At 33.1% G+C, this 72089-nt stretch overlaps 2 protein-coding genes and 1 long non-coding RNA gene across 5 annotated transcripts; 2 read left to right on the forward strand and 1 right to left on the reverse strand.

Annotated features, from left to right (window-relative positions):
* Positions 1-5775: 5775 nt before the first annotated feature.
* On the reverse strand, positions 5776-7961 carry LOC105803834 (probable NAD(P)H dehydrogenase (quinone) FQR1-like 2). Its single transcript, XM_012636244.2, has 2 exons — positions 7267-7961; positions 5776-6308 (listed from the first exon to the last, which is right to left on the reverse strand). Exons 1-2 carry the CDS (start codon positions 7827-7829, stop codon positions 6080-6082), a joined length of 792 nt encoding a protein of 263 aa, XP_012491698.1. The 5' UTR covers positions 7830-7961; the 3' UTR covers positions 5776-6079.
* Positions 7962-25956: 17995 nt separating this feature from the next.
* On the forward strand, positions 25957-27539 carry LOC105803831 (homeobox-leucine zipper protein ATHB-40). Its single transcript, XM_012636243.2, has 3 exons — positions 25957-26147; positions 26236-26549; positions 27162-27539. Exons 1-3 carry the CDS (start codon positions 26036-26038, stop codon positions 27378-27380), a joined length of 645 nt encoding a protein of 214 aa, XP_012491697.1. The 5' UTR covers positions 25957-26035; the 3' UTR covers positions 27381-27539.
* Positions 27540-29323: 1784 nt separating this feature from the next.
* Positions 29324-35747, forward strand: LOC105803833 (uncharacterized). Of its 3 annotated transcripts, none has more exons than XR_008190779.1 (4): positions 29324-29617; positions 29744-29856; positions 29942-30031; positions 30511-35396. It is a non-coding gene; the product is annotated as an uncharacterized LOC105803833 (long non-coding RNA). The 3 variants fall into 3 exon arrangements; XR_008190778.1 differs by lacking the exon at positions 30511-35396 and adding an exon at positions 35434-35747 and having other exon boundaries at positions 29325-29617; XR_001136635.2 differs by lacking the exon at positions 30511-35396 and having other exon boundaries at positions 29328-29617; positions 29942-30268.
* The last annotated feature ends 36342 nt before the right edge of the window (positions 35748-72089 follow it).

Genomic DNA, 72089 nt, shown 5'->3' on the forward strand with positions numbered 1-72089 from the left:
AAACATTCGGGAAGTCTCTTGCAGTAAGAATATCTCGAATAGAGAGTTTTGTAGAACCAGAATCAGACAAAAGGGCCAGATATGCCTCATAACCTTTCCAGGCTAGTTTTTTAGCTACAAGGGCAGAGATTACATTAGAGAGGTAATCTCGATGCTCACCAACATAACAATCTCGGTATCCCGATCCAATCTCAGAGTTACTCTCTTAGAGGCATAATCTAAACTGACTCGGTTTTCCACGAGCTAATCTATTTCCAAGATCATATCAAACTCTCCGAACGGCAATTCCATCAGGTTAGCCAGAAATACAACACCCTAAATCTCTAACGAAACCCGTCTATACACTTTATTAACTCAGACCAACTGACCCAGGGGGCTAATTACAGAAATCTCTCTCTCAATACTCTTAGCAGATATACCCAGATTCACAGAAACAATGCTAGTTATATACGAGTGAGTAGAACCAATATCTATCAGAGCAAAATACGGAATATGTAACACCCTATACCCGACCCGATCATCGAGCCCGAATATCAGGATGTCACACCACCATCTCACATCATACACAATATATCTTGTCAATTTAATAATGGAGCGTATTTTATTTTGACATTTGCATAGTTTTTGACCGAACATATTCTTAATAATCATTAAATCATGCTGAACATACATCAAATTTTCTTAAAATAATAGTTAAACATGCATAGGGTCTATTAAGCAAAATTTCCAAAACCAGTATGTAGGTATCGATACTAGGACACGGGTATCGATATTTTCCTTGCACGGTATTGATAGTGATTGGAAAATCGGTACCAAAATAGATTATGTTTTTCATCTAAAAATCAAATCCCAAAAAATAACGATACAATTATTAAAGTATCGATTATTTTACCTCAAGTATCAATACTCGTGATAATGTATCGATACCAAATTACAATACTGACTTCCTGCACAATGAAATATCATAAAGGTATCATTTTTAAAACTCGAATATCAATATCATTGCTCCAAACACAAAAAAATTACAGCATAATAAGGCAACTAATTCATCCCAATCTTAAACCATTCAACATGTAACTAATACATCGTCAAATAAACATCAAAATGACCATAATAATAGTTTAATCGTCAAAAACATGTCCGAGTAACCAAGCGACATAACAAAAACAATATCCATAAATCCTAAGAATTAATAAACCATGAAAATAAACAAAACATCATGGCAACATTTATGTAATAGTTCTACCACATTGCTTTTACTTCTCAAGTCAAAAACAAATAATAAATCACCTATGAAGTATTACTAGAGGCTCGCTTGGATCAATCCCTTGAAATCACACCGAAACACTACTAATTTGTAATGGATTAAAAGGAGTGGGTGAGCTTTACAAGCTCAGTGAATGATCAGAATAACTAACATGCAAACATGTCATCATGCATTAAGGAAACAACCACATAGCACAATTACAACAGCCCAACTTTAATGTTATATTATACTTAATCATATTTTTCTTATTGGCTCATTTACATGGTAATCACATTCACTTTTAAGTATATATCACATTACACATATACTCACATAACATTTAAGCATATATCACAATATTCATAAACATATTTATTAATAATTTGACACTTGAACTATGAAACGTAAAAGTGGGATCTATCACCACTTATCGGATACACAGTTCTCCAGCACACCAAAAGACTCATAGAATCGAACATATCCCAAAAAGTAAAGCATATAGCTAACACTTTCCATCACACCAAACATGTCTCATTTAATGGAGCTTAGCTTACATTCCCTTATCTCTCCAACATATCCCAGGGCCACAACGCTCAAATCATAGAACACATATAGGTGAGTACTCACAATCCTATGGCATGTCAACTATATCCAATGGTCTCAAGATTCACAAGGCCAAAATATCCATTATTAACACACACATTTACTTACCATTCACTGCACTTTATCTCTGCATAAACACATTATAAGCACAACATATTCACTGTCATATGTCACGTATATCATGCCCACAATTAACTCTTTCACAATAGCCATCATAAGCTTATTACACATATCACAATGTCACACTATAATCCAAAAATTCACAACACATTTTCACAGATAAATTCATGAGTATGAGAAAGCTTACACCCAAAATTTAAAGTTGGGGTTTAACCTACTACTAAATTTCCAATTAACGCATTGAATCGTGTCCACAAGCAACTATTCTAAACACTCACCAAATACACTTTCGTTGAAATGTCGAAATCCCAAACTAGTCTTTCTTTAACTCGTAGATGATCTTAATGAATCCAAAGCTTTAACACAACAAATCACACGACAACACATTCAAAAATTAGCTAAGAACTCAACTTAAGCAATCAAAACATAAGCCTAAGCTAAGTTATCAAGTAACCGAAACCTTCAACATAATAAGCTTAAATTCCAAATATCTCGGTCTATACTTAATCTTTTCGTCTAAAACTAATTTCATTCATCTAATTTTCACTTACAACAGATTCTCAACCTTTAAACTACACAAAACTACTCAATTCATGGTATCAAAATTTTCAACATGTTATGGCAATTTTCACGAAATTATTTAAAACCCGAGAAATATATAACGACACTTCAAAGTAAGTTTAGAAACATTTTAATCCCATCAAAGCTGATTGAAAAACACTTTGAAACCACGTTTTTACTCAAAATCCAGAAATCCACCATTAACAAGCGAATTTTTGGCTTTTATTCGAAATATGCAATTTAATGGCTAAAAACTTAATTTTAAAAACTAAATAACATTTAAAGCTATTTAGGATTTAAATCGTTACCTTAGATGACGAAAACCTGAGCATTTGATCAAAAACCCGAAAAACCTAAAAACGTAACAATGGATAAATCTATGGTGATTTTAGATATTTTTCTTAATGTTTTATGGAGGTTTATGGTTTAGGTGACGATAGAAATCAAAAGAAATCAAGTTTGTAAAAGAAAATTGATTGGGAGAGACTTAGGAGAGTAATGGATGGCAAGACAATTGAAGAAGAAGAAAAATAACGTGAAACTTATAGGTAGGGGAAGATATTAGGTTGATTTTAAAATTTTGATTTAACTATTTCATAAACGTATAGAATTTTACCCCTTTTACAAATCAGTCCCTATTTCAAAATTGAAAACCTTTTTAACATTATTTCCAAATATTGATTAAATTTTCTAAATACCATTTTTGAATATCATGTTATGAAATTCCCGAGCACACTAAAGCTATAATCTCTAAAATTCTTAAGCCCTATTTTGAGGTGTTACAGAACATAATGGATAAAAAATGTACCTTCTATAATGTCGGTGTCGTCTCTGTCCTCACGGTGCCTCACCACATACACAAGAGCAGGCTGTTGTGCCTCAACCTGACCTTCATCTCCGCCCAATACTCTCTAACCTCGACTAGAACCATTAGCACCCTTGACCGTACCACGGTCTCTAGGTGGCTGTTGAACTGCCATAGAAGGCTGAACGAGACCTGGAATCGGAGCAGGTGTAAGAGCTTACACATGATCAAATCAGAGAGGGCAATCCTGAACACGGTGCTCCATCAACCCACATCGAAAACAAGCCCCCAACTTCCTCCAACACTCGCCTGGATGATGTCTCCCACAGTCATTATAAGTCTGAATCTCAATCGCTGCAACTGGTGCTTCAGTTCTCGGAGGCCCATCAAACCTAGCCCCTTTCTTAGGGCGCTGAACAGAATTAGAGGGACTCGAATCCCTTTTAAGCTTACTCTGACCTTTCTCTCGGTCTCTCATCTCGTGCTCAATGCACTTCACCTTATCTGTTATCTTCGCCTTGTCAACCAAGGCCGCAAAACTAGCTCCCTTTGATGAGCTATCAAAACTCTCAGATCATACATCAATCCCTCCTCGAACCGAATAATACTTTCATAATCGTTTGGAACCAGATTGCGAGCATATCGGCTCAATCTCATAAACTCAGCCACAGACCTCTCACCCTGAACCAAGGTCATAAACTCACGTCTACGAGTCTCCACATAACTCGCTCCCACATACTTGCTCTGGAAGACACTCTTAAAGAAATCCCAAGTGATCTGTTCAAGCTGGGCGTCCTACTCAACAGTCAACCACCACTGCTAAGCCTCATCTCGGAGCAGAGATACAACACCCATCAGTTTCTGTGCAATAATGCAGTCGGTGTCGTTCATAATACGCTCAGTAACCTCTAACCAGTACTTGGCCACTGTAGAGGCGAATCCAGTGACACCCCTAAACAACTCAGTACCATTCGGCCGAAGTCGTTCAATAACTGACCCTCAACTCCCGAATCCCGAAAGGATCCTAACGACCCTCTCTAACACACGCAACATAGCTTAGGACAGTACGTCATCCCCGACTATCGGAGTCTAAGACCCAGTCTCAGCAGCAGAAGTACCAACAGTCTCGCTGGTCTCCAGATTGGGCATACTACCCATTAAGGATGTCATCCTCGACGCCCACGAGAACCACATCCACAACTACCGTGTTAACTCGTTACCTCAACTTATCTACAATACCAGAAGTTCACAAATCAGTTTAGAGTTCTCATCAAATATCTTATTTCACAGTTCATATCACAATTTTTAACTAAAGTCACAAGTTCAGTTACTACAGTATTTTCTAGCTAAATAGCATAACTAAAGTAGAAGAACTTACATGTTTGGCATCGAATACTCGGTCTTTTATAGCTTAAATTTTCAGAGTTACTCGAATAAATTTTTCGTTTAAAACACTTTTCGACAGCCATGTTTTTCGGCGTTCGAAATTCGCAGAAAAATGAATTTTCGTTACACACCTGATGCTGAATCAACGTAGAAGAAACAAGAATAACTTCGAGTCCTAACAACGAACAACCAATGACCAATTCAACAGTTAATTCCGAAACAAATGCTCAGAAAGTTGAACAAAATAGAGTTATGTCGAAAGCTTCGACGAAGAAACCCCAATCTCGAAAATTCACACTCACCTCTCACAAAACAATGATATGCGGAACTAACACGTTGAAGAAGCATTACCTTCAGGATCCTCGCCTAAAAAGACAATCAATCGCACACTTAAACAGAGAAAAACAAGTAGAAATTGATTTTTGGCAATTGACAAACAAGAACAATTAATAACAGAATTTCATCAACACAACTTACGCAATTATACCTTCAATTGAAAAACAACATACTATGGAACCCTCCCCGACGTAACAACAATGAAATTTGACAAAATAGAAGAGAAAGATGAGGTAACAAAGAAGAAAGAACGACAGTAGAAGAAGAAGAAGAAGAAGAAAGAAAGAAAGAATAAAAAGAGAAACATAAAAGAAAAAGAGGGAATGAAACTAATCTAATCAACTTAAATTAAACCAATTTTTTTGCGAACCAGCCTAAAATTTTATTCACTCCACGCTTACGCAAAGGGTGTCGTCGGGAGGGAAGAGATCGAGGCAATGGTAAAGAAAATATTTGATGAAGAAGGGAGAAAAATAAGAGAGAGTGAAAGAGTTAAAACATAGTGTAGAGAAGGCTTGAATGAAGGGTGGATCTTCGTATAATGCAGTTGCTGGATTGATGAAACGACGTTTGTTTTTGAATAACAACTAGAAGACAGAAGCAGAAAAAATCACAAAAATTAGCAAATCTAAATCATTTACCAGAAAAAAAAAATCATGCACTTAGAGATTTACAGACAGGTTGAGTATGCCAATTCATCTCATCTTTATCCACCAGAGACAGACAAATGAAATTTCTTTTATTAAATCAAAGCTTGTGGTGAATTACACAATGGAAATTATACAAACCAAAAATCCCGATGGCCGCATATGATACATCTTATTTGATAAGACAAGACACAAGAAGATCAAATCATGTACATCTTTCTCAACTGAATGGAATTGACAAAAAGAAATGGTGAAATAAATACCAATGTAAGTGACATCTCTCATGCTGAGAAATGGCAAGACCAAGGACAAATTCAAACACAATTCACCTAATGAACAATCAACAAAGTATGCGACCCTCAAGTGTGGGGAATGTCAAGCTTGACAAAGCCTCTTGACCACACCAGCCATGTACTTTCCCTGATGCTCTGCAAGCCCAAGCTCAGTTTCAGTTGGCTCTCTTGTGCCATCACCCGCATAAACTCCAGCACCATACGGAGAACCTCCTCGTATGGAATCCATCTTGAACATACCAGCTCCAAAAGTGTAGCCAATAGGAACAAACAGCATTCCATGGTGTGCCAACTGGGTTATTGCCGTCCAACTGAACCAGAGGGAAGCACAAGAAATGCATAAATCTTCATAAATATTTTACTTACTACATTGGTCAAGGACAAAAAAAATATCACAGGAACAGATAATCCTGATGTACAAATTGTATGAAAGCTGATAAGTGATAAATTAGGACAAAAAGCACCATGAATCCTCTGGAAATGCAGGGAGCATCTTGTATTGATAACAAACCAATAAAAATATAAAATACTGAAACACAAAAGAGAAGGAAAGCAATAACACTATAGAAAGAAACATCCACTCAACATTTCAAGCCTAAAAGGCTTCTATAGATCAGATTAAATTCTCATGTCAGACAAACTTCATCTTCCAGTGAGCATAAACACCGACATTAAAATCAACTTTAAATGGTAAAAACCTAGCCATGAGTAAAACCGGAAGCAATTGTCTTACGTTTTAATCAAAGCTAAGTGTCAAACCGTAGTTGTTTAAAATAAAACCTACAAATTAAAGGATTCAGCATACTTGTAATAGCAAGAACAAAGCCTCTGAAATGCAACCAAAACCATCCAACTGATGCAGATTCAAGATAAATCTTTGCACTTGCAAGTAAACATAAATTTATAGGATAAGACTACTATTATAGCCAACTTGTATCTTCATCTATTTGATCTCATGAGACATCTACCACAACTTGTAACCTCTGAGCTAAACGATAAGCACTTTGTTCAACTCTAGATGTCAAACTAGGTAACATGAATCATCTACGAGGTATTTTCCATGATCCAACTTTCTTAGATTTCTCTTGTGAGATAACAAATTCAGGAAAGAACAAAGGTAAAGAGAAGGAAAACGACATTATTGATGAAAATTTCTCTGCTGATGTGGAGGGGTTTGGGGAGAAATGTGTTATCTAAAGTATCCAAATTTATGGAAATTGTCTACCATTGCAACAAAAACAGAGAAAGTTAATCAAAATTCCAACTTACGCGGTGGCCTCTTGGCCGCCTCCTTGAGTTCCAGTACTAACAAAGAACCCAGCTGGCTTCCCGGCCAGAGTCTGCTCCTTCCAAAGCTGTCCACTGGAATCGAAAAACGCCTTCATCTGAGCCGCCATACAGCCAAACCTCGTCGGAAACCCAAACAGAACCCCATCCGCCTCCGCCAATTCCGCCGCTTTAATCTCTGGAACCTCGGGGTTTTTCGATGGCGCCTTCATATGGTCCAGCACATCAGCCGGGAGAGTCTCGGGAACCCGATAAAGAACCGCCTCTACACCCTCCACACCGTCGACCCCTTTCTTCATCCGCTTGGCCAGTTTCTCCACGTGACCATACATGGAGTAGTAAACAATAAAGATTTTTAAAGTGGCGGTAACTGATTGCGCATTCGTAGAATTCACAGCTACACTGGCAGTTTCGTGGGTTTCTTCATCGGCTTCGATGGGTGCGTTGATGGTGGCGGTAGTGGCAGTGGCAGTGGCAGCGGCAGAGCCTTCGGCAGAGGAAGGTTGTCTCTTTTTGCTTGGGACACAGCCTCCGCCTTTGCCCATGGAGGATTAAGGGAAACTGGGGTTAGACTTATGGGCAAAAATAAAAGCTTGAGGATTAATGAAAAGGCTTCACCTCACTTTCTTTTTGTATTCAGACTCCAAACATAGATGAAGAAGAAGATTCGCTGTTTCGCATGCTTTTTTACCAACTTATAAATATAATATCTATTTGGGTTAAACCTTCAAATGGTCCCCCAAGTTATTCACTATTATCACTTTCATACCTAAAAGGTTTTAGGATATTACTTGAAATTCACCACTTTTATCATCCCTACATCTAAGCCTTTTATATTATATGTACACTTATTTTTAATTGTTATAAATATATTCTATGACTAATCTAAATTAGTATTCAACCACTCAATTGAGTGATAGTTTAGGAAGTTTTATGCATTTGTATTAATATTCTTTTTGACACAATTAATAATATCATTTTATTTGGTTAAAATATGTCACAAGTCCATGTACTTTTCAAAATTAGAATTTAGTCTTTGTACTTATATTTCATGGAATTTAGTCCCTCTACTTTTCAAATTTCAAAATTCATGTCCAACTACTAACATTGCTAAATTTGTTCTGTAATATTTTTCAAATAAAAAATAATTAAAAATGACTTTGTAATTAACAAAAAAAAAGTTAATGGTGTTACCAATTGGACCTGGATTTTGAAAACTAAGAAGTAGGGAGATTAAATTCCATAAAATAAAAGTATAAGAACTAAATTCCTAATTTTCGAAAAGTACAAGGACTTGTGGGGCATTTTAACCTTTTCAATTTTGCTGAAATTAGGTGAGAAAAATAAATAGTTTTAGTTGTAGATTTAAAGGCTTCGTAGTTCGACGCGTGTCTTGAACTTTTTTAAGTACAACGATGTTGTTTAATTTATTAATTTCGACAAAATTTTATAATAATTTAGTGTAGGACTTATCCCCCAATCACAGCACCATTGACTCCGAGTTGGATTTTAATTGAGTGGAATAAATGGAATCACCTACTCCTTTGTCTATAAAATATTTTAGGTTAAAATACATCCATATTTTCGTAAATTTATTCCAAAATTTTTAGATTTCAAAATTTAGATATCATCATTAATATTTTTAAAATTATTTTGTTAAATTCAATTTCATCACGTCATCTTCTTTTAGTTATATTGCTACTAAATAGGTGTTTCTTTTATTTCAAAATTTCAGTTTAACAATTAAATTTAAATTTTGAAATTTAAAAGCAAATGGACTAAATTCCTAAAAATAAAAGAGTAGAGTAGTATATGACATATTTTAACAATAAAATTTATTGGATTTAATTAATGAAAATAAATTATATGAGATTGTTTTAGTGGTTTAATATAAAAATTCACGCATATAAATATATAATAATATCCAACTTTAGTTGTAATTATAAATTGACAACTTTTTTTGTTAAAATACACCATAACTATTGTTCATAAATTTTGAATTTAGTTTTTATACTACTTTTTAAATTTTAAAATAAAATTTAATTGTTAATACTATTAAAATTATTTTGTTAAATTCAAGTTCATTACAACGTTGTTATTTTAGTTACATGACTATTAAATGAGTTTTTTATTTTAAAATGTCACACCAACAAATTTAACGAAAGAATTTTTAAAGGTATTAATAATTGGACCTGAAATTTAAACTTTGAAAAGTTGAGTGACAAAATTTTTAAAACAAAAGTACAGGGATTAAATTCTAAATTTGTGAAGAATTTAAAGATTGATGGTCATCAACAATGTCAGTTTTCTTAAGTTATGATTATAATTAGTGCTGTACCAATAACAATAATCATAAATAACATTAAGTTTATGTTTTCATACAATCATAAACAACTTTAGTTAAAGTTGGATATGAAAACCAGTATCAGAGAAAGTACAACTTCCATATGGATTTAATTTAAATTGGACATAACCAAACTTGAGTCAAACGCAAAAACCTAATATTAGGTCCTATATTTGTAAGGGCTGTGACTTGTGTGATTATTACTAAATAATGCCCCTTCCTTTTATGAGAGAACTTCACCCAACCCCATTGAAGTCTCTTAACCACAGCAGCCCCAGGAAGGTTAACTAGGCAACGGTCCATTGCCCCCCAACAACTAAATTTTATCTAAGGTTCAAGTAGTTGGTTGAGGCTTGACTATTGAGACTGCTCTTAAGTCAAGATAATGAGTTGCTCTCTCATTCATATTCATCAACTCTCATCTGCTCATTCTCAATACACTTAATTTCAGTTTTCCAAAATTTGCTAAAAGTTTTACTCCACAACATAATTAAATTACATATGTTTCTAAAACTGCAAGCTGTGTTCGGACACAATATATCAACATGAGCTGTCAACTCGTGCGTTATTAACAATTGTTGATTCAATGTTTGATCGATGACTAAATTAATCGATTTACCCAACTTAGAATAGAATAGAGAGTGAATAATATGAGTGGTTTGAGTATGGAAAAAATTGGTTCTAAAATGAGAGAAAGATCCTCTTCTCTCCATCTTTCTCACATGAAAAGGGTCTTAGTAGAACTCGCGTAATGATGTGTGTAGAGTGGTTATAGAGTGAATTGGTGTGATAAGATAGATATTATGTACAATAAAAATAAAGTATCATCGATGAGACTTTAGAGTTATTGGTTAAAGTGGAGGTTTTGAGTCCTTGAATACCCAAATTAATGTATCATGTGCAATTACAATATGTAAGTCTCTAGTTTAACTTGTGCATATGCCAAAAATGAGTTTTGTTCAATTTTTTGTCTACTATACTTTATAATAGTTTAATTTTGTGTTATAATTTTTCAAATATATATTTGTATTTGTACTATACTTATATGTGCACCTTTTTATAATAGTAAAAGAGGTATGGTAAGAAATTTATAAAATAAAGCCCATGCAATTAGCAAGTGCAGAAATGCTGAGTGTAAAGCAATGGGCCATGCCTTGGAAGAGGAATGGGCTTGAGTTCTAAAACAATGGTAACATTATTCCATTAAGCTGAAGCAGAAGAGAGTAGGGGTAGGAGTCATCAGGAAAGCCATGGGCTTGAGGTTTAATATCATGGTCAATCTTACTGGAACTGAAGACGAAGAGTCTACCTGAATGGGCGTTTAAAATTAACAAAAAGCCCATGTTGTGGATAGGTGATGGGCCGAAGTACTAAAACAATGGTCCATAAACATATGGTGCTGCGTTTAAAAGTAGTAGAAGGAAAAAGACTGTTTTTAGGCATACAATCATATGCAATATATATGCTTTATATCATAACAAGTGGAATGGAATATGTAGGAAGTGTTAAAAATGACTTAATACCATACCTCTAAGAGAATGTATGCAAAAGAATAAACAACTTGGTTGTCACAAAATTGGATAGTAAAGAATGCTATACCAACTATTTAAAAAAAATTGAAAATTACATCCATTTGAGCATTTTGTATTATTAGCTGCAATCAATTAAAATTTTGAATTTATTTTTCTTTTAAAAATTACATAAAAATTCTAAACAACTTTAGAAAAATTATAAAAATAATTATTTTTTAGATTTTCTTTACTAGTTTAATTTAAGCCATTAAAAATAAAACCTCGAGATAAATAAGTGCACTACATATCTGATTTAAAATACCGATCATGTCGCAATTCCGCGTGGTTAGAGCTACTATTAAATGATTAAAACCAATAGAAAATCAAAACAAAATCACGAGACTAGAATAAAAAACAAAAGAAAAAAGTAATCTTTTATTTTATTTGAGATTGCATCATCCATTTTGCACATTGTATCCACACTTTATACTAATCATGCACCAACACGTCATTCATGTGAACAAATAAAATATACGATTTGTATTCGTATGACTAATTCCCATATACAGCACAAGTTGAGCTATAAAATAATGTTTTCTAATTGGACAAATTTATTTATTTATTTTATTTAGCGTGATGTCTTCATCTCAAACATACTACTAGTCAATTTTAGAATTCCAACACCTACTTTTCGTTTACACCAAAACAGGCAGAAACCAATCAAACAACACGTTTGATTCCACACTTTCTCACAATCCCTTACTTATAATTTGAAGAATAAACTTAACTATAAAAAAATTATTTACCCATCTAAAATATAAAGTTTGCATTCATCCGTCATTTTACTCACTTCCCTCCAAATCACAAACGGTAAACTAATTTAATAGTTAAAAATTTGGTATAATTACAAATTTAATCATATATATTATATCAATTTAGTCATAATTTAAAAAAAATAACTTTCAAAATTTATACATATTTTCAATTTTATTTGCTTAAATAAGAGGTTTTAAAATAAATTTATGTCCATTTGAATATTTATTTGATTAAATCAAAATTTTCATGTCTATATTTAGACTGGTATCCAATCTTTAATAGTTGTTGATGAAACTGATAAATTTGAAATATTTTGATCAAATAAAATTTTGAGGGGAGAGGGTCGAGGTGAGGGTGGGGGTGGGGGTGGGGTGGGGGTGGGAGGATGGGGACAGGACAGTGGGGAAGGGCTTATTTTATTTAATATTAATATAAATATTTTTATTTAATATTAATATTAATATTAAATTTAAATTTATTATTATATTTATTTGAAAATATTTATGTATATTTTTTTAATTTTTAGAATTAGGATTAAATTGAGAATATTTATAAATTTTGAGAGTTAATATTTTAAAATTATCATTAAATCGATATAATATGTAAAAGCTAAAGATTAAACTAGTCATTATACCGATATTTTAACTACTACATTAGCTTATCATTTGTGATTTTAATGGGAGTCACTAAAATGACCGAACTATATAACGTAAGTTCTTAATTGTAATTTTTTTATTTTAAATGCATAAAATGAGAACTTTGAATAATTGAGTGACTATTTGTATAGTTCACCTTAATTTAAACTCATTCTTTAAAAGTTGAATATCATTAATTAAAATTTTGATTACAACTAAGGAGATGGGATAAGGGATTGCATACCCTAGCTGCCTACTCGGAGAAGCAAGGTGGCAACGCCATGGTTATGGACCACCCAAAAGATTTATTGCTCCATAACATATGGCAAAATTCTTAAAAAAATAAAGTTGACAAATCCCATTGTCATGTAGGTCATCTGAGACAGCAATCTATGTAGCCTTTTAGTGTTGGTATAGCAGCAACCAATAACCCTAGTAAACCAAAGAGAGAAAAAAAGAAAACATTATAATGGTTACCATGTGCCCCAAAGCAAAGGGGTCGCACGCACCTTCATCCAAAGGAAAGATCGAGAGAGTCTGCTTGGAATTCGTCAATGTATGCTTGCAATTATCTATTCTTTAAACGTTTTAATCATAAATTATGTATGGGATTAAATTAGGGTAAACTATTAAAAAGTCACTTTTATTTACTTCAAGTTACATTTTAGTCACTTATGTTTGAAATGTTACGTTTTAGTCACTTACGTTAACGTATGTAACATTTTAGTCACCAAGACGTTAATGGTGTAACGATAAGTTGATATGACACGTTAAATCATCATTTCAAATAAAAATTTTAGGTTAAATTATACAATTTGTCCCCATATTTTTTCATTTTGAGTAATTTAATTTTTTTTCATTTATGTTCTTTTAGCTTTTTTTTTCTTTATTTTCCATTCTTTTATGCTTCTCCATCTATTTTCTCCCTTCTCCATCTCTTTTAATGTAGTTTTTCTATATTTTCCATTTGTTAAAACTATTTTATGTTCATAAAAAAAATAGGCGAAAGTTGAAACCAAAATAAAATTTGCTTTGCATATTCTCCCTCCACAATTACAAACCCTCGTCATCCATCATCGCTTTAATGAATCAATTTGGATCTATCAATGACCTAGTCCACAAGCTCGTCTCACTCAAAAACCTCGCCATTCGTGACTTATGGTAGTCCACCCTCAACAAAGTTTCTTAAGCCTATTCCCTTAAGCTCCTAACTAACCCCTACGACCACCTTATCTATTTTACCTACAACATTTTCTCCCTCTCGAAACTATATTGTTTCACGAATTTTTCAAACGAGCTCTACACTCTCAATGATTAAAATGACCACCATACGAAACTTAACCCCAACTTTACCCAAACCAATTTGGTTCCATACTCCCTTTCTCGCTTCGATTCATCCATGCTCAGCTTCTAATCAAGCTTGCTTGGGAATATGAAGAAGGTTTAGATCAATTTTATCGTTTGCTTAATTTTACTTGTCAGAAAATAAAAGAAAAGTAAAGGAATAATCTACACGATTCTCTAAAAGTTTGGAAATGGAAAAAAAATTATTTTGATGAAATAAAGGATTCAATTTATTTTTAGCTTTGATTAAGGATATAGTTTTTATATTGATTAGTTAGATCCAATTTTAGTTTCAAAATTAGGTTATATTCAAATCGAGATTTGGTTAAGAATGATTGATATTTGGTTTTGAGTGAAATTTAATTTACGAATCATGTGAAAGAAACAAGGACTTGGTTTTTTGGTGGGCAAAGATTATGTTTCTACAATGAATAATATGAGAAGAGAGAAAATAAAGGAAGAAATAAAAGGAAAATAATGAAATAAAAAGAAAAAATTAAATTGTTCAAAAAAGTATAGAGACTAGTTTTAACAAATGGAAAACATAAAAAATTACGTTAAAAGAAATGAAAAGGAGGAAAACAAAGGAGAAGGAGAAGAGAAAGAAAAAAAAAGAAAAAAAAAGAAAGTTCAAAGAACATAGAAGTAAAAAATTAAATTGCTTAAAACGAAAAAAATATATGGAACAATTGTATAATTTAACTTAAATTTTTTATTTGAAATGATGATTAATGTGCCACGTCAGCTTACCGTTTAGACCGTTAACAATAATTAATATTCAGTGACTAAAATGTTACAACACGATAACGTAAATGACTAAAATATAACGTTTCAAACATAAATGGCTAAAATGTAACCTGAGAGAAATAAAAATGACTGTTTTAATAGTTTACCCTATTAAATTAAGGAATTTGCTCATCATTAAATTAAGGAATTAATCAAACACTGTAGAATCTTTGGTCATTTTATTTTATACCTTCTCCCAAAGATTCAAACTTAGCTGTTGGAAAGATGTTTTATAAGTATGGGGAATATAACCCCTACTTGGTGGACTTTTAAGAAAGTGAAAGCGACAAGCCAAGTGTTTGCTTTCCAATACAAAAGATTTAAACCCTATAGCTACCCTTTTCTTTTATGGATTTACTAACATCTTTTTCACCACCAACACATAAAATTTGGGTTAGGGTTCACCAAATTTTCTCGAACCCAATAAACCACTCGGTGCTGGCTGCTAGCGGCTCATCCTACTGCATTTACTACATAAATTTGAGAGTTGATTTTTCATTCCAAGTTTAATTACTGCAATTAAAAGTCATTACCCGCCTATATAATATGGCTTAATTTAAGGCGTAATTCAAGGGTTGTTGAAATCTAAGTTAAAAAAAAGAAAGAGGGGCACGAACTTAAACGACAAGGCGTGAAGGGTTGTTTAGTAAGGGAGGAGGGAAACATGGATATAATATTGACTTGGAGATTTTTAATGGACATTGGTAAAATTTCACAATAATCTAGAACAAACATTTCCCTATTATGCAGCTTAGGGAGCCTACTTTAGTGTAGGACAGATAGACGTAACCAAAAAAAGGGTCCTCCAATATTATTCGCACCTATCTTGTGAAAAGAACCTATTGGCTGACGTATGGAAAAAAATGTATGGCTAGTTGCATTAATCCCGGTGCAATATGTCATCATAGGCCACGATTTGATGTGATTACAAATTCCGGGTTTATATCCATTTCACGACACAGAACTCAAAGAAACCCTAGAAAGGAAATCTATAACGTAGCCTATTTTTTTGCATTTTTCCAACTATCCTTCAAAACAAAGAATATGATATTGGAGCTGTATTATAGTCAAAATATTGATGGTGATGTTAGGCCTTGAATGTGGATAGATAAGAGGGAGTGGACCATTGTACATTCCCTTGGACTTGGGGGGCGGGGTTGGTTACAATTTCCTTAATCAAAATGAAGGGTTTTCATTAGCCAAAACTAAAAAGAGAATGCAAAATTTTAATTTGTGTTATAAAAAATTAATAAAATAATAATAATAAGTAAAAAAGTGGATGAAAAATACGGGAGAATTTTCATTGTTTAATTTTCACTTACAATGTGCTATTTATAAGCTCCTCTACATTCAATTAATAAATGTATTACATTCAATGAATTAAGTTTTCTTAATTACTCCATTTAATAATCTCTTGATTATAAATGAAGTAAAGAGTTTTATCTCATTAATTTAATATGTTTAAAGGGGTTATAGACATCCATTTAATGTATTTACAATACTCTCCCTTGGATGTCTTTTAAATAAAAATGTGCCTCATTAAAACCTTTATTAAGAAAAACCCTATGGGATGAAAATCTAATGAAGGAAAAAGAGTACACAATCTTCTATTACAAATTGCCTTGTTAAAAACCTTTACCAGGAAAACTCAATGGCACAAAACATTGGTTAAAGGAAAAGAGTACAATGTGTTTTAGACTCCCCCTAATGGCAACATCACATTATATCTTTGAGTCGACGCATTTCAATATTGTTTCATAGTCTTTCAAATGTTAAAGTTGGCAATGCATTGGTAAAAAGATCTGCTAAATTATCACTAGAATGAATTTGTTGAACTTATATGTCACCTTTCTTCTCAATATCATGAGTGAAGAATAATTTTGGTGAAATATGTTTCGTGCTATCACTTTTGATATAACCACCCTTTAATTCAGCTATACATGCTGCATTATCTTTGTATAAGATAGTTGGCATATTTTCCTGTAAAGGCAAATTACATATCTTCAGGATGTGTTGGGTTAATACCCTAGCCAAACACACTCTCGGCTTGCCTCACGCATTGTAATTATTTCAGCATGATTTGAAGAGGCAGCAGCTAATGTCTGCTTTGTTGAACGCCATGATATGATAGTTCCTCCACATTTAAATAAATATCCCGTTTGAGATCGACTTTTATGTGGATTCAATAAATATCCAACATCAACATAACTAACTAATAGAGATCTTGAATTATTTGAATAAAATAACCCCATATTAATGGTCTCTCTAAGATATCTAAATACATATTTAATTCCATTCCAATGTCTACGTGTTGGAGAAGAATTAAATATCGCTAACAAGCTTACAGCAAAAACTATATCAGGTCTTATGTTGTTTGCAAGATACATCAATGCTTCTATGGCACTTAGATATGGTACTTCAGGATTAAGAAACTCTTCATCATTCTTGCAATGACGAAATTGATCTATATTCACATCTAACTATCGTACAACCATCAGGGTACTCAATGGATGTGCTTTATCCATATAAAATTTCTTTAAGAACTTTTTCGTATAAGTTGACTAATGGACATAAATTCCATCTTTTAAATGCTCGATCTGCAAGCCAAGGCAAAACTTTGTTTTTCCAAGCTCTTTCATCTCAAATTTTTTCTTTAAATAATTTACTACATTTTGAAGCTCTTTAGGAGTTCTAATAATATTTAGATCATCAACATAAATAGCAATTATCACAAAGTTTTATTTAGACCTTTTTATAAAAACACATGGGCAGATTGGATCGTTTTTATAACCTTCTTTTAACAAATATTCACTAAGACGATTGTACTACATACGTCTAGATTGTTTTAATCCATATAAACTTTTCTTTAATCTGATTGAGCGATTTTCCTGGGAAACTCTATATCCTTCAGGGATTTTAAATTCTTTTGGGATTTTAATATAAATTTCACTATCAAGTGTACCATACAAATAGGCTGTAACAATATCCATTAAACGCATGTCAAGTTTTTTCATGCACTACCAGACTAATAAGGTACCTAAACATGATTGCATCCACCATAGGAGAATATGTCTCTTCATAATCAATAATGGGCCTTTATGAAAATCCTTGTGCTACAAGTCGTGCTTTATATGTTATGACTTCATTTTTCTCATTTCATTTTCGCACAAATATCCATTTATATCCTACTGACTTTACATATTCAGATGTTTGGACTATAGGTCCAAAAACCTCACATTTAGAAAGTGTATTTAATTCTGCTTGAATTACGTATTTCCATTTTGACCAATCTTTTCTATTTCTACATTCCTCAATAGATTTAGGCTCAAGATCCTCATTTTCTTTTGCTATTTCAATAGCAACAAGATAAGCAAAATTGTTGTCGACAACTATATTTTTTCGGTTCTATCTTTTTCCTGAAGTAACATAACTTATTGAGATTTCTTCGTTATCACCATTTTTAGGTACCTGAACCTCTTTTGGGGGTTTTTGATTAGTTATATCTTTGGCCTCTTCTTGGGCACTTGCCTCCACAATATTATCATCTTGAATAATTGCTCATTTCATTTTATGAAGATTTTTATCTTTGGAACTGATTGGCCTTCCACACTTCAGGCATGGATTACTTTCTTTTGCACTAATAATTTGCCCTATTGGGATATCAATTCGTATTGGAGCATTTTCAGCTGGTATGTAAGATTTTGTAATTCTCTTTAGGTCAATAAATGAATCTGGCAGTTGATTGGTGATGTTTTGCAAATGTATAATCCTTTGAACTTCTTGTTCACATTGAATTGTGCGAGGATCTAATTGAGATAATGATGATCCATTCCATGTAATTTCTTTTACTAGTTGTATTTTCTCTCCCCTTAATGTTGGAAATGTTGTTTCATCAAAATGACAATTAATAAATCATGCAGTAAATAAATCTCCAGTTAATGGTTTCACATATTTAATTATAGAAGGAGATTCATAACCAACATATATTCCTAACCTTATTTGAGGACCCATCTTTGTGCGTTGTGGTGGAGTAATTGGAACATATATTGCACATCTAAAAATTCTAAGATGGGAAATATTTAGCTCCTGACCAAAAGCCAATTGTAATGGTGAGTACTTATTATAACTTGTTGGCTTTAAGCGCACAAGTGCTGCTGCATGCAAAATAGCATATCCCCAAGCTGTAACAGGGAGTTTTGTTCTCATAAGCAATATCCGAGCTATTAGTTGGAGGCATTTGATAAACGATTCAGCTAAACCGTTTTGTGTGTAAACATGAGCTACATGATGTTCAACTTTTATCCCAATTGACATACACTAATCATTAAAAGCTTGGGATGTAAACTCACCAGCATTATCATGACGAATAGTTTTGATTGCATAATATAGAAATTGTGCTCTTAATCGAATTATCTGAGCAAGTAGTCTCGTAAATGCCAGGTTGTAAGTCGATAATAAACACACATGTGACCACCTACTAGATGCATCTATTAATACCATAAAATATCTGAATAGTCCACATGGTAGATGAATGGACCCACATATATCACATTGAATATGTTCCAGAAATGAGGGAAATTTAATCCTAACTTTAGCTGATGATGGTCTAATAATCAATTTTCCTTGATAACAAGCGACACAAGATAAATCCTTGAATTCAAGAATCTTTTGGTTCTTTAATGGGTGTCCAATTAAATTCTTAATAATTCTTCCCATCATAATAGATCCAGGATGTTCTAATCGGTCATGCCAAATAGTAAAAAGTATGTGGTTCTACAAACTTCTGGTTTGTAGTAACATGTGACTCAATTGCACTAATATGTGTATAATATAAACCTGATGAAAAAGTAGGTAGTCTTTCCAAAACATATTTCTTTCCACATTCAACATTTGAAATATATATATATATTCGATATTTTTCTCATTTATAGTCTCAATATGATATTTATTAAGACGAATATCTTTAAAACTCAATAAATTTCTTTGAGACTTGGTGGAATATAAAGCATTATCAATGACAAATTTTGTACATTTAGGTAATAATATAATAGCTCTTCTAGAGCCTTCAATAAGTTTTGAACTTTAGATATTGTATTAACATGGGCATTACTCATTGTCAAACGAGAAAAATATTTTTTTTTATCTTTGAGTATCGTATGTGTTGTAGCACTATCTGCAATACACATGTCTCCTTTGATTTTGGGTCCATCGAAATTTTGTTGAATATTCATATTCTTCATTAAAACAAACAACATATAATATGAGAAACATTGCAAATATTTATTAAATATATAAATTATTCTTTATGCAAGAAAAAACATACTTAAAACAACATAAAAATGTCAAAATAACATCAATTTTACTAATGATTCTCAAAGAAATCTGCCACATCTAGGTGAGTTATATTATTAAGGTCACTAAATTTATCATCCTCGTAGGTAAGGTCAGTTTTAGTATTATAGTGAATATATTCATCTTTTGCTTCCATTTCATCATTTTGAGATATAAAATTTGTCTCCATATGCTTTCCCTTCTTTTTAATGGATGCTTGATAAAGTTTCACAAAATGTTCAGACGTACAACAAGTACGTGACCAATGGCCCTTCATACCACATCGGTAGCATATATTCTCAACAATCTTTGAAGGATTATTTTGACAACTTCTTTCTTTTCTTTCATTGTTATTCTTTTTCTGGTGGTTAGAAGTATCATTGTTATGACCACCATGATAACGATTACTAATACATCCTCAACCACATCCCCCACTACTTCCACGGCCACGACCACGACCACGACCGCGACCTCTATATTTTCTATTTTCATAATTATTGTGTACTGCTACATTCACTTCAAGGAATGGTGCAAAACCAGTGGGACAAATTCCATGATTTTTCATCAACAGCTCATTATTTTGTTCAGCCACTAAAAGGCATGAAATCAATTTAGAATATCTTTTAAAACCTTTTTCATGGTATTGCTGCTGCAGGAGCACATTAGTAGCATGAAAGGTTGAAAATGTTTTCTCTAACAAGTCCTCATCAGTTATGTTTTCTCCACATAATTTTAGTTGAGAACTAATTTTGAAAGTTTTGAATTGTATTCACTTACAATCTTAAAATCTTGCAATCGTAAGTGCATCCAATCATAACGAGCTTTAGGGAGTATCACCATTTTCTGATGGTCAAATCATTCTTTCAAATTTTTCCAAAACTCAAGAGGGTCTTTCACAATGAGATATTCCACTTTTAATCCTTCATGTAGATGATGACGAATGAAAATCATTACTTTTACCTTGTCTTGATTAGATGCTTCTTTATCTGCTAATATAGTACTTCCTAGACCTTTAGCATCTAGGTGAATTTCAACATCTAACACCCATGACAAATAATTCTTGCCTAAGATGTCTAAGGCCGCAAATTCAAGTTTGGCAAGATTTGACATTATAATCACTTGAACCAAAATAAAAAAATTAGTAAAATAATAAGCATTCTCAATCGTAAAATAATTCAATTATACATACCAAATTTGCCAAATAATAATATGTATGTCAAATATTAGCATAGAGAGGAATAGTCATAATAATAACTTAACACAAATTACATTAATTAAATTTTTTAATAAAAAAAACATGTATATATAATTATCATTATTAGATTTTATTTGTAAAAATAAATGTGCAAATGTTACCCAAAGCAAATATTTCATCTAGAAAATAAAATAAAAGAATTATGAAAATACATATACCATATATAGTTTAACGAGGTTATACGGGTAAATTATATAAAGTCGAAATGACGTGAACTTCACTATAAACTCGTAGAAGCTCGTGTTGGTAACGTGTTATAAAAAATTAATAAAACAATAATAATAAGTAAAAAGTGGATGAAAAATACGGAGAGATTTTTATTGTTTAATTTTAACTTACAATGTGCTATTTATAAACTCCTTTACATTTAATAAGTAAATTACATTCAATGAATTATAATTACTCCATTTAATTATCTACTGATTATAAATGAAGTAAAGAGTTAAATCTCGTTACTTTAATATATTTAAAGAGGTTATAGACCTCTATTTAATATATTTACAACAATTTGAGAATTGTTGTTTAATTAACACCTCATTGAAGTTGGAAGATAGGGAAACAAGAGATGGACGTGTCGGGACAAACATGACAAAACCATTTATTATTAATTTAAGCTCTTTCATTTTTCATTATTTAGTCAAAGTAATTGAATTCATAAACAAAGCTCAAAAGCATATTCAATGGAATCTCTCCCACGCCATGCGCATCTTTCTCAGCCTAGCTTTTCTGATTTCTTCATTAAACAATAACAAAAAGTACAGCTCAAATTAACTTAAAGAATCTGTCTATATATATATATATATATCTTGTTGGTTTCATCCTTATCCTTTCTTTCTTATAACCTAAGGTTAAAGTTAAGTAATCCAAGTTTAACCTTGATTTAAATCTTAGATAATGCTAGGTATAACAACCTTTATCTTAAGGGATTGACACCCATTAATTGTCTGTCTTGATCACTAACAACCTTATATCATTCATCCTTTCCAATAACGAAAATTCATGTCACATTGGTGCTACAAGGGGACCCAGTTATATATCTATTTCGACTAAGAGTTAGCACGCTAGTCCTAGGCAGAAAGTGAAGCCCTCAACCAATTTCAGCAGTTTTAGATAGAAGCAAAATGGAGCCATCAATGTTTTTATAGCAACTATATATCTTTTTTCCACCAATCCATCCAAATTATTCATCATAAATTTATTGATTGATCTTTTAGGATATGATTCATCTAAGGTGAACTTACCTTTTTAATTTCTCCTTGTTTACATGCATGAAAAAGAAAACAAAAAGTGATGGTTAAAGTGGGATTAATTCAAAGAATGAAATTAGAGCATGAATGCGGCTAGGCATCGACATTGGAAGAGTCCTAAGTGTGTACATCTCCTGGAAAGGAACACGTGTATGGACAGAACTTGAGGTGGTCCCAAAATAAGCTAAGTGTCAGAGAAGAGTCGGAACTGGGGACTGTAATTGGTTGCACCCCATGTGCATTCCCTATGCCCATGAAACCAGTCATTGTCAGCCCTTAAAAGAGGGTCTTTTCCATCACTTACATGGCTTGAATTTGAGCCACGCTAGCTATTAGAATCACCCTTTGTCGACCTTGTAGAAAACTGGAAACCTTTCTGATCAGATCAGTGTTTGGATTGACGTCATCTGTGTCAGACAAGACACATAGAAAAGCAGAACATTTACCATTGTTCCACTGATATTTTGAGAAAGAAAAAAATATAGATGATTACTTCCCCTATTGTTCTTAGGATAATTTAGTACAGCCTGAAACTGTTCTTTGTTTTATTAGATTCTCCTTGCCTCCCCATCTTTGGAGGGAATTAAACAAACTACATTTCTTTTGTATTTCTTTTTCTTTCTTTTCTTTTCTTGATAGTATTCACATGATCTTTATCTCTTGGTCAAATATGGGTTTTGGAATTCGTCACCTCAGCTCAATATATATATCATGGCAGGAAGCAAAGCTTTTCTCTGTCCGATGTAAAGTTTCTTGAGTTAATAACATCAACATACTTACCAATAACAATAATGGGTAAATGGTAATATTAACTTTGGGCAAGTATTTGGTTATGTAAGTATATTTATTTTATATAGGTAATGAAAGAGATGGGGGAAGAACAAGTCCACTACATTGTGAAAATCTGTCAAAGAAAATCATTATTGGTTAGAAAAGTAAGAGCATCTTTTCAATGTAATGGCAAAATAGGCAGAGCATTTTCCTTGGCATTTAATTCGTACCAAGTTAAAGCAGGGTGTGTGTGTCTGTCTGTCTTGTCCCATGGTAATTCAAAAGAAGGAACCCCTTAAGTCACCGGGCCACCGCCAGCCGTGCCAACCAACTTGTTCCTCGTGCCACTTAGCCTCCTAGCTAGCTATAGCTAACTTTTAACTTCCCACTGCCATCCAGCCATTGTATTCTGTGGATCAAAGGACCTTTGCTTACTGACTTGATGCAACTCACCCATCAATAAAAAGTTTTTGGCTTTGATGTTCCCTCAAGTGCCTTCATGAAACTTATGGGTGGAGCTCCACCTTATCTGTTTCACATTAATATATTATATTCACGACATGAAAAAATCAATCTCTTTATGAAGTATACATACGAGACTTTTTCCAAAGACACAGACAAAGTGGGTAGTGACTCGTGTCCTTGTCTCCACTCCAATATTCCCCCAAAGCATCAGTCAAGTGAACTAACCATGAGTACACGTAAATTAGTGTACAAGTTTTGTTGTCATCAAAACCCCATGAAAGACCAATTAAATCCAAAGGGTGATTAACAATCCAAGTGAATCATAATTTCAGTCGAAATTTGGACCTAAACATAATATATATGAATAGTTAAATTGTGGGGTTTAAGTAAATTATAATTTTGTCACATCAATTTAACACTTTATCAATGGATTTCATTTTTCAATTACAAAATTGTGGATATCAGAAATAATAATAAAAAAAGTTATGTTGTTTTAAGCAGCTCTTCCACCTCAGTTACTTTGTTTTTTAGTTATAAAATCATAACCCAATCCCCTATTCTTTTGGCTTAAAATCCAATAGTGGAAAAGTTCATCTTAAGAGTGAAATGATGGAAATGTAGGAAACATTGTCCAATCAAAAACTAGAAACAAAACTGTCCTCACATGAAAAATGCACTGTAATTACTCTAATTTTATATAAAATCAAGACGTCAACAATGACGACACATCCTCCCTTCTAGTTCTGACCTTAAGAGATTTCTCCAACAACCTTAATATTCTTTCAAAAAGAAAAGACTACTTCCCCGATGCATCTGTAATAATAATATTTCTTAATTCCCTTAAAAGAAAATGATAATACTTAATGAAAGTACTAACTAATCCCAAATTTTCATAACTTTTCTTTATGTTTTTCACTCGTCTCTCGAGCCACGATTGAGATATGGTTAAAAGTAGTCATGGGGTATTGGCTCATAGTAATAACCATTTTACAGACACATGGAAATAAGTGAAAATAACTCCCAATTGGACAACCATGGCTGACTAGAATGCCCAGATCCAGAGGCCAAACCTAATTTACCATCTTTGTTTATTGACTTCAATAATGGCCAGCTTTGGGATCCCCAAACCCCTTTTAGTTAACTTGCAAAATTATGTATTACTTGCTTGCTTACCTCCATCACCCCTTTATCACTTAATTTGGAAAGCCTACCAATCCTAGTTTTGTCTAAGGAGATCACAATTAAGAGAATGATTTATGTTAGGTTTTAAGTTAAAATCAGGATAATTATTTCTTTTACAGCTTTCAACGAAAAAAAAATTGATCCTTATCTCATGCACAGAACTTATATGAAAGAATATCATAGAGGTGTGTTTGATAAATTATAGAAAATTTTCAGCATTTAATATTTTAAATTTATTTGGCAATCATTTTAATTTTTACTTACTATAAAATTTCAACCAAAAGTATTGAATAAGGTAAGGAGATACGTAGGTACTTATCACTTGAGGTAGAAAATATTAAATTGATTTTATTTTATTAAAATTAAAATAAATTATTATTTTTAAATAAGAAATTCAAATTATCGTATTTATCTTTCATCTAAAAATATTCAAAATGATATAAAATATTATATTAATAAGATTAAAATTAAAAATAAATAATCTTTTAAAATTAATATTTATTTTTATCAAACAATATAATTATATTCGCACTTATATTTGAATTTTTCAAATAATTTTCTAATACAAATTCAACACTTATAAAATTTAACAATAAAAATTTAATACTTAAAATTTTCACATTTAAAAATTTCAATCATAAAACTTTAACCAAACCATGTATTATATAGTGAAAAAGAAAACGATGAACTTTTGGAATTTAGGGTTTTGTTAGTCCAACTTTATCCACTTGTTGGACGTGGAGATGGCAAATTTGGTTGACAGAATTTTCCAAACTAGTTCAATGATACAGTGTAGATGTGACAGTATTTCTTCTTGTCTCAAACTAGTGTACCAAATTGTAATACTATAATGGCATTGTTGTTATTCATAAGAACGTGATGTCCAATATTGGAAACAAAGGTCTTATGGTAAACAAACAACTGCTAACTAGTCCTACTCTCAACCCTATAAATAAACCACATCACTTCCTTGACTCATCCATTACTTCTTTCAGGTATCACCCATTTCTCAATTTAAGAAAGCCAGAAAAGAAAACACTCGAAAAGCTAGAAAGAAAAAGAAAATGAGCCAAGATTATGAAATGATGACAAGCCAAATGAATGAACATGAAGATCATATTGCTCTTATCTCCCAAATCTACCCTGGATTTTACACCCAAATTGCAACACACCAAGGTAATGATCAGTGTGGCATGGACTTAAAACCACAAACATATTTGTTCTTGCATTGTTTTATAATTAAGCCAGGCTTTTGGTTGAGCAGGGGAACCGAAGCCTCGACGGCGGCGGAAGAAGAACAAGGGAGGGGAGAACAGCCAGTGGGCGGTGGCTAAAAAAAGGAAGCTTAACCAGGAACAACTCACTCTCCTTGAACTTAATTTTGGTAACGAACATAAACTAGAGTCAGAAAGGAAAGACCGGATTGCTTCGGAGCTGGGACTTGACCCTCGTCAGGTTGCTGTTTGGTTCCAAAATCGTAGAGCTCGTTGGAAGAACAAGAAGCTGGAGGAAGAGTATAGCAAGCTCAAGTCTCTTCACGAAACTGTTGTTCTCGACAAATGCCGACTTGAATCCGAGGTATGTAAATATACATATATCTTTTATTTCCCAAATGAAATCATTTTAACTTGCAAAAAACAAATTATAATCTGGTTTTAATCACACTTGGAAGTTTATTTGGATGTTTAAATGTAAACACTTTGTTTTTCTTTTAGACATATTTCCTTGTGGTTTCTTAGGAACCAAACAGGGAAAAATATGTATGTTTTCAGAGATTAAATAATTAAAAAAATAATTCAAACTCGAAGAGGCGTTTGTTGGAAGGAAATGAAACTAATTAAGGAAGTAGCAGCGTCTTTGATCTTTATCCTTTTGATAAAAAAAGATATGGTGACCCACCAATATCAGAACATGCACGAGCTCAGGGCTCGAAGAAAGCCATGTCATGTACTTATGTTGTTGGGTTTAAGCTATTAAAAATATCAGTTAATGAGATCATAAGTTTATGTGAAAGTGGGAAACGATATTCTTGGACAAAAAAAGTGGGAAAACATTGACAAGGAACAACAAACAGCCACCTTATTGAACAACAGAAAGTAGTTGAAAAACAGAGGGTCCACTTCCATACACCATACTGGCTAAGCCCACTTTTACATTCAATTTAAATTTGTTCTTTGGTTACAATTATAGGTGGTAAAGCTTAAGGAGCAACTTAGCGAGGCGGAGAAGGAAATCCAGCAACTGACGGAACGAGTAGATGGGGTTTCCAGCAAATGTACAAGCTCATCTGTACTGTCAATGGAAGCCATTGACCCAGTTTTCCATGGGGAATTTGGATATGAAGATGTTTTCTATATTGGAGAAAACAATTATGTTCTTGGCATGGAGTGGATGAATCTTTTTATGTAATTATCAGATCACTAGTTAGCGTGTGTAGATATGGATAATTAAGACCCCCAAATCCATTGTAATTAATCCTTGATTTCTTTTCTTAACTACTGTTCTAATGTTATATTAAGTGTTGTAATGTTAACTTAGATTCATATTAATTTAGAAATCTCTTTTAAATAACACTTTTTACCCCATACTGTATTTGACATTTAAACCTAAATTTTAATTTTGGCTTTTCAAGTTTTATAGTAAAATTATCGGAACACCTCCTTTTAGTCTTTCATCCTCCCCAACAGTGTCTTCCTCTTTCGCTTTAATGTATCATTATATTATTATTTTTAAAATTTATAATTTAAATTAATTTATTTTTAACTTTCAACCTCATATTTAAAATAAACATTTTAACCTTCCACTCTAGTTTTTTATAACGATGATTAACAAATAACATTTTTCCACAATACTTTTGAAAATTACTTTCTGTAGCCGATTGAGTCTTAATTGGATTGACATTAACATTATTATCAGTGTAGGAGGACGTGAGTTCGAATGTGCTAAAGCTAATTATTCTCTTTTATTTAAGGGTTGGGAGAAACTGTAAATAATTTTAAGTATTGTATCAAAGATAAAATATGATAAAAACTTTTGAAATTAATATTAAAAATTACTTTCTTTAAAAACACTTTTCAGCCATAATAGTAGTAAAGTATTACACATTTATGTTTATAATCAAACTCTGAAATGGGGTCATAATCTCTACTGTCTTTGTAGTAGAGATTGAAAGAAAATTGAATTATTAATTTTCTGAACAATAACTTCTCTTAGGTTTTGTTTAACAATTCATTAAAAAATTAAATCAACTAAAAATATCAGTTAACTACGTTTTATAAACCATAATACAAGAACAAATTATAGAATTTTTAATGAAAAAGTATAAAATTACTTCTTACTCAATGTATTTTTCAATTCTTTTTATTTTATTTCTTTTAATTTTATCCTTTAAATTACTTTTAAAATTTAAAAATTACATTAATTAACCAGTCTAATCATATTCGTACTTAATTTCATGAAATATACCAAATATATTTTATAAATTAAATTCAACATAAATTTTTAAAATTTATCAAACAACACCTGACATAATATATATGTAAATAATGAAAATTTTAGATTTCACAAATCAATTAAAAATGATTACATGCTCTTTAATAATAATAGTAGTAATAATAAAAATAAAATATAACACTAGAGTTTAACTATGAATCACCAATCTCTCCTATAAAACCAAAGGAAAGAGAAAGAGAAAAATAAGATAAGAGTATTTAGAAGTGAAAATTTTCATGGATAATAATACCAATACATTCCATTTGTTGATAGGTGGCAAAAGTAAATCCATTTGACTATGAAACCATTATAAATTAGCAGGTGTGTTTGGGTAAAGCAAAAAGTGAAAATGCTTTATAGCAATGCAGATACAATGCACCAAAATCCATTAGCTAGGGTTTTCAGGTTCTAGGATGGCAGAGGATCTCATAAAGGTTAGGAACTTTGATTATCCTCCACATCATATATCCCCACTCAACTTCATAAACAAAATTAATTGATAACAGAATATTATGATGATAAAGATCCTGGTCATCTTATGCTTGCTGGTTAAAACGAAAGAAAAATAGACAAGGATAGTGGAATGTAATAATAATGAACCTTTACAATGAAAGAAACAAGTTATATTAAAATTAAACAATGAGAAACTCTTTGAAAATGTAAAGGTAGAAGTAAGTTTAGTCTTTCTTTTTTCATATTAATTTTGTGTTTTAGGTTTTGGCTTTGTGTTATAAATTTCGAATTTTATTAATTACAGATTTTAAGTTCTTTCACAAATATTTCTAAATATATATATATTTTTTGAATAAATGCTGACATTACCAAACCAAATAAAATAACCGTCAAAACAAATAAGTCTCTTCGACTTCCACAACAATCAAAAAAAAAAAAAAAAAAAAATTTGAAAACCCATTTTCTTCCCTAAACCGCTTCAACTCTCACCATAGACTCAATGACATGTTCTGGTTTGAAAGGATCCAATTAAAATGTTAGCTCTCGTTCTCTGTTGTAGCGCTATTTCCATTTCGACCGTGATCGTTATGTGGTTCTGCACAAATTCCTTTCCTCGACCACCACAATCTCCCGAATCGCCACCGGCCCCTCCTTCACCCATGAACATCTCGCTTCCGAATGAAGCCCTTCTTCATCAGCAGGTAAGCCACCCTATTACCTCCCCTTTTGATATGTTGAAATTTGAAGCTTTCAAAACCCATTATAATCTGTTTAGCTTCGCCGATGTAATTACTAACCTCCGATCTGTCCATACCTTGTATTCTAAGCTTTGAAATAATCATGAGTGAGTCTCCTTCAACTTTGACTTTTCAAAACCCCATCTCTTGGGCAAATTGGACGGCCTAAACGACCTCTAAAGCTTCAGTTACCTCCACAGACGGTATGTTCCTGTTCCAATTACATGTTGCACCAATCATCAAGCCTTTGTTGTCCCTAATGATTATGCCTGAACTTGATGCCTCCAGGTCGTTGTAAAATCCCCCGTCGAAGTTAACCTTGACCTACCGATTTGTTGGGGGCTACCACCTTTCTGTTTCCTTAGTCACGTTTCTCGGGTAAAAGTCCTCCAATATTTTTAGTTCTCTGATATATCCTATTATGAATGTACATAGTTCACTATTGGATTGCCTTTTACCTTCATGTAATAATTTGTTTCTTGATAGCCATAGTGCCCAGATGGTGATAATAATCAATACATGTTGTTGATTATTTCTTATAAACAACTGTTGGAGCCATTAAAACAAAAATTCCCCTATTTGATTAAAATTTCATGTGACACCCAATTGCTACCATACTTATACTGCACAAAGACAATCTTGGCAAGCATGAGAAGTAGTCTCTGCCGCCTCTCCACAACGCAAACATACATCATCATTTACTAGCCTTCTAACCTGAAAATTAGATCTAGTAGGTATATGATTATGTAAAACTCTCTAGTTTGTAAATTTCATTTTATCTGGCACCTTTGCTTTCCATAACTATCTGTAAAATGTCTACTTTTCTGGATCTATGCCTTTGTACAAATCATTCCCAGTTTCTAGAAAGCCCCGCAACAGGAGCCAATACCCACTGTGCACTGTATACTCTCCATATTTCTCGAATCACCATCTTAACCTGTTCGGTAACCCGTACTGCACCAATGGGATACTCAGTGTTCTCTTAGCTTCCCGATCATTAAAGGTGACATTGACTACACTCTCCTTCCATTTCCCACTCTGTTCGCCAATTTCATCAGATACAAAATTTACCTCATTAACTTGTGATGATCTAATTATGTAGGGTCTGTCTCTAGGCAACTAAGCTACATCTCAAACTGGTATTGATTTTCCATCGCCAACTTAGGCTTTTTTACGCAAACAATACAAAAAAACTAATTAAATACCAAATTGGTATTTCAATGGCATTATTTACGAAAATAGTATAGATTGAACAGTGTCGGGGGTGTAGAGAGATAGGGTGGCAGCACCACCATTATTTTTCCACCCAATTGTAAGCCCATCATTAGCTCGTGATTTGATTAAAAAAACTAATTTTAATGGTAGAGGGGGTACGGGTGGCAGCACATGTAATTTATACCTATACACGAGTGAAAACTGAGTTAAAATACGGGTTGGAGGGGTGAAGGGCATGTGTCAGGCGACACTCAGGTGGAGGGCATTTGATAGGCAGCACCTAGGTGGAAGTGACAACCAAGCCCAGAGACGAGGAAAAAAATTTTGTAGAAGAAGAGAAAACAAAGAAAAATTCGTAATGTTAGTACATATGAATTGTAATTTTTTTACAGTATATAATTTTTTAAATAACTTATTTGGAAATTTAATTATTTTTACAGATTTAATATTAAAAAAGGATAATCAATTCTTCATATGCGTTTATTTCGATGGAGTAATTTTGATAATAACAGTTAGATGTATATTTAAATGTCACTAACAAATAGTAATGAGATTTAATAGAAATATGTCGGTTGATAATATGAAAGAATGGATCAGTGCAAAAATTGTTAGACATTGTGGGAGGAGGATCTCAAAACTATTCTACAAATTAACAATGTCGACAAATCCCACCAAATTCACTGAGATAAAACTTGTAAACGATGAAGATGTGGAGACAATAGTCGCACTTTATTGCTGGAATTAGAGCGATCACACTGAACTGATTCAGTTGCTTGCTGAGTTAGCTGATATGGACCCACTTGAAGATTTCATTCCATTAAGTGAAGAATATAGAGTTCAAGATCCATGTACGGAGGTTCTGGGAGCGTTCGTTGATAGGCGATCGATTGTATGGAAGTTTGACATCAATCTTAATGCTCCACCTGCATATGAAAACCTTAATCCGGGTTCTCGTTTACAAATACATCCGGTGGTGATTGAGATCGATACAGATGGTGGTGATAGATATGATAATAATGGTCCTTCTGATCATGATATTGAAGATTACAGTGATCCCGATCTAGACAAAGTCTGGAATGATATCGATGACGAATGCGCGAATGGAAGTGGAAATGCTAATGTGCCTTCAGTCGTGAACCCAGGTCGAGGTATTATGATACGCAATGATCCTAAAGAACACATGTCGATCATTAATCACGATACGGTGCGTGCATCCGAGTTCCCAGAGTTCCCTCGATAAACTATATGCGCACCGATTAGCCGCAGATCTCGAACATGAAGAGTTGTTTTTGGGAAAAAAATTGGTGACCAAGGAAGACTGCGTACTTTCCATTAAGTGGTATAGCATGAATGTGTTGGATGGCTACAAAGTTGCTGCCTAAACTGACATTTCATATTGGAGAGTGTTGGAAGTAGGTAGAAGGGTGTAACTGGCGGGTACGAGCCGTATTTATCCAAAGGTTGCAAATGTGGGAGATCCAAAAATTTGTTGGGCCTCACACATGCACTTCTACACTTATGACGCAAGACCACCACAAACTTGATGCCAAAATTATCTGCTACTACATCATGCCAATGGTGAAGGACATGTCGACCATTTTTGTTTCAGTACTGATTGCTCAAATGCAAGAACGATTCTAATACCGAGTGTCATATCATAAAGTATGGATAGCTAAATAGATTATCATAAAGCAGTTGTATGGAGATTAAAATGTGTCATATAATGAACTACAAGGGTAGATAGTCGCTACGCGATAGTACATGTCAGGGACTGTCATTGCGTTGCAAACATGACATTATTACGACCCAGACGACCAACTACAACAGAGAAGAAGAATTTTCCACCGGATGTTCTGGACGTTCGATCCATACGTGCGGGGCTTTTCCCACTGCAAGTCATTTGCGTAGGTTGATGGAACTTGACTATATGGAAAATATACGCAAATCTTACTTATTACAGTTATTCAAGACGAGAATCAAAATTTCTCCAATAGGGTTTGCCATTGTGGAGTCAGAGTTAATGGAATCATGGGAATTCTTCCTTATAAACTTGCGAATGTATATTGTTAGAGACGACAATATTTGCATCATATATGATAGATCAAACAGACTAATTGTCGCGGTTAGGCGTTCCAGTGTTTCGTGGAGATCCGTTTACTACATCCGACACATAGCCTCTAACTTCCATCGAGACTACAAGAATGCAGACTGGCGAAAACAAGTTGTGAACATGGTTCAAATTCGATATCAACATATTTTTGTAATGTTATTAATACTTTAAAAAATTAATTCAAAAATTTAACTTGTCTTTTCAAAATACATACGTAGCGTATAAGCTAGAACAACACTGTTTAAGGCAAAAGCTAACTAGACTTGAAGGTGACATGTAAAGTGAAACGAATACTCCTTTCCGAGAGTGGTTAGGTACTATAGAGCTGTGCCAATGGGCTCAAAGTTTTGATGACGGGTCTTAATATGGTCATATGACCACCAACCTAGCAGAGGCGATTAACTCAATCTTGAAGCGAACATGACATTCTAATTTCATCTGTTTTCTCAGCTACGTTCTACAGGTTGACGACCTTGATACCAAGAATGAGGCTGAAACAAGTAAACCAGATGGAAGCGAGACACGTGTTTTTCGAGGTCAGGAAGGCAATGGATGCGAACCGTCAAAGATCGAGGTTGATGAATATAGAAATATATTGTCAATAATTAGAAACTTTTCGAGTTATGGAGTCCATCGACCGTCGACTGGGTATCCTACCTAGGTCCTATGGAGTTGATCTCTGAAATAGACGGTGCGGTTGCGGGAAGTTCTAGACACTTCGTCACCCTTGTACGCACATAATGTAACATCCCATTTTTTAGTGACATAAAAAATAGTGGTTTCGGGACCACAATTTTGACAAGTGAGTTAGTATTATATTATTTATTTAATATTTATAGAGTTAATATTGAGTCGTATTAAATTTTAGTAAAGAAATTCTAATGATTAATTTGTTAATTTACTAAAAAGGACTAAATTGTAAAAGTTGTAACAATTAGTTCTAATAATTAAAGATGTTAAATAATTATAGATTTATAAAGTGATAGGCTTAATTGGTAATTAAACCATCACTAATTATAGTGGATAGGTATGGGCTTGAAATTGTTAAATGTTTGATATTAAATAAAATGGTAAAATTGTAATTGAGTAAATAAATGAATTTTAAACAGAACATGATGGAAAATTTATCATGTTCTTTCTTTCACCCTTTCCAAACCGAAACACCATAGATGAACTAGAGAAACTTTCGGCCAAGCTTAGGGATGCATGCATGGTAGGTTTTTTACTTCTGTTTTTAGTAATTTTTACATTTTTGAGATCGTTGCAACTAGGTCCTGTTAACTCAGGTGTTAATTTACAAAATTGTTAAATGTTCTGACATGTGCCATTATTGAATTTATGAGATTTTTGAAGTTTTATGATAGTTTTGTAAGCTTGATAGATAAATAATATTATTTTGTAAAGTAATTTTTATTGATTTGGATGATTAAGGATTTATTTGTTAAAGTTGTAAAATCTCATGAAAATTTTGTGAAATAGATAAATATATGGGCTATTCATGGGATATATGAAAATCGGCAAGCTTGATTTAAGCTTAATTGTGCTCAATTCGATAGTTTCAAGTTTAGGGACTAAAATATATAAAAGGTAAAGTTTAGGGGTAAATTTGTAAGTGCGACAAAAAAATACTTCAATGCATAATTAATAGTTTATTTGGTTTGAATTAATTTAATTAAACTAAACTCTACTTTAGATCAAGAATCTCAACGAGTGGAGGATGTATGAGGAAAAAAGAAAAATTATTGATTAGTCTCTAATAGTCGAATCATCTTACAGGTAAGTTCATATGGTTACCTTTAGTTATAGTTCATTATTAATTGATGTTAATGATGATTATATATATTTTTTAAAATTTTGGAAATGAAATTGATTTATGTGAAATATCATGAATCTCTGAAGTGATTTCGATGGATCGAGTAAAAGTTTCATACATGAGATTTCTGACTGAATTTCTATTTTGGACTGAGCTCCTGCATGTGTTGCGAACTTGGATATACATGTGACTTGGATTTAGCCTGGACTGGTAATCTGTTGTCATTTTAAAGGTTTAACCTGGGTTGGTAATCTTACATGTATATATAGCCTTGGCCAGGCTATTTTTTTGTATTGTGATTGGTTTAGCCCGGACGGGTAACCTGACACAATTATTTTGTATCTGATTAGCTCATACGAGCATCATCTATTTTTTGACTTATGTATTGAATATTTTTACAAAGATCCATCAGAAGAATAAAGATTAATTGATACATAATTGTTTCAATGAAATAAATGAATTACAAATTTTGTATGTTTAAATGTTTACTGTCCGTGAAGTTGTTGAATCATATTGTGATAAGGTTTTTACTTGAAATGCTATACGCATTTAACAATTAAATGTGTATGGTAAGTTAGTAAATTGAAGTGTCTGAACCTACTAAGTATTCCTTATACTTATTTTTGTTATTATTTTCTGTAGATCCTGAATATGTGGAGTGTGTCGATTAGATCAACAGAGCTCACACCTACCATCATCTGATACCGATAGCTTTCGAAGTGTTGAATTGTGGTTATATATGGCATGTATATAAGCTACTTATTTTGCTAAAGTTGGTCATGTATATAGCGTGTTTGTTTTATTAAGTTTGAAAATATTTTGGTACTTTGGTTGTAAATGCTTTTATATGTAAAGTTGATACATGTATTGTAGGTTTGAACCTTTTGGCAATGTGTAATAAATGTCATGTTGAATTGGTATATAGGTGGATATATGGTATCAAGTTATGATGATAATGTTGTTGGCTCTTGATGTTTGAATAAATGAGGCCAAAAAAAAAAAAATTCAGCCCGCTTCCTAGGCTCGGGCTCGACCCGACCCGAAATATGGGCATGAAATTTTGTCTAGGCCCGGCCCGGGAAAAAAATACTAAGCCCGAGCCCAGCCTGACCCATTTTTTATGATAAAAAAATGGTTTTACTATTTTAATAGTCTATATTTTTATAATTTTTAAAAGATTAAATTAACTTTTTTTATCATTTGAGGGCAAAGTGTAATTTTACCATTACTATTTTAAAATTTTATAAATTATAAAGAGTTAAAAAAGAATTTTATTTTTATTTTAGAGTAGAACCCTTGCCCATTAAATATCATATCAACAAATTTAACAATACTAATAATTAAAATTGAATTTTAAAATTTGAAATATAAAATTAAAATTTTAAAATAAAAATAATAAATAATAAATTTCAAAATATACGAAAAGTAAATGGAAGTGAGAATTTAATGATAATGTTTTTAACCTTGGTTAACAATGCCCTAATACCACTACAAGTTTGAAACTATGATAAGGAATATTGTTACCCAATTACTGATTATAAAATCTTACCTTTTCATAATTTGTCAAACAGAGACAATAATTAAGTGTAAAGGTTTTCACACTTTTGTTCTCAATTTTGCTTCTTTCCAGATGCAATAATTAACGAATAAATGGAGAAACGTGATTATAGTTATCCAAAGCTTCTATTTTTCATACTATTTTACTTAATTTCACCGATACTTAAGTTTAACAAGCAACTAAATGGCATTAAACAAAGTACCTTGTGCACAAATAATGATAAGAAATGGCTTCTATATTTATTATTATTTTCTTAAATTTAGTAAACACTAAAATTTTATAAAAAAACATGTAAAATATAAGGAACCAACCATAATATTCATACAATAACCAATCAACATATTTAATTTATAACAAAATATAAATTGTAAGCTAAATTAAATTTTTAACATTTAGAAAAGAAGTATCCTAAAAAGCAACCGAAGAAACATCATCCTCATCGTCCTCGTCGTCCTCATCGTCCTTTTTGCAACCAATTTCTAACATGAAATAAGAATAAATAATTAGATAATCAAATTGATGAAAAAATAATATAAAATTACAACAATAAAACGAGAATAATAATTACCTGCTAAAAATCCCTTAGCTCGCATCCAATCATCCAAGCAAACAACGGCTTGAACCGTTTTTGGCTTAAGTGAACTCCGCAAAGGTGTGATAACTTTCTTACCCATGCTAAAAGCCGATTCGGAAGCTACAGTCGATATTGGAATTGCCAAAAGATCACGAGCCAATAATGAAAGCTCATTGTATCGAACTGAACTTTTGCTCCAATAATCTAAAACATCTATTTGACTATTCAACTCAAGCTCCGGTTCTTCCAAATAAATGTCCAACTGTGACTTTTCACTCCTAGTGCTAGATTCATTTAAATACCGTTTATAATCATCACTCTCATCAAAATATCCCCCAAAATCAGCACTATTAACATTGTGTTCATCCAAACCAGAATCAACAGGATTTTTATTCGAAACATTAGAACTCCCAGCCAAAGAGGAAGACATGGATTTGGATTTCTTAACATACTCATCAAACAAGAGTCTAAGATTGCTAAGAATGGTTTCAACAAAATCTGAAGCATGAATACCATAGATTGTATTAAAGCAATACTGCACATAATTCAACTTGTAACGAGGATCTAAAATTGCAGCACATGACAATATCAACGAATACTCAGCCCAATACTTATTAAATTTCTCTTGCATTTGCTTAACCATTGGAGTTAAAAATGAATAAGGACCTTTAACTGTATCAAGCAAGACCTTGTGAACCTTCCAAACCCCTCTAAAATAAAGATTAGCCGTTGGATGATTAGAACAAAAAAAAAAAAAAACACAAGTCACATCATAAAAGAGTTTCAAAAATTTTCAAAGAATAGCAACATTTCTCCACTCTTCGTTAGAAAGTGCAAACATTTGATAATCTTTATCCCGTTGGCCCCAATAATCTAGCACATCTTTATAGTAAAGAGAAGATTCAAGCATCAAATAAGTAGAATTCCATCTCACACACACATCATGACGCAACTTTTTGGTCTCATTCAAATGAAAACTTTTGTAGGCCACATCATAAAATCTTTCCCTACGAATTCCTGACTTTTTTATGTACCTAATCCCATTTCGAATCTTACCAACAACATCATCAACAAGTTCCAAATTAGCTTTAACTATAAGATTCAATATATGTGCACAACATCTAACTTGAAAAAAAACACCATCACACAAATTAGCTCGGTTTGCATGAAAACGATTTTTAAGACAAGAAACCATAACATCATTATAAGAAGCATTATCCAAAGTGATGCTAAAAATTTTCTTATCTATACCCCATTGAGATAAACATAAAACAAGTTCATCCGCTATGTTCAAACCATCATATGGAGGAAATAAAGCTCTAAACCTTATGATACTCTTTTGTAGCTTCCAATCTTTGTCAACCCAATGAGCAGTAATGCAAATATATTCATCATTAGTATGCTCTAAATTCCAATTATCAGAAGTTAGACAAATTAAACCATGTGCTTTAGCCAACTCTTCTTTAACACGATCTCTCTCTTTTGCATAATACATTAGGACATCCCTAGCAGCTGTATGTCTACTTATATTCTTAAAATTAGGACTAGCAATTCTCATCATGTATCTAAATCCTGGTCTTTCAACTATCCTAAATGAATGCTTGCCACACACAAGAAAAGTAGAAATAGCTTGACGACACTCACCAGCATCAAACTTGTAGTTTCTTAGAGATGTAACACCTTCTGATGATGGTTGAGTGCCTATGGTGTATTGAGTGATGTCCTTATTAACTTTTTTCAAACAACTATTTAGATGACGCCTTAAATGAGAGGTTCCACTAGAAGACTTAGCAGAGAAGATAGTCTTACAGTGATTACATTGTGCCTTCAATTCGTTTTTGTTCTCGCATTCAAGCTTTGTCATTTCATCCCACACCTTTGAAGTGGTAGACTTTTGACGTTTGAGAGCACTTTCATACTCATTAAACCCATCGTCCATAGGTATAGGAGTGTTTGAACTAGCCATAGTAATAAAAATTCAAGTCTTGAAATCCAAAAATAATCTTATGAGACCACATAATATAAAAATAGTCATAATTCGAATATACCAATATATTTATAAAAATATATAAATGGCTTCTTAGCATGAATGAGAGCTTCACTGATTTAGAAGTTTGATTTTTTTAGTTTATATTGAGATTATATGTATTAAGAGAATTTGAGTTGCATCTTTTGATATACTATAACCTGTAAGTGTTTTTCTTGATTAATTCAATGCTTTGATGTTTTGGCAAAAGAAAATATACTTAATATAATATCGTATTAATAATTAAAATCTTTATATGTTTTGATAATTTTATTATTTTATCAAGTTGATGGAAAAAAAAGAAGAAAAAAAGAGACAAATATGATGAGAAATCTAATGTATAATTGCTCATTTTAGGTCTATCTTATATTCTCACTTACTGTTTTGCTTTGATTTCAAAAATTCAATCATTATTTTTAACCAAAATCTAAATACTCAACATAAAGTCTTGTCAAGTAACCATCAAAACCCTATATTATATAAAAACATTTAAAAAATCAATGTTGACAATAAAGTGTTACTTAAAACAGAAATTTTATTATTTGAATATTTAATTTCAAACTTTATTATTGCAATTGTGATGTGTGAATTTTAATTTTATCATGTGTTTATGTTATGAATTTTTTTATTTTATTCATTATATTTTGTAATTTGTACTGATTTAAATTTATATTATTATTTACCGTTGTAAATATATTATATTTGAAATATTAAAAAAAAGAAGAAGAAGAAGAAGAAGAAAGAAAGCCAATCTTCAACGTGTATAACTATGGATAAAATTCAAATATTAAATTGAGTCGAACTTGAGTATAAATAATATATTAATTCTCAATAAAATAATCTTAATTTAGAAGAATATCTAAAATTCGATCGCGTTAAATATTAAATTTGAGAAATAATATAAAAATATATGATGGACATTTTTAATAAAAGCTGGTACATAAAATGATTATTTTAATTCGATATTTAAAGTTTAACAGCTCCTTTTTAGGGCCAATTTCATCCAAACTGCAATTAGATGCAAAGTACATGCTCTATAAAAAATAAATCAATCAATTTTAATCAGAAAACAAATGTTTCTATGATCATTCATCTGCTAAGAATACATAGACAGACTTCTTTACCTTGAATGAAATTCAAACTGCATCACAATAAAAGAAAATGTTGTACAAAGTAAAATAAAAGAAAATCAAATTAAATTAAATTCTAAAAAGAAAATGTAAATGAAAGCTTATGGGAAAGGAAGCTAAGGTAAGCCAAGGTAAGCCAAATCGATTTCAATGTCGCTTGTTTCTGCAATAAAACAAAGCAAAAACAAAAAAGATGAGATTAAATGAACAAACTACAAAGACAGTTAATGACAGTGTTATATTGAGTTGGAATTACACATTTCTTACCTGCAGAAAGTGTTGGGATGTATAGCTAACAAGTTGCAGAAAGGGTTTTAAGATTTTAAGCAATATATCTGAGAAGTCTGTATTAATCCATCAGCATTGAAATTTTGAAGTAATTGAGGGTATAACTAATTCTATCCTAATCAGTCATCAATGAGGATGAAAAAAAAAGGAGTATGAAATGGTAAGGAATCAAATCAAACAAAGAAGCAACCATGAAAGCAAGCTGACTTGAAAATGGAAATAAGAAAAGTAAATGTAAAGTCAATGTGCTCCTTTATGAACCTTGTTAATAAGGTGGTGTGAGAATCAACAATCAAGTAATGTGAGGTTAAATCATGGGCCAAACACATTGCATCCGTCAACTTTTGACCCTTTTAAACATTGAAATCCCCCTCTTTTATTTTTATCAATGTGAAACATCACAAATCAAAGATCTTGTTAACCAAAGGAGTCCCCAATCATAAAATCCCAAAATCACAAAAAAGGTCCTAAAAAAAATCTTAAAGATACACCATGATTTCCATCCCTTTGCTTCTGGAAAACCATCTACATACATGAAAAATATAAAGATTTTTCTCTAAAGCAAACAAATCTTTTATTTCAACAACTCTGTTTGGCCCATGATTTAACCTTTCTTGCAAAATTTAGAAAGGTTTTTCACTAAAGCAAACAATCTTTTATTTTAAACATTGAAATAAAAATCATTGTCAAGAGTACTGCTAAATTGAAATGGATTAAGATCCACCAAGTCAAACAAGAAAATGCTAATGTAATATGTATTTCTCTCCATGTTTCTATTTTTTCTTAAAATATTTATGTCCAACGTATATTTAAATAGATCGAAAAATATATTAATATTAAATCAATAATAACTCGTTGAATGAATACATTACGGTTGAATATGAAATAATCAATCATTTAAGCAGGGAACATACAAAAGTAACAAAATATGGGTTTTAGACAATGGCATTAAAGCATTAGTTTGTTCAGAAATTCTCACTCATTTTTTGAGGGAATGCAGGATAATCGACATAAACCTGTATGTGTCACTCACTCGAGACCAGTTAGCATAGTCTCGACAATTAGTAATGATAATCGACAATATTGAGTATTGAGATAAAAAATAATATGAGAGGAAATTGAGAAGGGTTAACAACTTAGACATATAACAGAGATCAATCAGTTCATCAATCCAAAAATAAGAAAACAAAAAGCAAAAAATTACTTCGACATAAACTAGGGTTAACAACTTAACACTGTTAATAGCAGCAAACTCACCTTTGAAATTCAAAGGTAGAAGACGTAGAAGCACCGCTCTAACCTCTGATTCTGGAAATGGGTGGAGCCATGGAGGACCGGAGGTGGAATGGTGGATCGGTGGAGGTTGATTTTGGAATTGGGAAAAAAAAGGGAGGAGGGAAGAGCTTAGGGATTTTTACGGGCTTAGGGAAATGGGAAATGGGAAATGGGAAATGGGGAGGGGAAATGAGAAATTTATTTTTTGAAAAAAAAATATATATTATATTCCGGTAGGGCAGAGCCGAGCCCGGGCCAACATTTTTTTTGCCTGAGGCCTGGCCCGTTTTCTAAACGGGCCTCATTTTTTGCCCAAACCCATATTTCAGGCCTATATTTTTCCCTGAACCCTCCCATATTTCGGGTGGGCCGTCGGGCCGGGCCCGACCCATGATCACCTCTAGTTTGAATGCAAATTGATTTGATAATTGAATTGTGGTGTCATTGAGAACACATTGGTTAGACACTTAGGTTGTATGTTTTGATATGTTTTAAACTTGTTTGAATGTGTTTTGAAGGTGTATAAGGGTGGGTTTTAGGTTTGGCTTGGTACCCAAGTGATATGTGAAAAATTGCCTTCTTGTAACACCCCGTAAACTCGATTTTAGGCTCATAGATATATTTATGCTATGAATGAAATTTAGATTTGAATATTTGATATTTAATTTGATAAATGATTGGTTAAATCATATTAATTGTTGTGTTATGTGTGTAATACTCTATAACCCTTATCCGACAATGGAGACGAGATAAGGGTGTTACACGTCGTTCTAGCTTGTGCTCGTGCTTCGATCAATGCTGAACAATATATCGATGAGGTGTACACTTTAGAATGCACATTGCGTATTTGGGAAACGAGTTCCCCATCTTGCGTGATTAGTCCACATGTGAAGTGTTTCCGTCGACTTTCGAGCTTGTCCTAAACAAGGGGTTACATAGGAAGCCGAAAGGTTGCTCACAAGTCACCAAGATTCGTAATGAAATGGACATGAGGGAGAAAATCATCCTAAACTTTAAGGTGTGTGTAGAATAGTTTATCATAATCGAACTAAATGTCCGCATCGAACCTACCACATTGGACAATCATCTCGATCGAGTGGAATATGAATTAATGTGCTCTATGTTCAAACTTTTATTAAAATTTTTATGATTATGATGAAATTTTCATATTTATATTTTAGGAACAACACAACTATATTACATCTTAAAACAAAAATTTTGCATTATCTTGTTTTAAAAAAAGTCAAAAGTTTATTAAAAAAATTAAGTCAAAAACTGTGTTTTGAAACGTAATCTTTGTTGAATGAGTAGTATTTATTAATTATATGTTTAAATTTCTTAATCATTAAGAATTAAAAACATTAAAAACATTAATTTACTATTATTTAATTAATACAAACTTCAAAATTTAAATCACAATTACAACCTACATGCAATAAATATAAGGTTACACGTGTTAAAATTGATGGTTCGATGATGTCGTTCGAGGGGTAAACTGTTGGGGTGCCCAGTATTGGCGTTGAGGGTGCTGGCGGTGGTGATTGTTATCATCACTAGGAACATCGTTCATAGCATCCATTAACGAACCTTGGGATGTGCTAAACTGTTGGAAAAAACGAGTTTGAAAAATGCAGCAAAAAATAAATTTAGGGAAAATAGAGTTTGAAATTTTTTTCTAAAACAAGATCTTGGTTGTGATATCTAAAGTAATAAACACTTAATCAAAATAGTACCTTTTCAATTATTCTAGGATGAGCGCTTCTACCGAGTAGTCTTCTCCGCTATCCTCAAGCTCACGTCTGCCGAGTGTGGGCTCGCTTCGAATCAAAAACTTTTTCACAAAAATTACAAGTCAAGTAATTTCACAATTTCTCTAAACTTTTGGGTCAAGTTGTAAATCAGAAAAATATCTCTAGAAATTTTATGGAATAATCTCTTAAAAGAATTTTCTCTCTACAACTTTCTTTTGAATTCAAGTGTGTCAAATAATGACCCAATGTTCTCTGTATATAGGGAGAGTTTAGAGAGTTCAACTATGATTAAACTTAATCACTTTAATATTAAATTATTGTGATAAATATTATATTAATTTAATATTAAATCTTATTAAAATAATAGAATGTTTATCTATAAGATAAACATTAAATTAAATTTAATATTAAGATAATCACTTTAATATTAAATTTAAAAAATACTATTAAGATAATTATTAAATTAAATTAAATATTAAACTATTAAAATAATACTATTTTTAGACTAATTAATCTGAAATCAAATTATCTTGTACAATCCCAGTAGGAGTGTAAGTCTTCCACTACTCAACCATCGAAGACCAATTGTCGCCTGCCACCGGGATGCCACCACCGCAGCCGCCGGCACCGTTGTTTCTGGTGATACAGGTTCGACACCCTTATGACAGCTTGACCAGGTTCGACTACTACCAGTTCGGTCCGTGTCAATGATAACCTAATCAGTCCGATCTAGCCACTGGTTGGACATTCGGTCTGGTTTCACATACCGGGCCTTGTTCGACTAGTTTTTGGGTCTTAATCTTGGTTTTGGGCTCCCGGGCCCAATTTACGATCTCAGGTCCAATTTTCAAGTTCAATTACCCATTGGGCCAATTGTCTGACTTGAAAATTAATTTTCGAAAATATCATATTGATTTTAATTTATTTGATTAATTTAATTTTACTTGATCAAAATTAATTTTTTCAAAAATCACTTATATTTTCCAAATTAATTTTTCAAGAAAATTCTTTAATCAAAATTTCTAGTTGAACAATTCTCACAACCACCTAATTTAATTCCACATCGAATAAATCGATTCAATTAAATTATTTCCAAAGTCGTAGAATTTTCTTCTGATTCAAATGTAGTCCGATTAAGCTTTTGTTGAGCCAGTAAAGGGACCAATCAAACATATACAATCATGTTCTAGTAATTGCAATTACGTCCAGAAGCATCGTTCTGATAATTCGCAAGTTACTTATCATGGAGTCAATCCACAAGATGTACCATCATTGAAAACTCCTTATTGCATAATCTTTAGAAAAACAATTCATCGAACTGCTTTGTCCAATGACCTCATTATGTATGTGTTACCCTCATAGGATATCATTGATTCCTTTGAGTTAAATCCATCCACTCAATATAATCTTATTTTATCTCATTGTCACCATTGTCTCTTCTTAATGATTAATATGATCATTGTCAACAAATGATTGTGATAAATTACTCGTTCAAGAATTAGCAACCCATGGTCATGTTTCATATTTATCAATCCACACAATGCGAATGAGAGGAGATCATTAACTCATTAATTTAATTATGAATTTCACTATTGCTACTAAAGTCATGGCATACACAAGGCATGTACCCAACATATCGGCTATGGGCTCAGACATCTTTAGAGCATAAGCCTCCACTTATATGAAAGCATATGAGTTACATACGCATGGTCAGTGACTAACTTAGGATTTAGGTAAATCACACCATGAACATCACAAGTGAATTAATTCACAAATGGATTCAAGATTAATTTATCTTGGGTCCAGTCCAATGTATCATTCTACCAATAAATCCATCTATGTCTCTACTCGTGGAGTCAACTGCTTCGGTAGCCAAGATTAACTATCTCCCCAATTAGAATTGCAGACGACATAATAATCATTCTTAGTATTTGAATCAAATGCTCACTTCGATTATTTTACGGGATTACGAACTTATTTAGATTATCTACTGAAGTAAGTTTTCTTTCTCGCAATGTAATAGTTAGATTATCTATCGAAGTAAGTTGTCTTTCTTGCAATGTAAATGTTATTACAATGCCACTTATCTTTAGTTTGAACTTAGACAATCAATGAGCTAATATTTGCTTGTCACAATTGTACTATGCATGCAAAATATAAAAGGCAGAAGTACAAAAGACATAATAGTGAAATGTGAAATTAACTTTATTTATTTATTCATCGCTCAAATAAATAGAAAACAATTACATGTTAACTACAATATGGGCACATTTCCCAACATAAACATACTCGAAAAATTGTATGTCCCAAAGGTTTTCTCTGGAGGGGTGGAGTACTCAAAAAATCTTATGTCAAAATGGGTTGAAGATATCAAACATCATTGATGATCTCGGATCTGGGTGATCAGAACTGGAAACGAGAATCTCTAATTGATATGCATAGCCTGACGAGCCTGGAAAATAATTATTAACCTTCAAGTTTGGATGATAAGAACTACCCCGAAACTGTGATAAGATTGCTCGGGTTCGGGCGTCGGCTCCAATTCGGGTGTAAGAGGCAGATGTGGCAGGCGGTGCGAAAGGTGCCCTAGTCATTGCATGTGTGGAGGGACTGGCATCGATGGCCCACCAAATAAAAAAGGTTTCCCACTCGCCATGTACCAGCGTTGGTACTCCTCTGAGAGCCGTAAATCAAATGCAAAATCCATCTGAGATATTCCCTCCATTCGGTCATTCCACAATACAAGTTATTCTTCATGCTCTAATGCTCAATTCTTTGCTTGTTTCCCCTTTTTGTTTATTCCATGTACATCCCCAAAACTCTATGGAACATCTAGAATATGTTGGATGCACCCGAACTATTGCAGTACTCAATCCCCGTTATACCACTCGACTGTTGAGAAATTCAGTAAGGGTGCGTTAATGCACCACAAGTGTGAGTGGATGTGAATAGATGGAGGAATAAGAACCGCAATGTTTGGGAAGGAATATGACATCAAGATGAACTACACAATTAATAACATGGTTATAGTAACATGAGTCAAATAACATAAATAAAGTAATTATAAGTAATAAATATTAGAAAAAATTACCCCCTCCCCGACGTGTGTCTCAATAATTTGTCAGTAAATCGGAAGCGTATATAACCTCCCGATACCCGAAGAAGTCCTACATCTACGAAAAAATTAAACTTGTTGGATTTTCATAAAAAAGCAAATTTCTTATTGTAATGCTTAAATTTTATCACCTATTCACGAGTGAGAATACATATGTTTGGTGAGTAACTAATGCCAAGAATGACATCCTGTAAAGCACCAAGGACTGTAGCAATACCAGACACCCGCCTATGTCCATGGCACGGTGCTTTTTCGTTCGACAAAGCTCACGATACAATGTAGCTAGTACTGTTGAGCCCCAACTATACAAACGAGCAGCATGCAAATCAGATTATAGGGGAAAGTACATCAAGTGGACCTTGTTGTTATTTGCATCTAGCATGAGCACACTCCATATCATATAAACTCATAAATTTATTTGCACCATCACCGGGCGAGCATCCTAGTAAGTTATAATAAAGAGCCGCTAGTTCAGAAATTGTACTTATACACGTGATTGCACTACCGTTGATTGGGAGGCGAAGTTGCAGTGCAACATCTTCTAAAGTGATGGTGCACTCCCCACATAACAAATGAAATGTGTGGGTATCTAAGTGCCACTGCTTGACCAAAGCAGATATCAAGTCGTTCCTCAAATCAAACATGTGAATCAATGCCGTTGAATGCCTCCAAGCATGGCATAAGAAGTTCATTAGGCAGATAGCCCATATCGTTAACATGACCCCTCTGTATGCAATACGGATCCTGACCATATTAAACTACTGCATTAGTTAATATATCCCAATTTTATTACCAGCACATTAATCGTATTTGCTGTGTGATCATTTTCTATAATTAAAGAACCCACTTGGATATTTACAACTTCAAAAAAAAAGTTTAAACATTTTCAATAACTAGCAAAACATATAAATATAATACAAAAGCATGCAAATAAATTTAATAGAAAAATAATATCACAATAATATCATTAAAAATATTAAATAATTTTATTCTCAAAAAAAGTATCATTACAAAATAAAATTATTATTTTATTATACATACAAAAATTCAACATGAAATCCCTAAATCTAAATCATTCAAATAACATTAAATAATAAATTTTCAACACAAAATATATAAAACATGTAACAATTTAATGTTAAAAATATCAAACATATTATAATTACATAAAAAGCCACGAAAATTAGAAAAGAATTTTGAATATTAACTAACTAAAAAAAGACATAATAATTGCAAATAAAAATGAGAAAACATCATGTATTTTTTGCCATACCATTTCAATATATAATAATCTTCCTTACAATAGTTAAGTAAAAACAAAAATAAAAATTAAAACTCTCAAAAATTCAACACAATGAGACCATCTATTAAGTACATAAAAACAAAAAAATAATGTTAAAAAACACAAACATACTTGCTTCCTTTCTTCCAAACACCCTTCCCACAAAATAAACTCTCAAAAAATAAACACAATGAGACTATTTGTTAAGTAAATAAAAACAAAAAACAATATTAAAAGAAAAGATACTTGCTTCCTTTCTTCCTAACATCCTTTCTACAATACCAAAATCTCAAAAAATAAGACAATGGGACCATTTATTAAGTAAATAAAAAACAAAAAATTAATATTCAAAACCAAAAAAAAAACCTGCTTCCTTTATTCCAAATAGCCTTTCTACAAAACCATTTTTTTTAGTATAAGCCCCGTCTATTTGAAGGAAGCCTTATATATGCCTTAAGAAAAAAAAGGAGCTGAAGTAGCATTTTTTGGGGTAAGAACCACCTCGTGACCAAGCGGTCATGTCCGCTGCAGGCGGTCAGTCTAGGAAAGTGGTGTTGCCACTCCCTAGCCCTTCTCCCTTAGGTGCCACTTGACACCAACCCTCATCCCCTAGTCGCTGCCTGGTGGCACCTAACACCAACTCTCCTCCCCATAAATTTATCATTTTTTTATAGACCGTATATGGCATGTATTGTGACTGGGTTTTTTCCCAACCAGTATACTGGTGCTGCCACCTGTGCCAATTTGGTATTTAGTTAGTTTTTTTTTTGTATTATTTGCATAAAAAGCCGCCAACTTGCCAACTGCTCCCTTTCAACAAGAGCCTCTTTGCCACCCAAATGCTCCTCCATATAGCCGAAGGTTGACTCCCTAACTCTGCTTTTAAAAATTTACTTCTTCTGTTTTGTTCTGCTTTCAAAACACGTGCTACCAATAAGGTAGGATTACAAATTAATCGCCACCCTTGTTTTGCCAAAAGTGAAACATTAAACTTCATTAGTTTCTGGAAACCCAATTCCCCACCCTCCTTCAAATTACATAATCTCTCCCATGAACACCAATGAATCCCGTAATTTGGCTGTGATTTCTGCCACCTGTAGCGACAAATTATTGCTTCTATTTTCTCATAAAAAGAAATTGGCAATAAAAAATAGGACATGACATATGTGGGAATCACCTACAAAACTGATTTGATAAAAATCGCCTTACCCCCTTGTGATAACCATCGATTAAACCAACCAATTATTTTACCTCGAATTTGATCCATAATATTTCGAAAAGTTAACTTTCTATTTCGACCTACTACCATAAGTAGGCCAAAATACTTATCAAGATCTATAGAGCTTCTCAGTCCTAGCTTCCTTTCTATTAGTTGTCGATTTCCTTCACTAACATTTGAGCTAAAATAAACAATGGATTTATTAAAATTAATCAGTAGCCCAAAACAAATCTCATATTCTTTCAAGGAATTTTTTACATTTATTGCCCTTTAAAGATGCACCCCCAAAAATTAAGCTACCTTCTGCAGAAAACAAGTGCGATACTATAGGCCCTGAGCGACTCACTTTCGCTCTCTTCACCAAACTTTCTTAACAAGCTAATCATAATAGAGCTGATAATCCCTCGCTACATAAAAGAAATAGGAAAAGGCTCAACGGGTCACCATGCCAAGGTCCTCTAAAAGGGGAGGTTTTCCTTATTTGTACACCATTCAGAACAACTGAGTACTTGATAGACTTTAAACTTCACATTACCAACTTGAACCATGCCTCACCAAAGCCCATCTTAAGCATTACCTCCTCAACCAAGTGCCACTCCACTTTATCATACGCCTTACTCATATCCAGCTTCAATGCAAATGATCTTTTCCATCCACCCTTTTTCTTCTTGAAAGAATGCAGTAATTCGAAAGCCACTATTACATTATTCGTAATCAACCTCTCTAGTACAAATGCACTTTGCGCCTTATCAATACAATGAGGTAGAGGTGATCATGGGTTGGGCTACCCGGCCAGGCCCGATGGCCCGCCAGAAAAATGGGAGGGTTCGGGTAAAAATATAGGCCTAAAATATGGGTTTGGGTAAAAAAGTGAGGCCCATTTAGAAAAAGGGTAGGGCCTCGGGTAAAGCATTTTTGGCCTGAGCCCGGTCCGAATTATATATTAAATATATATTTATTTTTAATCAAATATACTTTTTAAAATTTAATATGCTATTTTCTTTTTAAAATATGTTATTTTGGTGTTGTAAAATTTAATATGGGCCAGGCCGGGCCGAGCTTGGGCTTAGTAATTTTCTTTTGGGCCGGGCTTGGATAAATTTTTAGGCCCATATTTCAAGCCGGGTCAGGCCTGGGTCGAGAAAACGGGTCTAAAATTTTGTCTGGGCCACCTCTACAATGAGGTATGATCATCTGTAATATATGAATAATTACCCTGGAAATTATTTTAAACAAGACATTCCAAAGTCTAATCGGTCTAAAATGCGTCACATTAACAGAATTAAGCTGTTTTGGAATAAACACTACATTAGTATAATTAATCTCTACCAAAGACCCGCCATTATTGAATATGTCAAGGCAATACTTACAGAAACTTGTATCAACTATATGCCAGGATTTTTGGTAAAAAAGAGCAGGCATACCATTTTCCTCCAATATATTTTTAGGGTGCATACTATGGACTATTGCCACTTTCTCCTTTTTCGTAAATCTTGATCTCAAGAACTTATTCATGCCATCAGTAACTTGAATCGGAATACCTGAAAGGAGCCTCCTATTATCTCCTCTACCCTATGAACTGAATAACTCTGAAAAATACCGACATGTAATTTGTTTGATCCCTTCATCTCCAACCATTATCCGACCATTCCCATCCTTAAGTCGATCAATAGTTTTCACCTTTTTACATTGAGAAGCAAACCTATAAAAAAACATGTATTTCGATCACCATTTCTCAATTAATTGGCCCTTGCTCATTGCTCTAAATACCTCTCTCTCTTATCAATCTCCAAATTTAATTGCATCTTCATTGTAACACCCCAAACCCGGCCTAGAAGTTATGGACGGATCTGACGTGTCACACTGAAGTGTCCTCCAAAAATTGGACTTGTTGGTAAATTTGTTTCTAAGTTTTAAAAACCCCTTTAATATTATTTAACAAATCTACTAGTCAAATCGTTTGTTCTGTTATCTGATGTTGTCTTTACTGGTTGTTCAAAATCGCGAAAGCTTTGAAAACTCTAAGTTTAGGTTTCGTATTTTGAAAAATAGTAATAATTTTGAAAATACGTCATCTCCTAAACTAGCAGTTTAAAATAAGCAAGTAAAAGCCCAATTAAAATTTACCAAACTTAAAATGCCTTATTACATAACAAAACCCAACTGAAACTTTAGCGTTAAATAAAAGCATATGTAAAACAACAACAGTTGTGTGGCCACCTCCGAGTCCCTCGCAGCACCGAATCGTCTATGGCTGAGGATTACCTGTACAGTTAGACAAAAGGGTGAGTTTGTGAAAACTCAGTGTGTAATCCCTTATAATACAAACAGTCAGATATACGGTATACAGAAACAGACTGGGTATGAGCCTATCACAAGCATAGTATCATGTGAGCCTTAGTCCATTAACTGAACCAGGTGGACCTAAACCTATTACAGAATCAATATCAGATGCAAATATGCAGGCAGAAAACCAGCTCGATCTAACCAATGGACCACCCGTACCAACCAACACACCATGTGGGGATAAAATTGACCCACCTAGCCAACACACCAAGCTTAGCACCGGTTACTGCACTAAGTCAACAGAATAGCTCGACACCATAGATAGAATGGCTAAAAGCCATAAATATCACAGCAACGCTGCCAGTTAACAGAACGACTAAAAGCCATAAGCAGAAAGACAATAAGCCTTGAACAGAACGGCTACAAGCCATACACTTTCTCCGTCAATATTAACCCAACCCCATACAGAATGACATGCCATAGTAACATACATGAATGCAGGATGTCATGCTCAGAATCAGTCATATCGTTCATAGTTAAGTCAATCAAACTATAGCACAAATCAGTCATTTACCCTCGAGGGGCAAAATAGTCATTTACCCTATAAGGGCATTACGATTATTTTACCTTACAATGGTATTTCAGTCATATAACAACCTTTCTGAAGGTCTACAGTCGCCTCGAGTGACAAAGCTAACACAAAAGGTCATAACGGTGTAAATGGGCCCAAGGCCCAAATTCGGCCCAAGTGGGCCCACACGCTTCCGTGTGGCCCCTTTAGCCCAAATTCAGTCACGGCTATGAGAACTAGATAGCCCAGTCTAGTATTTACCACTTAACGTGGATTTTATCCGTGTGGGGCCTATGATCCCATTAGGCCCACACGACTCATTTTAGTCCTACGAGGCCCATAATGGCCCAAGAGCACGAGAAGGCTCGTGGTGGGATCTACAGTCTAATGCCCGTATTCATGGGCTCGGTTCACCACACGAGTGTTCGCACGCCCATGTGGCCTCAATTGCCGTATTTCCAGCTTTTTGACTTTTCGGCTTTTGCCGATCCACAGAAGAGACAATGTGATTACACACTATTTTTCGAAATAGCGCAGAAACCCTAGAATATCAAACCTGAGCCTTGCTTGATCGAATGCCCCTAGCCTTCTTAGACTACTAACAGAATTGATCACTCGCTTAATCGTGTATCTGCCTGTCCACGGATTCTATTAAAAGATTGAAAACATCAAAAGATTTAGGAACCCAACACCAGAATAATCGACTAACATCAACATTATTAGCCCAAATGATTACCTTAGATTGTGAGATAAGAAAAGGATTGACTACCACTATGATCCTTGACAAACCCCTTCACCCCTTGTAATGATCTAAAAAACCCAAAAGTGCCACCATCGTCACCGGGGAAGAAAAAGCGATTCGACCACGCGTTAACAACCAAAGGAAACATTTATTAAAGGAAGAGAAAACACTTAGCATCCAACAAGACAAGAAAGAATAAGAGCTTACCGAAAGTCTAGGTGACCTCCAAACCGCGACCAGCCACAGCGAAAGAAAAACGAGATTACTATCTAGATTAAGGCTATGAGTCGAAGTGAAACAGAAAGAGAAACACCAATTCAGCTTAGTATCAAAAGAATATAGAAGAAGAAGAATTTTCTGCCCTAAAGAAACCGAGGAGAAAAACAACAACATAAGAGTTGAGAGGGGTTGAATTGGGTCGAGAGAAAATAGAAGCAGAGAGATGTTATGTTTGACCAAAGAAGTATGAGAGAATAAAAATTCAAAAATAAATAATTAGAAATAGGCATTTGATGTCTAATGTTTTCGGCAGAGTGACCAATAAGCACCTACTCACTCTCACATTGCCGAAATGCACCAAATGAGTTCCCCTAGCTGGATTTGCACACTGTGTCACATTTTGTCTTCAATTAATTAAAAGGTCTAAAGGCTAAAGTCCAGGTTCCTTTAAAAGAAAAACCAAAATAAATTGCAAGAGCCAAGACTTGAACCCAGGCTCCTTTGTAACCTTAATGACCCCACAACCACTAGACCACAAGCTTCCTTATGACAATTTTTTAATACAATAATTTAAAAGGCCTACATCCAAGCATCCAGAGTTTTATCCATTTAAAAATAAAATATTTGCTAAAGCCTAGGTTTGAACCCAGGACTTTTCCAACTCCTCTCAAGACCATTAACCACTAAAGCAAACATACTTTTGTGCACAGATTCCTAACTTTCCCTCGCTCAAGGCCCAATACTTCTAGGCCCAAATTCTGGGGCATTACATTTGTGATGACTAACTCTTCCAGCACCTCATCATCCAAAGACTTACTATTTAGTTCATCTAACCAATGCTGTAATTTGCTCATGTTCATCCACAAAAACTACCTTACCTCCTTTTCCCACCTCATTAATCTCCTCCCAACCGACTTAATCTTATCAGGCACAGAACGCTCTAAATCAATCCATAACCATCGAACCTCCTCCTTACATGACTCATTAAGTATGCAAGCCGCTTCAAATTTAAAGCTACGTTACCTATTCTGCTGTCTTTCAACCAAATCACAAGTGTTAAGTAATAGTGGGAAGTGACTAGATAGCGAATGCGTACAATGCTTAAGGCTATAATTAGAAAATAAATCTCACCACTACGGCCTTGCTACCCCTCTATCAAGGCTTTCTAGAATATCGTTTTGAGGAAATTTTCTATGCTCCCATGTAAACCGTTGGCCTTCGTATCCCATATCCAAGAGATCACAGTTATCAAGAGCAGACCTAAAAGCTTCCATACTCCACTCATCTCTTAATCTCCCCTCTTGCTTCTCATGAGAATACACTATCTCATTGAAATCAACCATAAGTAACCATGGTTCAGTGTTCTCCACCGAAAGTCTTTGTAGTAAATTCTATGATTGATGCCTTAAATTTTCCACTGGATGCCCATATAAATTAGTAAAGCACCACTTGTTATCCTCTGTTTCACCCTCCACAATCATTTCGATATGGTGCAAAGAGAAGGTACGTAACACCACCTTACACCCTTGTTTCCAACATAATGATAATCCACCTCTTGTACCATCACTACTCAGATCAATTCCTTCCACAAAACCCTAACTCCTTTGAACTTGCTCCATCCTCGAACTCTGTAACTTAGTTTCCATGAAGAAAGCCATCTCGAGATTAGTCTCCCTCAGTACGTACTGAAGGCGATGGATAATTTAGGGTTCCCCATCCATCGGACATTTCAATTTAAGAGTTTCATTGCATCCAACTATCCTACCTCGCAGAGCTAGTCGATATGTCAAAAATATGAACATGATTATGTCCATCAGAAGCCTTTCCCAAATCCAACTCAGCAGAAACTTGAGAAAATAATGAACTATGAAGTCTCTTCTTTCCTTCCCCAACCTTCATCAAATAGTCTTCCTTCACCAAATCCCTATTCGGATCCATTTTTTCATCCTCTTCGAGATCACTCGTTTTCTTTCCTCCCATATTCAATCTTAAATTTGCACCAACTTGTCTAATAAAATTAGCATTTTTGAAAATACCCTATCTATTCATTTGCCCACCCTCCTCCTCCCTACCGAATGCCTTTCCCAAATCACCAAGCTGCTGGCCTTCCCCCTCTTCAAATAACCAACAACTTGACGCCACCATTGCTTGTTTTGGAAATGATTTAATTTTCGCTAGGCAAAGTCTCTCCGAATGTCCCAATCATCCACAAGAGAAACATAACACTGATAATCTTTCATATTTGAATCGAGCATATATGCAACTTTTGTTACCCAAAACAATCTTCTTCCTTCTCTTTAACGAGTTTCTCACATCAATCTGTACTCTAATTCTTATATAGCTTTGATAGTCCATACTTATGGATATAGCATCATAATCTAAAAATTGCCCAAGGAAATCATCAAATTGTTTTGTCATCCCCTTAGACATTAAACCTGCCAGAAGATCATAAACCTGGGTGCAAAAATCCACCTAAAACAATGGTACAGACAATAGATTTTCCCCCACCTTTAATTTGTGGAAAATCAAAAAATGATTATTAAACGTCCAGTGGCTTCCTTCCAAAAGCTTATCCATGCTAATCTCATAATAGAACTTGAAAAGAAACCGTTTCCCCCCAGATCTGTAACCATCACTCCCTCAAGAGGATGCCATAAATTAGCTAGGGTTGTACGCATAGCCTGGAATTGCACAACACTTGCAGTCAAGAAATTGCCCACTACACTCAAATTTTCCACATCCTCCTTCGATCCCTCTTCCAAATCGATCTGCCAAGCCCATCTTTCCTATCAGTAATAGATAAGGCCACCATCTCTTCCTCCATTTCACTGCCATTTCCATCGATCCTTTCCTTGCACCCTTTTCTGTGCAGAGGAACCGGTAAACAAAGAAACCCACTTTGACTAAAACCATGCTATTAGAAACAAACTCAACAATGTGCTACTAGAAATAGACTCAACTATTAATTTTTTTAAATACATAAAAACTAATAAGTAACTCTTACTTAATATTGTTTTACAAGATAATTTTTATATAGCATTTTGAAGTTATTTTCACTATTATAAATATAAAAGATTTATTTGTACATTATAAAAATTAATATTAATTATAAATTAAATAATAATAATTCGATTTGTTTGGATAACTACGGTCTAATCACAATTTAGATAAAATTTTAATTTCTAGATTTTCTTCTAAGAGGGTGAAAATAGTAGAATAAGAAAAAAAAATCAATTTTAGGTGGACTAGGTAAGAAGGAAAGGTGAATGAAAAAAATTTTAAAAAAAACATCATTTTCCATCTATATATATAAAATAACATTTTTTAAAGAAACTTTAAAAAAGAACATTTTAATTTGAAAAGATAGAAACGAAAAAACGTGTGTAACACCCATAACCCATACTCGTCGTCGGATTAGGGTTACGATATATTACCTTACAATCCAGAACAATCAAATAACAAATAGCATCAAGTTGCCAATTTAATTAACATAATTTCATAATAATTCAGATTGGAGTAATACATTCATTTATGGGCTTTAAAACATGGCCTTAAAAAATAATTTAGGAACACTCAGAGACTAAATCAAAGTAAATTAGAAAGTTCAGGGAAAAACTAAAAAAAATACAAAAAAGGGGTCACAGGGCCGTGTGACAGAGCCTAGACCGTGTGGTGTTAGACATGGCTGTGTGGCCAACCGCGTGACAGACTGTGTTCCTTTTGAAATAATTTTACACGGCAGTATCACAGGCCGTGTGTTAGCCCGTGTAGCATTCGAATTACCCTCACACGGCCGAGTCGCAGGCCTTGTGCTAGACCGTGTTCGAAATTGTTTTGAGACACACAACATTGTCGCAGACCGTGTGTCAGCCTGTTTGAAACCTGCACCTAACACGTTTAGGGCACACGCCTGTGTGGGTTGCTCGTGTGTTACACACAGTCGTGTGACAACTCGTGTGTGCCCAAAAAAGATCTAAAACTTGCTTAATTTACATCCAAATGCTTAGGTACCTAAACTAACTTATAACACATGATCACAAGCCATCAAAACATATTTAAAAACACTCAAACCATACCAAAAAAACAAACTAAGTTCCTAACCAATGTGTCATCAATGACTCCACAAATTAACATTTATATTCAACCATTTAAGCTAAATCTCATTTTACAAGTTTATAACCTAGTGATTAATAATCACCTAGAGTACTATACCAAAATTCATGTCAAGACTTACCATTTCCCATTTACATTCAACCATATCTTTCTATCATGCATGCGCATATTCATTGACCATTTAGTTCAACAACATTATAAGCACAACAAGTTATACAAAACATAACCAAATGCTCATATTACATGCCATATAAGCCAAATCGAATTCATAATCTGCCAAGGAACCTTAGATAGGTGATTCTTCGAGTTGAACTAATTGCCCGATTTCTACAAAATAATATCTATAAGGAAAGAAAACAATAACACGAGTAAGCTTCATATAACTTAGTAAGTTCGTCGATTTAATGATAAGTTCGTCGAATTAAACATAATAATTCAAATAACAAAATTAATTAATAGAGTTCCTATCAATAGAGTTATTATCAGAATTCTTGTCAATCATAGCTCACAACAGGTGAGAAATGCTCAATAATAGTACAAATTAGTTTTCCATATTTCAATAACATTCATTGATTAATAAATAATGCCCGATGAATGATATACAGATAATAGTACATGGTTATCGATCCGAAACATGCCAAACGCTCAAACGAGCCAATCCAACCGATAACACACCTTGGCACCAAGTGCCTAGCCCATTGGCTAACATCCCTCTTGTAACATGCCTCGGCACCAAGTGCCAAGCGCGAAGGCTTTACATCCGCCCCCAATAACACGCCAGAAACACTGGAAATATAACACGATAGTCTGCAACAAATGCTGGACTTCAGTATATTCGGTAGATAGGAAAAACACAAGAATCATCATCTCATCTCATACTAATCTCTTATAGCGTGATATAACTTATTGTCGTGCGAGTCGTACTCTATCCTACGTTCATCGGCTCAAAGTATTTCAATCAGTAATCAATACCATATCAATTCGTTATTTCCATTCCAAATTACATGCATCAATATTATCCACCATTCTATAATCAGATTCGTATAATATACATTTAAAATATATTAAAATTATCCGAACGAACTTATCGGACTAATTTGCAGCAACGACAAAGTATAGGGACTATTTGGTAATTTTTTCCTTGGTTTTCCACTTGTTATTGATTTAAAATAATAATTTCATTTTATTCACTAATTCCAACAGCAAAATTAATTCATGTTATCCAATTAATTCCTTTTTGACATTTTTACAAAATTGCCCTAATATTTTACTTTTATACAATTTAGTTCCTAAGCTCAAAACATGCAATTTAACCATTTTTATTCAAATTTCAGTTTAATCAAATATTCAAGTGCCTTTCTACAGCTCATTTTTGAAATTATTCCACATCAAGTACAAGTAAATTTATCTTTTTAACAATTTAGTCCTTAAATATTGAAATTATCAAAAACTACCTTACACAAGAGTCCAATTTAACAACAAAGCTTAATTATCTTCCATAAACTTCAAGAAAAAACTCAACTCATCAATGGAAAAATTTATAACATTTGACAGTTTTACGAATTAGTCTTTGGATTAGCCACATGAAGCTAATACAGGCTCAAACATAAAAATTACTAAAAACGGGCAAGATTTACCAACCAAAGTAATGAACCCTAGCTTGGTTGAATGAGCTCTCTCCCTTTCCATGGTGTTTCGGTTTGAAAGTGTGAAAATGAAGAAGATGGACTAGAAATTTCTATTTCATTTTATTTTAATTCCTTTTATAATTTAATTACTATTATACCTTTTCTATTTCCATTCAAATACCACCAATTATAAACCCATTAGCGTCCACTATAGGTAATGGTAGTTTTTTACCATCCAAGCCCCTTCAATTTACCTTTTAAATATGAAATTCATATTTTCCATATTTACAATTTAGTCTTTTTTACTTAATTAACCATCCAAACGTTAAAATTTCCTAACCAAATTTTAATACGACGCTAGTGTCCTCGAAAATATTAATTGTTTAATATTTATGGCCTAACACATTAGAGTTGTGGCCTCGAAACCACCATTTCTGATCATACTATAAATAAATTAAATAGTAAATCCTTATTTAATTAGGATTTAATTGCAATTTAAGACAATCTAAAGAGTTCCACATCATTTCTATTATTAGGCCATTTAAAGAGGTTCCAATTACACAATTGGTCCTTCAATTCTATTAAATTCCAATTAAACAAACTTGTTTACAATTTAGCCTTAAACTAATTAAGACTAAATGAATATATACCCCAAAAGTTAGTGGAATGATTGACATCCACCACCGCTTAAACTTTTTGACCATGATTTAATCACCATTTTAGTCCTTTTACTATTTAAATCTATAGAGATTAACTTTTACATCTTTTACAATTTAATCCTTTCACCTTAATTAAGCAATAAATTATGAAAACTAGCGAACCAAACTTCTATTCACATATAATACGACTCTGTAAATATTTAATAAAAATATTCACAAGCTCATTTTATAGAAATGGGGTCTAGATGCCTTATTTCCTGAAACCATTTGACTTTCTAGACAACCACTTATACTAACCCTTAATTCAATTAATTAAATTTCATCAAATAAAATTCAATATAAAAATTATTACTGACTCGCTTAATTTAAATACTAATTATACGAACTTACTCGTCAGACTTGTGATCTCGAAACCACTGTTTCTGACACCATTGAAAAACGAGTTGTTAGAACGTGAAAGATGTAAAGTGTACAAAACGATGAATTTTTTTAAAAAAAATCATATTATTTTATCTGGGTAGAAATTACTTGAGCTAATTAATCAAAACAAAGTATTTGAGCTAATTAATGACAGTGAAAAAAGTGACGTACCAAATTTCGTCAAAAAGTTGAAGTATAAAGATTAAATATTAAATTTTGAGTGTAGCATTAGGATCAAAATTGAAATTTTACCATTTTCATATAATATAAAATTTGAATGTAGCATAGGGACTAAAATTGAAATTTTATCTTTTATCATATAATGCAATAAAAGAAAAGAAAAGAAAAGAAAAGAAAAGAAAGCTCTAATACGCTTTCTACATTTGAAATTTAGTCCTCGTACTTTTATTTTCGAAATATAGTTATGTACTTTTGAATGTAAAATTCAAGTGCGCTTGTTACTATCGTTAAAATTTTTCTATTAAATATTTTGGTGTGTAATTTTGAACTTTTTTTTTAAAAAAATACACTTTTTTTTCATATAATTATGAAAATACCATTGAAAATACTTATTATGATTTTTTTTCTAAACCATTCGTAATAATTGGGCCTTTTTTTAAAAATTTTGATAGGGTTAGGGTTAAGGGTTTTTAATTATTAGAAGGTTAGGGTTTTGGGGTGAAATCGTGAAAGTTTATAGGTAGAATTGAGGCGTTGGAGATGTGATAACGCATCTCAGAACACATACATTTCATGTGTCATTCCAGAATAGGACCATTACCTCAGAAACCTATCCTATAAAAGTCAGGTTTTAGTGTGGCAGTGCTTGATACGATCATTGGTCGAAGGCTTAGTGAATATCCCAATCAGTGGCCGTGATGCGATCACTGGTTCAAGTAGAATCGGGGGCCAATTGACAATTTTTACCCAGTTACGAGTTCAAACTTTTGGGATACCCGAAAATGATGCATTAAATATATCATACATAAGATTGACGCCAGAATCAAAGGGAAAACCGAAGGGCTTCCGGTGTAATCAACATAATTTTCTCTATTTATAGGCAGCTAATATATTTAACCTTTCATTCTTATCTGAACGTTGACAACAACGAGGACAGGGGCTCTCAAGAGGAGAGCAAATGTTCCGGCACAGTGGAGGTCAAACTCGGATCAACACGGCAATGATTGTAGTTATTACTGGGTTTTTTAATAATGAAAACTATTGTCACCCCAAAAAGGGCATCACCTTTACTGCATCGCAACAGTCACTGTCCAACTGGGAATCCTCATACGTCCTCGATGGTACCAACCTTGAAATAAAAAGGTAGGTTAAAGATACTGGTTGCGTGAAGATGGAGAAAAAAATTACACCAATTATAGTGAGAATCCCCACAGCTTTTCCCTATGATTATGCCTTCAAACTTCTGTATTGTATTTATAAGGTAGAATTTTTGGGTATTCGAAAAGTTTGAGCTCGTGCCCGCGTAATGACCATCAACTGACTCCCTTGTTATACTTCGATCCATGACCGCATAACGACCGTAGGTTGAGACCTTTACGTAGACTTCCACCCATGACTGTACAAAGCAAAATAACCTCGAAACCCAACTTTCACAAGATAGGTTTCAAATGTAATGGTCTTATCTCGGTAGGATATATGAAATTTGTGCATCCCAGAATGATATCACAATACCAACGACTTAAGAATACCTCGAACCGAAAATTTTATTAGTGACAAATTTTTTTTTACATTGAAGCGGGGATAAGAATAGAGAGAGAAATATTGTAAAGTGGAGGGATGGAGGTTGGGAAAGATGATGGGGTATAGGGGGAGCCCTCTTTTATGAGCGTGGGGGGAGGGTGAGATTGTAAAGGAAAAAATCTTCATGGTAAGAAATGCATCGTAAGACCAGCGTTTTCATCGAATATCTTTAAAATATGCTTCACATCTGCAAAAAAATTCTCAGGGTCAGGGTACTTTTTTTGTAAAATTTATGAAAATGTTAGTGAAAATTCGTCCAGCTTGGTGAGCTTCTTTGCGGAAATGGAAGGAAAGCATGCATAGCTGAATGAGTTTTCAATAATATTTTCATAAAGTTTGCAAAAAAAAAAATGTACCTGACCCTGGGAATTTAGGGTAAAATCTGAAGCACATTTTGAGGCATTTAATACCCTTTGAAGCACGCTTCTGATGAAATTATTTGATCAGTGAAATGCGTTTTCGAGCACCGATGAGTGTTTCAGTATCATTATGCGATGAAAATGTATATTCAAAAAGAAATTTTGAAGAACATATTCCCTCTCTCCTGGTTTTATTTTGCTATTAAAGTACTGAAATTTTTAGAACTCAGGCACGCAACAAATTCATATCAAACATCGAAGAGTTGAGTTACAAGAGTCGTTTGTATTTCTTTGGATAACCGTTTGAATATTTTTTTTCTAAATATCCAATTCGTTTTAAATTGAAATGGATCGGTGAGTGAAATCTTCATTTACTACAACAGTCAAATCTGTAATAGGAAAGTCAGGGTCGTATTTGTTAGGGCCTAATCCTTGGAATTGACTTTCAAACGTACCATTCAATTGCATAAGCTATGGTTTAAAATCAAGAGAAAAGTCAGGGGTTCGAGCCGAGAAAGAATTTTGAGCTTGAAATATAGATATCTGGCATCGGTTGACCCCTTTAAGTATGAGCTATTTAATGTGAAAGGTGAGCTCGAGCTGGAGGTGATCGTATCATCACACTATTCAAGCTAAAATGTTGTAATGGAGTTATATGTCGAGTTTGCTGAGGCTGATGGAGTTGGTCCATCTTTAGCCACCATTGCGGCTAATGTTGGAACCGAAGCTGAAGTAGAAAGTCCTACTACATGGTTGTGTGGTGGGTTTACTAGTTTGTTAAAAAGCTCCTATTATGATGTCCTTGAGACATCAATGAGTAGACATTCTTCAGTTTCTAGTACTGATTTAAACTTCCGCGACCACTATCAGTCGGGGTATGAACATAACCCAAACCTCAACACCTGGGCACGACATTCATTCAGTGAATTGGATTTCAAATTTGGTGGATCGATGTCCTAAGGTGAAATCACTTATACTAAGGGCCATCAACCTGCGCCAGTTCGCAATCCAATGTAGATTTTACTGGGTACATGCAGTATAGAAGAACCAATGACTTGCTCCTTATGATCGGGTCTGACGAGGGTACGTCGAACCCTTTGGTTGAAGGTGACAATGAAGGAGCATATAAGGAAAACGACGCAGCACAGGAAGAAGGGGAAGCGAATGCAGTTGACATATCAGAGTTAGTGTGACGACCCAAAAGTCAGTGAAGCCTGAAACAGTGGTTTTGGAATGTTGTTTTCCAATGATAGAATTTGTGAATATTATTTATTAATATTTATGAGGGTATTACATTATTATATTGAGGTTTGGTCTAATAATTTTAATTATTTGGAAAGTTGACAAGGTACACGTGTATCAATTCTAAAGTCAATGGTTTTGGAAATTGAGGTATCGAGACCTTGTTTCCATAAAATAGACTCGTAAATATCTTTGTTAAATATTTATAGAGTGATACTAAAGGTAAATTAAATTTCGGTTAAGTAATTTCGTCAAATTAGTATTTAATTTAAGTAGAGGGACTAAATTGCGTAAGTGATAAACGTGTGATCTACAAAAAAAATTTAATTAGAACTTATTGAAGGGGACTTAAAAGGTAATTATAACAACAAATTAATAGTGGACGACAATGTCGCTATTTAAATTGATGAATTGTGTTATAAGCGTTAATAGTAAAAAATGAAATGAAGGATATTTTAATTAATAAAATAAAGCTAGTGGAAGAAATGAAAGACATTTTCATATGTTCTTTCGTGCAAAATCAAAAAGGAGAAGAAGAGAAAAGGGGAGAACGACAATAGGGCTTAAAATTTTCAAGCTTCAAATTGGTTAGTGTAATTTAGCCTTTTTCTCGTAATTTTTATGTTTTTGGAATCCTGACACAATAAGTTAGCTGACTGATGTTGAATTTTTCAATATTGTTAAAGATTTTAGATGTTACCATTATTTAATAGTTAAAGCTTTAGGGATTTAGTTGATAGACTTTTAGGTTAGAAATAAAAGAGGACTAAATTGTGAAGTTAATTGTTGATTTTGAGCAATAGGGACCAAATTGTGAAAATTTCAAAATTTAGGGGTGGAAATGAGAATTGCAGAAGTAAATTTGGCTTAGAGTAAATTTAATATTAAAATTTAGGGTTAAATGTGGAAGTTAAGTTAGTCCCGACTTTAGGGACTAAATTGAATAAAGTGTTTAGTTTCGTAGCTAACGTCGACTCAAATTCATCGAAAAAGAAGAGAAAAGGCAAGGTCGTCGACAAGTAGCTCGGAGATTACGATATGTATTTCTATAATCTAAACTATTTAAAAACGCTGCTTTTATACATTGCATTATTTGGTAAGTATATTTATAAGGTGATTTATTCCTTTGAAATGATTTCATGAGATGTGGATTTGATATGAAAATGAGATGGTTGAATCCATGTGTCCGAGTCCGAGTCACGTTAATAGGGGAAGTAAACGGTAAACTTGAGATAACGACTTGAGATGGTAATGATTTTAAAATGGCAATGCTATTAAATAACAAATGTGATAGAATGGAGTGAAATATAGAATGAAATGTGAATTGGAAACTAAAATAGTGAATGAATATGTATTTAAGGAATGATGTTTTATTAAGTATGAAATGAATTAAACTGTGATTGAGATAATATTGCAGAGCATCGTTTAATTTAATTTGAAAATATAATTGTATTGTATTTTACTTTTATGTTCGAGTTATAGAAATATCATTGAGTTATACTCAGCATACGGTTTTGTTTTTCGTGTGCAGGTTAGGTACTGATAACTCTTGAAAAGAGTTATATTTAAGGCCTCTAAATAGAAATAATTGGTTGTAATTAAGTGAATACATTTTCATTTTGAGTATATTTTTAGAACATTGCATAACAAAGCTTTGATTGTGATACAATGGTCATTATTTGTTACTTTTATCACTTGGAGAGGAAATGTGTGGTTTTGTGTGAACAGAGGTGCAGGTAGAAGAAGAGGATGAAAATGATGCAAAAATAAAATAAGGGAAGTGAAACATTACCGTTGCAATTGGTAAGATTGAATTCCAAAAGAATTGCCATGGCAATTCCGGGAAGATATCTCAGCACTTTATCCATGTCACTCTCAGCCAGCTAGACGTGTACTAGAAAAACCAACCTGGAAAGAGGAATGAAAAATGTGTGCTAAGTGGGACGGGTCTCCCCAATAAAAAAAGGGAGGAGAATTTGTGTGAGAAAGAGACTGGTGACAGCAATCCTCTCTCTGGACAGAGAAAAAAATCCATTGGAGAATTTCAGAGATAGAAAGGGTAGCAGCTACAGAGAGCAGAATACAGACGTGAAGAAGGGGAAGAGACATCTATCCTGGATTCACGTGCGATTGAAAGATAAAAGAGAAGTTGGAGTGTGGTGAGAAATCGTAGATTTGTACCTTTAGTTTACTTGATTTCTATGATTCAAACTTCTTTAAATGTTGATGGATGATTTAAATTTGGTGTTTACCTTTCCACCCATGAACTAAATCTTTTCTAGGTTGGGGTTATTAGAGTGGATGTTTATCATCTTTAATGCTCATGTTTTGATATTGCTGGTATCACTGTTTCATTCAATTTATGTCTATTTTAAATACATGCATGCAAGCTCTAGACATAGTTGATTGTATGCTATGTTCATACTCGTATTTTTTTATTCTGAAAAGGTTAAATATACCGGATCTAGAATCGTTTGACGGAAGCAAATATTTGATAGAATAATTGTAGCACTCTAGACATAGATATTGCGAGTTGTGCAGAGAGGAACGTTCATTACAGTTATTAATCCAAAGTTTTGTAGGCATACAGCAACTTAGATTTTTAGCTCAAAATCTAGCTATCGAAAGAGGCAGGTTACAGTAGTAACTCTCCGAGCAGTTAATTAGAAAACATTTTTCCATGACATTATTTTTATATAAGCATTTCACCTGAATAGTTCCAGCTCTATTCATTCAACAACAAAATTACTCTTGCTTTTCTCTATAATTTCCCACTACATTTTATTTGCCATATCAATTCTCTTTTTCTAGTATTAAATTACATTAATTCATTATACCAACATCTTATTCAATTTAAAAGTATTTCCTGCTATTTAGTATAGTTAATAGGATTACGATAAGTTAATCAATCTCTTACCAATTTACAATCTCTATGGAGATGATACTTACTTATCACTTTATTAATTGAATGACATGTACACTTGCACAATTGCATTAGTTATTTGCACGCAAAAGGTGCTTATCGGTTCCATAATCTACTCAGTATCCAACGGCCATCTCGAACTCAACTTTTGGTGAAATGTTCTTTTGATCTTGGCATGTACCTAGGATGTTCTAGATATATGTAATGTTGATTTTATGTCTGAAGGGTATTTGAGGTCTAAGTTTGTAAGTATTGTGTATATATGTGTGGTTGATAGGAATGATCATTTTGAAGATGTCTTGCTAGAGTAATTAGGTGATATGCATGATGATAAGAAAATTGAGGTGTTGTTATTTTTGATGAGTTTTTGGTTAATGCATAGTTGTGAGAATGATAGTTAATATATTGTTTGATCTCAATAGATGATAATGCTTTGGTGTATGCTTTATAAAGGAAATTGAATGCTTAGTTGTTCATGTTAAGGTACCTTAATGACTTAATGGCAAATTATTTATGTTCGTTGATCTTAAGAATATATATATTTGGCTTAGATTTTGATATATTGAATTGAGTTGTACATGGATACGATGTTTAGATGATGATTTGCATGCCTTTATTTATGTTTAGGTATATTATTTGAGTTTAGGCAGGTTTTGAGCATGAGTGCATCTTTTAAAAAGTAGTTTTCACCATTTCTGAACTTAAGTATCGATATTTTTACATCTGGTATCAATACATAACCAAATGAATAGTTTTAAAACAAAAAAATGCAAAATGGTATCAATTTTTATTTAAATATCGATACTTTTCATAAAATATCGATACCCTAAAATAAATATTGATTCTTATATTTTGCAAAGAAAACATAATTGAATTTTGGTATCCATTTTCAATAAGGTATCGATTTGATATCGATACCAACTGTGAATTTTCAATATTGATTTTTTTTAAACTTTAAAAATTTTACAATTTAATCTTACCATATGTCTGAATTTCACAAGTAGGTCCATGTAGATTACAAATTTTCAATATGCTTGACTATATGTGATTTGATGTTAAGTATTTTGAATTTTGTTTAGTAAAGTACATGTTGATTGTTGAATTTTGTCGTAGCATCTTATTACTTTGGTCCACCAATCGAGCCAGGTAAGGAGCGTTACATTTCTTGGTATCAGAGTTGTAACACCTTTAACTTTTGTCTGTCGCCGGACTAGGGTTACGAGGTATTACCGTACAAGACACAGTTCAGTACGGTTATTTATCACCTTTCATGCATCAAAGAATAATGATTCATTTATAACATTATCAAACTCGAATACCCACAATTCACTTATACTAATTTAGATTACATGAATCATAAAGCCAATCCAAATCAGTTGTACTTTACTAATCATGAATCACAAATAGGCATACTTCAAAATTCAACCAATTCAATTCGGTTACCAATTCTAAATTTTGAATCAAGCTAACATACATCAAAACTCAATTGAACATATTTCATAATTATCAAATTCAAACTAAAATTGTATACATCAAAAGCCATGTTCACATACTTAATAATTAAATTATATTCAAGCATATATCCTTACTTTTCATATACGAAAATATATTAGTACATAATTTCATTAGCTAAATATCAAACGTTTCATTTCATTACTTTTGTAGATGCACATAATGAAAACAATCGAACCAATATATAAAACTAATGTCCATTCACATATACTACATTAGCAACTTTTCAATATAACCAAACATACTTTTGATGTCATTATAATATCGCATTTTACCCTAAATACAAAAACCATTTCTTTGTATATCTATCGAATCAATATTAACCTAATTCATTAAATATTTCATAACCATACCAATTTCACATGTTATACATATTAATCTATATTTAATCTTCCACTGGCATAATAGGTATGCGTATATAATACACATAAACAAGCATCTCCATTTAACACATTCAATTATGATTATTACCAATTTTAAACACTAGTGCCAAAACAATTCATACTAAAGTACCTATCTGCCATATACCAAATTATTTAACCTCATATATGGCACATTTTAAAACTCGAATATTAAACCTAACATTTGGATCTTTCATTATCGATTCTCAAACAAAGCATATCAACCAAAATAATCATATAACATATTCAATATTTACTTCCACCAACCGTACCTAACTAGCCAATCATTCAAGCATAATATATGTACATACTTTGCCATTATAACTGAATCAAAACAAACAGTACACAATCGAATATTTAATCATCATTTTACCTCATTACTAAGCCGAATTATAAAATCATCCACAAAGACATAACACACCATGTATCAACCTTACCAAAGATGAGCTAATCATAAGCTTTTCATAACATTACTCAATCAAGACATATAACCAAAACACTATACTTACAAGCCATTAAACATACTAACAAAAATGATTTTATACCATGACTGAATATACACAACACTAGCATCGTGATCAAGCCATTTTCGCATGGCTATATGTATATACAATGATCAAAACCAAACATAATAAAACTAGTCTATACATGCCATATGTTCAAAGTTCTAAGCTTTCAAAATACTGAGATTGAGATCGATAGTGTGACTGACTTCCTTGACGATCCCCAAGCTCGTAATTAGCTTCCAAAGTCTAATAAATAATGAATGAACAGCACACAGTAAACTTAAATAGCTTAGTAAGTTGTAAGCAAATAGTTTTCAAAGTACACATACAAATTATACAAGTAGGCCGAATTTTAAAAATCTAGTACACATACATATATATACTCATATATAAGCAATTCATTCATCTTTTCATGCTATACATAATACTTACCTTTATTTTCAACTTCGTATAATTCAAACATACCTTAAATTGTTCAATTCAAACACACATTCGATTTTTACCATATAATTTCCCGATTTACCATTCGGATTCAAAGAAAAGATGCTCAGATTCCTTAAAAGCTCGTACAATGCCAACGTCTTAGACGTGGTCTTACATGTAATCAAATAACGATGCCATTGTCCCAGACAAGGTCTTACGCATAATCATATATGATGCCAATGTCCCAGACATGACCTACACGTAAATCTCAAATCGATGCCAATGTCCTAGACGTGGTCTTACACGATATCACATTTCAACATTCTTGTGATTCGTATAGTTATCGGATGTCGTAAATCAATCGAATTAATTTTCCTATGTTAAATACAAATCGACATTGTCGTATTCATACATACATTTCTATTCAGCAATCTATAAACTAAGTACATTAAATTTAACATCAATTATTCAGTTACGAACTTACCTCGGACAAAGACGAACAAAACGAGACGACTACTCGACCTTTTTTGATTTTCCCTGTTCCAAATCCGATTTCTTCTTTTCTTGATCTAATTCAATACAAATTTGAGTTATGTAATCATATATTCGTTCAACTTTATTCAAAAACACACAAATGGGCAATTTTCATTTTAGCCCGTAACATTTCACATTTTTTCAATTTAGTCCCTATTTCAAAACAACTCAAAATATTCAAAATTTCAATACACCCTAGTTAGGCCGAATCTACCTTAGGTCTCTAGCAACTAGATCTTATCATTTACTTCACATTTTGACCCCCTCAATTTACAAAATTTATAATTTAATCCTTAATACACATTTTTATTAAAAATCACTTAATTAAACATAATAATCTATCAACCAAGATTTATTTTTCATCATCAAACAAAAAATTCATCACATTATCAACAATGGCAATTCTCAAATTCATCATCAACTCCAACAGTTAATACATGGGCTAGGTAATATACTAAGCAACGATCACAAAAACGTAAAAATTATCAAAAACCAAGCAAAACACATACCAAATTTTAGCTTCCAAAGTCCCGAATACTTAAAACAAAAAAATGTATTCTTTTTTCTTCAAGTTCCGGTAAAAACAAAGCCAAATGCATGGTATTTTGTGTTTTTATTTTATTTAGTATCATGTTATTTACTTTTTACTATTTTAACCTTAATAAAAGCTTAATATAAATTACTTAATTCATGGACATAAATGTCAACTAACCTTATAATGGTATATTAACCTTTTAAGGACTTCCCATAAATCAAATCATAACAAATTAGCAGATTAACAATGAGAATGCCACTTTTACTTTTTATGCGATTTAGCCCTTTTCACAAATTAAGCACACAAACGGATAAATTAATTCACGAAAATTTCACACATGTCAATTCACATACTATAAGCACGAAAATTATATTAAAATATTTTTCTGACTCAGATCCGTAGTCCTGAAACCACTGTCCAACTAGGGTCTAAACCGGGCTGTTACAACTCTCCCCTCTTAGGGATTTTCGTCCCTGAAAATCTTACCGGTGAATAGGTTTGGATAACGTTCTCTCATAGCATCCTCGAGCTCCCATGTAGCCGTTTCAACACCATGTCGATGCCACATTACTTTTACTAACATAATTTTCTTATTTCGCAGCTCTTTAATCTCATAAGCTAAGATACGAATAGATTTTTCTTCATAAGTCATATCAGACTAAATTTCTATCTCTGACGGAGAAATTACATACGAGGGATCAGATCTGTATCGCCGAAGCATCGATATGTGAAACACATTGTGTATCTTTTGTAACTCAGGTCGTAACAAAAACCTATAAGTAACCGGCCCGATATGATCAATAATCTCATATGACCTAATAAATCTCAGACTCAGTTTACCTTTACGACCAAACCGGAGTATTTTCTTCCATGGTGATACTTTCAAAAACACTTGATCCCCGATCTGAAACTCAATATCTTTTTGTTTCAAGTCTGCATACGATTTCTGACGATCTGGCACTGCTTTCAGACTATCACGAATCACTTTCTATTCTGTCTCCTTGATTAAATCGACTCTGTGTATCTTATTCTTACTGAGTTCAGTCCAATACAAAGGTTTTCGACATTTACGACCGTACAAGGCCTCGTAAGGTGCCATTTTGATACTCGATTGAAAGCTATTATTATACGTAAATTCAATAAATGGCAAGTATCATTCCCACGTACCTTTAAACTTGAGAATACAACATTTTAACATATCATCGAGTATCTAAATAATCCGCTCTGATTGGCCATCCGTCTGTGGGTGAAAAGCAGCGCTAAAGTGTAATTTCGTACCTACTGCATCTTGTAGTTTCTTCCAAAACCACGATGTGAACCTCGGATCTCTATCCGAAGCAATAGAAATAGGTACTCTGTGCAATCTAACAACCTGAGAGATGTACAACTCAGCAAGCTTATCAAGCAAATAATCCATGCGTACCGGAATGAAATGAGCCGACTTCGTTAATCTATAAACCACTACCCATACCGTGTCTTTCTTACTCGGTGACAAAGGTAAACCCAATACAAAATCCATCGTGATTCTGTCCCATTTCCACTCGGGTGTAACACTCCATACCCGAGACTGTTGCCGGAGTTGAGCACGAGGCGTTACCTAACTTAACTTACTAGTTCAGAGCATAAAAATTTTCTTTTAAAATTAATTCTCTCACGTTCAAACAATATGTCCCTAAAAAGGGCCCTCGAGACCCTAAAACATGTAACGGAAACGATTCGGGTCCAAATCGGGAACATTAAAAATTTTCTGGATACTTAAATAAATCAAAATAATTTATTTCACTATTCACAATAAAATTCTCCACTTGCGTGATAGCCACTAATTTAATTATAACTCGAGTTACAAAACTCAAAATTTAGATCCGTCAAATTTTCCTAAAACAAAACTCATATATCTTCTTATCATAAAATTTCCAAAATTTTTGGGTTACCCAAATAGTACAGTTAATTCGTTAAAGTCTCCCCTATTTCACTATCCGACTGTTCTAACCTCTATTCACTAGAAATCAATTACCTCATTGTAGGGCTTGATATGGTTCTTCCGTTTGCTTCTATTGAAAATATACTCACTAAGGAATCTAGACATATTAATTATGACTCATAATTCTTTCTGTACAATTTTTAATGATTTCCTAAAGTCAGAACAGGGGACTTCAAAAACCATTCTTCCCTGTCTTACTAAAATTCAAATATTACAAAATATAAAATTCCTTTGCTTACATCGTTTCTTTCATGTGAAAATAGAC

This window comes from Gossypium raimondii, chromosome 11 (assembly GCF_025698545.1).
Source record: "Gossypium raimondii isolate GPD5lz chromosome 11, ASM2569854v1, whole genome shotgun sequence".
NCBI classification, from domain to species: domain Eukaryota; kingdom Viridiplantae; phylum Streptophyta; class Magnoliopsida; order Malvales; family Malvaceae; genus Gossypium; species Gossypium raimondii.

Excerpts from the sequence above, each read along its gene's own strand:
- LOC105803834 (XM_012636244.2), bottom strand. The coding sequence starts at position 7,829 with ATGGGCAAAGGCGGAGGCTGTGTCCCAAGCAAAAAGAGACAACCTTCC. Across the intron at positions 6,309-7,266 it reads GGCGGCCAAGAGGCCACCGC|TTGGACGGCAATAACCCAGT; the intron begins GTAAGTTGGAAT and ends CCTCTGGTTCAG.
- LOC105803831 (XM_012636243.2), top strand. The coding sequence starts at position 26,036 with ATGAGCCAAGATTATGAAATGATGACAAGCCAAATGAATGAACATGAA. Across the intron at positions 26,148-26,235 it reads CCAAATTGCAACACACCAAG|GGGAACCGAAGCCTCGACGG; the intron begins GTAATGATCAGT and ends TTGGTTGAGCAG. Across the intron at positions 26,550-27,161 it reads AATGCCGACTTGAATCCGAG|GTGGTAAAGCTTAAGGAGCA; the intron begins GTATGTAAATAT and ends TTACAATTATAG.